This window comes from Protomyctophum parallelum, assembly GCF_964188405.1.
Source record: "Protomyctophum parallelum genome assembly, chromosome: 21".
In the NCBI taxonomy this organism is placed as follows: Eukaryota; Metazoa; Chordata; class Actinopteri; order Myctophiformes; family Myctophidae; genus Protomyctophum; species Protomyctophum parallelum.
Window position 1 is genome coordinate 4,199,404 of NC_139713.1, and position 72,089 is coordinate 4,271,492.

Below are 72,089 nucleotides of genomic sequence, written 5' to 3' on the forward strand. Positions count from 1 at the left end.
TAGGTGAGGACATACTCTAAGGGACTGACGGACATTGCTGTTCCTTGGAGTGGTTGCTCCACTCAAAAACACAAATAAAAAGTACGGCATGACATCATAGGTTAATCCTTAACTGTTGAGCTTTTGGGCATGTGGCTCCCCGGCTATTATTGAGTACCCGTTTATCAATAAGCTTTGGGCTTTAATATCAAGCCTGTTATCGAGCATATAGCGCCGACCCCTGACGTCATGTTTAAACAATTGAGACAAGAGGCGATCGAGAAATAAATCTAATCGCCTACGCTGTCTAAAAGTGTATTGATACCTGGCCAACCCAATGTTGCCCTGGTGAACACAATGCATTGTATTTACATCTCTTGTATTTACATGGCCAAAGCATTTCCAGGGGGTCCCCAGACATGGCCAAAGCATTTCCAGGGGTCCCCAGACATGGCCAAAGCATCTCCAGGGGTCCCCAGCCAAAAACGTTGAGGACCCCTGCTCTAGTTTAACAAGTATATGACAAATACGTAAAAAAAAAAAAAAAAAAACACTTCATGCTCATTTTTGTATAGGCACATTTAACACATTCAAGGCTCATACATAGTCTGGATTTTCGGTGGTGAGGTGACCACCGAAATACAACATGACGTCACTGAGCCGCGGTGAAGAGCAAACCAGCGCCACCGCTCCAGCCCTTCTCTCTGTTTTTACTCACCACCGCTCAACGTTATTTCAGCTCCGGTGGTCACCTCACCACCGGAGCGGTGGTCACCTCACCACCGGAGCGGTGGTCACCTCACCACCGGAGCGGTGGTCACCTCACCACCGGAGCGGTCACCGGAGCGGTGGTCACCTCACCACCGAAAAACCAGACTATGAATAGGCCTTTACACATTCGATATTTAAAATGTATGTAAGTGAAGTGAAAAAATAATTGTATTTCTCGTGTGCTATGTTTTTTGGTGAATATTATACAAGATTAGTTGTACTGATGTGATGTCACATAAGGGTCCCAGTGCTGAGTAGACTTGCTGACTCCAGGGAGCCTTCACTGGAGACAGAGTGGTGAGAGTGCATGCCTTCATCAGAGTGCTGTGGAGCGCGAGCACACACACACACACACGCACACACAGACAGACAGACAGACAGACACACACACACTCGAAAGCTGACATGATGCTTACTGACCATGATATGGAGACACATGGAAAACACACACAATTAATCTTGTTTTTCTCACTACAGTGGTGAGCCGTTGAGGATGGCAGTGATACCACTTGAGGACCTCCCTGGTGCCTCTGTGGCACCACACACCCCTTTTAGTGGTACCACCATTCACACCTAATCGTTTAAAGGTGTCAATGGGTGTAGTGTGGCAAATCAGCCACAATGTGGCACATGTGAGTCCATGATTTATTTTTTACTAGATTAATTGGTGAATGCATTAACAAGGGATTTTTACTTGTAGTTTTATAAACATAGAAAATAAAACAGAATCCTTAGGATGAATTCAAAGCAATTGTTTCTTTAAACAAAACAGTTTTTATCACATTTAACAGCATTAGACAAATGAATCTAACTCAGGTCTCCTAATGAGTAGATAGAATAATTAAATCAAGTCATTTTGTAAAATGTAAAGCAATGTGATGTTCTTATGCCTAAATAGTTTCCTTAACCCCTAAAATATATCTTTATACTAGGGCTGTCAATCAATTACAAATATTTAATTGTGATTAATCGCATGATTGTCCACTTTGAGAGTTTCAAGTCAAATCAATGTAGTTGTTACTCCTATTTTACCGCTGTTTCGGCGCTGTAGTGCCGAAATGATATCGGCTCGTCGGAAATTGTCAGTAGCACCGAAGAGCCGACTTTAGGACGCCCCGAACCTCAAATGACGTCACATTGTAGGCTCTACAGAGCGGCTCTAAAATAGGAGTATGAATCGGCCCTTAGACTTCTGTATGGGAGAATTGCGTTTTTGAATGATTAATTGAAAATTCTCTGTTGTGCGACAACGAAAGACCATCAGAGAAAGCTTGACTTGTCTGCTTCCAGGAAGTTTGATAACATGTTTAGTTTTTGTGTTGGAAGACATTTAAAAGAGCCTGCATTTACACTGGTTAGTGTTTAGGTGAAAATGGTGGACCCTATTGTAAACTAGTGTAATGCTCTAGAAGTGTATCGTCTACAGTATTTATATTGAGTTGTGCTTTCATTTGAAATGTACCCATTCTGCAAACTGTTCATAAATACTTCAATCAATCCTAGTGAGTTTGCACCTAGCAGAGGAAAGGAGCCACATGCTTACAGAGAAGAGCAACGTTTTCCAACGGGGAAAAAACCCCAAGATATATTGTACCAGTTCAATTCTTGTAACGAGTTCTGGAAAACGCAAACAAGATTGACAAAAAGGGTTGTTCTACAACAGGCTCCAAGTAGCCTAGTGTCATTCAAGGAGAGCTTGATTCTCTGCAAAGCAAAATATCACGCTTAAACAGTCTTTATGAATATGATACCTACAGAGGACTGCATATCCATGACCAGGGGGAGTTAGAAAGGAACTAGTCTACTATAAAAGTAACATTTCAATAAAATGCATTAGAAACTATACTTTCAGAACAATTATATTATTTTAGGGTGTGAAAGAGAGTTAAATATACACTAACTGGAAAGTACAATTGCATTGGATTTTACATTTGAGTATTTTCTTTCATAGTTTTGAAGGAAAATGCTATTTGTCCCAACATTTGTTGGGACAAAAAAGCTTTAGACCCTGTATACAAAATAATGACAATGGCATATCTACAAGCACACAACACTGTTGCTACGCCAATATACAAGATGTGAACTGGTATATTGCCTAATTTCGTGGTATATTTCACTTTACATTTTTATTCAAAGATGTGGCTTATATTATGTAATATACTATGTGTCTGCTCTTGTCCAGAAACGAGTCAGTTTTTCTGCATACTGATGGGTTTATTGTGAAGCACACAAACCAACGTCGGACTGGTAAACAACACAAAAATACACAGATGCTTATAGAATAACATTGCATAAACATAATACAGCACATAATCATGAATGAAATACAGTCCAAAATAACATGCAAAACATTTAACATATACCTTACTGGCTGCTCTACAAGCATAAGGGAATGAGAAGATCACTAGTGCCCATGCCATGGCCATGAACACAGCGACACACACACTTGAACTTCTGCGTCACACTGTCAAATGACAGGTGTGCAACCATGTCTAAACGTCCCCCTGACACCAGACGGCCATATAAAGGGTTCCGCATTAGCCAAACAATGACACTTCCGGCCCAACATAGGCATTAAATAACTTAAATTAAATACAAAACAAATGATTAGGAATAATTGCAGCAGTTATACTGTGTTATATTTAAAGCATTATACACACTTCTACTCGTTAGGATACCCGAGTTAGATTCCACCAATAATACATTGTTTTCATTTGTCTAATGCTGTTAAATGTGATAAACACAGTTTTGTATTGCTATTTTTGTATTGGGCTATATTCGTTTTTATAAATATGAATTAAAATACTCTATTCTCTTGCATCCAAAGAGCCTAAAGTATTACCGAATCCAATTCCAATACTTTTACATCTCGGAGGCAAATGTTGTAATTTTGCAGGCAGGCAGGCAGGCAAGCAGGCAGGCAAGCAGGCAGGCAGGCAGGCAGGCAGGCAGGCAGGCAGGCAGGCAGGCAGGCAGGCAGGCAGGCAGGCAGGCGCAGACAGACCTTGACTATGTTTGCCACTATTTGTTAAATAGAGTAAATTGAATAGAGTTAGATATCTATAAGGGTCCATTTGGTTAACAACTATCCATTTAGCTGGGGACCACCTGGAGCCCCTCAGGGACCACTGGTGGTCCACAGACAGGTTGACATCCACTGCTTTAGCAGTTCATGCAAGAATTTGACATGATTAGATTCCAGCATTTGTTTTGTGGGGGTTAAGGAAACTAAGAAAAAAATATATTTTAATATATTTAAAGATTATAGCCCACTCAATATACCAATTTAAATAAGGTTAAAGAGCTAATAAAAGCCATGCATTATTTTTGTATTATGTGCAATTCCTGGGTGTTATATTTCATAGATTGCCCCTGCCTCAAAATGACTTGATTTAATCGAGTGTTACATTTAAAGCATTCCTGCCTCATACTGACACAAAATGCCTGTGTCTGACCATTAGTTGCTCTCTGCTGCCATCTCCTGGTGACGGCATGGAATAAAGTGGTACCACCAAAAGACGTGGTGGTGCCAGGGAGGCTCACCACTGTATATGTGAATGAAGTGCAAATAAAAAAAAGAATTCCATTCTCACGTGTCTGCGCAAGATGCGGTCTAGCAGGCTGCGCTTGGGGGTCTTTGGGGACGGAGCCTGGGACCAGTCCAGGTCTTTGGGCCCCTGGGACCCCTCGGGGCCAAACACGTTCAGCTCCTTGTAACAGCCCGTCTCCATCATCTGCACAATACATACCACAGGATTGTTTTCGTCGACTAATACTACGGCTACAAATGTTCATCGACTACCTTTTTTTTCACTGACGAAAACTAAAAGGAAAATAAATTAAAACTAAGCTATATATGATGACTAAAACTAAGACTAAATGTATTGACAATTTCGTCAACAGATTAAAAAATAGACTAAAATGTTAGGAAGGGACTATAGTGGACAAGACATCCAGTATAAGTCATTTTACACTTGCATGCTGAAAATAGCCGATCTACAAGCTCACAACGCATCTCATTGTATTAATCATTTTGTATGCCACGTTGATGAATTGAATACATATACTGTAGGACCACAAGTCCCCGCGTCCGGGACTTTTTTTGTGTTACCCTTTTTCGCTTTTTTTTTCTTCAAAAGACTATGAACTAGGAGGACTATAGGCATCTATGATGAAAACTAAATGGGAAAACTAAGCTATGATGACTAAAACTAAGTGCTAAATACTAACTGCTAAATATATTGACAATTTCGACTAAAATGTTAGTAAGCGACTAGTGGACAAGAGATCAGTATATGTAAGACAAGTCATTTTACACATGTTGCGACGCGTTGTGAGCTTGTATATCGGGCATTTTCAGCGAGTGTAAAATCAGCCATTAAGACGGCATCAAGGCCCGCCAAGATACATTTTAGTTGACTAAATCAACGACTTACCGGTAATTATCATAAGATTTTAGTCGATTAAATCGACTAAACTAAAATGTGACTAAAACTAAATGAAAACCATTCCAAATAGTCCGGTCGTTTTAACGCACCCCTCACCAACCTTAATCCGGTCGTTTTAACGCACCCCTCACCAACCTTAATCCGGTCGTCTTAACGCACCCCTCACCAACCTTAACCCGGTCGTTTTAACGCACCCCTCACCAACCTTTATCCGGTTGTTTTAACGCACCCCTCACCAACCTTAATCCGGTCGTTTTAACGCACCCCTCACCAACCTTAACCCGGTCGTTTTAACGCACCCCTCACCAACCTTAATCTGGTCGTTTTAACGCACCCCTCACCAACCTTAATCCGGTCGTTTTAACGCACCCCTCACCAACCTTAATCCGGTCGTTTTAACGCACCCCTCACCAACCTTAATCCGGTCGTTTTAACGCACCCCTCACCAACCTTAATCCGGTCGTTTTAACGCACCCCTCACCAACCTTAACCCGGTCGTTTTAACGCACCCCTCACCAACCTTAATCCGGTCGTTTTAACGCACCCCTCACCAACCTTAATCCGGTCGTTTTAACGCACCCCTCACCAACCTTAATCTGGTCGTTTTAACGCACCCCTCACCAACCTTAATCTGGTCGTTTTAACGCACCCCTCACCAACCTTAATCCGGTCGTTTTAACGCACCCCTCACCAAACTTAATCCAGTCGTTTTAACGCACCCCTCACCAACCTTAACCCGGTCGTTTTAACGCACCCCTCACCAACCTTAATCCGGTCGTTTTAACGCACCCCTCACCAACCTTAATCTGGTCGTTTTAATGCACCCCTCACCAACCTTAATCCACCCCTCACCAACCTTAATCCGGTCGTTTTAACACACCCCTCACCAACCTTAATCCGGTCGTTTTAACACACCCCTCACCAACCTTAATCCGGTCGTTTTAACGCACCCCTCACCAACCTTAATCCGGTCGTTTTAACACACCCCTCACCAACCTTAATCCGGTCGTTTTAACACACCCCTCACCAACCTTAATCTGGTCGTTTTAATGCACCCCTCACCAACCTTAATCCACCCCTCACCAACCTTAATCCGGTCGTTTTAACACACCCCTCACCAACCTTAATCCGGTCGTTTTAACACACCCCTCACCAACCTTAATCCGGTCGTTTTAACGCACCCCTCACCAACCTTAATCCGGTCGTTTTAACACACCCCTCACCAACCTTAATCCGGTCGTTTTAACGCACCCCTCACCAACCTTAATCCGGTCGTTTTAACGCACCCCTCACCAACCTTAATCCGGTCGTTTTAACGCACCCCTCACCAACCTTAATCCGGTCGTTTTAACGCACCCCTCACCAACCTTATGTCTAACCGATGACTATTCTAAACTAAGTATGCACCCTCGACTATAAAACTACACTGGTTGAAAACACTGGTCGGCATACCCCGTTCTGCCAGCGGATGGCGACGCTCCCGGTGTTCAACTTGTCATACCTCGTTCTGCCAGGTGATGGCGACGCTCCCGGTTTTCAACTTGTCATACCTCGTTCTGCCAGGTGATGGCGACGCTCCCGGTGTTGAACTTGGCATAGAAGTCGCTGTCCGTCTGGTCCAGACTGACTCCTTTAATGGTGCCGAACTCGTCGATGTCGTCGATGTCGTTGCAGTACACCTGTCTGGGCTGAGGAGGCGCCAAAACGAAGAATAATTCAGAATCATCCAGGCATAATACAGATAGCTTGCGGCTTAGTGCAAGAAGTATTTATTTTAGCCACAACCAGGCTATAATGTCAAGGGCGATTGGTCTATGAGGAAGGATGGCTGGGGAAGGATCAACATATGGAATGTCAGAACAGGTCAGCTCCATATATGGAGATCTCAGGTTTGAGGTCAGATGTAGAGTTGCTGGCCAATGTTGATGACATCAGGGATCTCCATATATGGGCTTAATATTGACGACATCAGGGATCTCCATCCCTGATGATGTCACGTGCTCATCCCTGATGATGTCACGTGCTCATCCCTGATGATGTCACGTGCTCTCTCACCTGGGGTGCGACACACTGACGGGGATTGCACGATTCCATAGTTAACTTCAATTACAGTATTATTTCTGTAACTCCCCTATTTCCTATGTGAGGGTTTGTGTAAACACAAGATGAAGGTGAGGACGCAAATTGTGGGTTGCGCCAACGGAAATAGCTGATCTACAAGCTCTCAACGCGTCTGCAGACGCGTTGAGAGCGTTGAGATCAGCTATTTCTGTCCAAAAGTGCTTGTAGATCAGCTATTTTTGTCCAAAAGTGCTTGTAGATCAGCTATTTTTGTCCAAAAGTGCCCTCTTACGAGATGTCAGCCCCTTCCTACGGTGTTAATGTGTTTTAGATGTCAGCCCCTTCCTACGGTGTTAATGTGTTTTAGATGTCAGCCCCTTCCTACGGTGTTAATGTGTTTTAGATGTCAGCCCCTTCCTACGGTGTTAATGTGTTTTAGATGTCAGCCCCTTCCTACGGTGTTAATGTGTTTTAGATGTCAGCCCCTTCCTACGGTGTTAATGTGTTTTAGATGTCAGCCCCTTCCTACGGTGTTAATGTGTTTTAGATGTCAGCCCCTTCCTACGGTGTTAATGTGTTTTAGATGTCAGCCCCTTCCTACGGTGTTAATGTGTTTTAGATGTCAGCCCCTTCCTACGGTGTTAATGTGTTTTAGATGTCAGCCCCTTCCTACGGTGTTAATGTGTTTTAGATGTCAGCCCCTTCCTACGGTGTTAATGTGTTTTAGAAGTGAAGTGTGTTTACGTCGGGTTTGAACGGCGGCTCCAGGACTCCCGCCTCCAGCATCCTGAAGTGGACGGCGCTGAAGAAAGCATGTGACCGCACGCCGGCCGCGCCCGACGCCTGGCAGCCCAACCGCTGGCTGGCGTCTTTGGTCAGCAGCTGCAGGGAAACACATTAAAGCAGGTACTGTAAACCAGAGCCAGATACTGTAAAGTCCAGAGCAGATACTGTAAAGTCCAGAGCAGATACTGTAAAGTCCAGAGCAGATACTGTAAAATCCAGAGCAGGTACTGTAATCCAGAGCAGGTACTGTAATCCAGAGCAGGTACTGTAATCCAGAGCAGATACTGTAAAATCCAGAGCAGATACTGTAATCCAGAGCAGGTATACTGTAATCCAGAGCAGGTACTGTAATCCAGAGCCTTCTAATAGAAGAGTTACGACATTGAGGGGGCAGAAACCGAGCGCTGTTCATGCAGCCTGAACAGAGACGAGTCGGAAATGCATTGTTTTCAACGAGGGCGGCGCAAACTAGAGCTATTTTAAACATGTGTGCAACAGTTTTAAAGTATTGTACAGTAACGACTAAAGTCTCTTTAATGTTTATGTTGTACTTTTTTACTACAAAACAATTTAAGTACCCGTTTATCAATAAGATTATCAAGCCTGTTAACGAGCATATAGCGGCCCATGCAGGCGTCATGTTCACACAATCAAGACGAGAGGCGATGGAGAAATAAATGTAAACATGGATCCATGCATGTCGGTATTGATAATAATAAATAATAATAAATAAATGTAAACATGGATCCATGCATGTCGGTATTGAGTGTGTCAGGTGTATTGATACCTGCCAACCAGTGCTGTCCGGGCAAACAAAATTAAGCTTTTAAAGTGACTGTATGTACACACATTAGCCAGTTACGGTTTCTTTAATATTATCTTATTGGTAAAATAGGGTCAGAAAAGTACTGTATCTGAAGGCCCTAGTTAAAGATACTGGTTCTGTTCAGAATTTCTGGTCTCCCGTCTTTCCACAAAATAAATGTTTGATAGTGGGCTCGATAAGAACCCGGCTCAATAAGCCTGATCGATAAAGGTTATCAATAAAAAATCCAAATCCAAATCCAGATAATTCTAGAGCTCCTTGAAATGAAATATAGTTTGAGAACCACCGACTGACATAGAAAAGGAAAACTGTCAGGATTTAGAAGTAATTTGTAGAATTTGGTGCTCAGGTCTAAATGGGTCGGAGCTCTGTCCCTGCTAGCCAATAGGCCTATACGGTCGAATATGACATCAAGGCATTAATCTCAAGCAGTAAGTTGCTAACCCGGTACTCCAGTATGGCTTGTGTGGGACAAGGGGGACGGGGGACGGGGTCCCTGTCCCACACAAGCCACACTTCTGTCCCTCAAATGAACAGTTTGGATCTGGTCGCCCTAGTCCCTGCTCACCGAGCGCAGTGTTGTTTTCGTCGACTAAGGAGAGAAGACGAAAAATGTTCGTCGACTACCTTTTTCCACTGAAGAAAACTAAATGGAAACTAAATTAAAACTATGCTATGATGACTAAAACTAAGACCAAATATACTGACAATTTCGTCAACAAATAAAAACCAGACTAAAATGTTAGGAAGGGACTAGTGGACAAGAGATCCAGTATAAGTCATTTTACAATAGCCGAAAATAGCCGATCTACAAGCACACGCGTTGTGCGCTTGTAGATCGGCTATTTTCAGCAAGTGTAAAAACAGTCCTTACGACGGCATCAATGCCCACCAAAATAAATTTTAGTCGACTAAATCAACTGTAGATTTCGTCGATTAAAACCAGACTAACACTAGCCTGACCTAGGCAGAGACATTTCTGGCCTAGATGGGAGGGTCGCGCCTCAGAAAAACGCGCACCCTGATTGGATCTCATCGATCTGTCCGTCACCCCCGGCCCCTCCTCTCCCCCCTAGTGCAGCGCTACGTCACATCATTTAGAGCGACGCCCACCCGGAAGGGTTGACTCCCACTTTTAGACTGGTTCAGCCCACGGCTTTTTCCAGGCTTTCATCGTTCGCGCAGACGAAATGAAAGCCTGGGTATCGAGGCTAGACTAACACCAACACATTCCAGGTGACTAAAATGTGACTAAAACTAAATGAAAACTATTCAAAATGACTAAAAATGTGACTAAAACTAAAATCAAAATTTTCTGCCAAAAACAACACTGACCGAGCGACACAGGTCCTTGGCCTCCCTGGTGAACATGCTCCCGTATTCCTCCTTGGCCTCTCGGATCCTCCGCTCCATCTCCGACGCTTTGGGCCGCTCGCCTCGCCTCCGGAACGGAGGCCGTCCCGCCGTCATCTCGTACACCAGGCAGCCCAGGCCCCACCAATCAGGACTCACCCCGTAATACTCCTTAGCCATCACCTCTGGAGCTGTGGGGTTTGATTGATTGATTGATTGAAATATGTATTAACAGTTTGCAGAATTACAGTATACATTTCAAGCACAAACTCAATACAAAGACTGTTAACTGTGAGTGGACAACCCAATAAAGCATTACACTTCATGTTTACAACAGGGTCCACATTGTTCAATTCATCAAAACTTTTAGAGACATACAAATAGACACTTCTATGTAGTTAAAGAACAGAACAGGAATTCGTCATAAAGGAAGCAAAAAGGGAAAAGAAACATATACAGTGAGGGGAAAGGGGGGGGGGGGTAGATAGTACACATTTTGTCCAAAACATAATTTTTCTATCAATCTTTTAACCCGTTTTAGACCTGAGGTCTTCTAAAGCAAAGATTTGAGTTAAAAACGTTCACTCCGAAAGAATACATATTCAAAGATTCAGTTGTGAAAACATATAGCACGTGGAAAAGAGTATAGGCTATTTATTGATTGATTGAATACTTTATTAACAGGCTTTGGGCCAATAAGCCCCTATAGGCTTGTTTCCATTGTGGTCCTCTGTATAATATCGGTATCGGTCAGATGGGTCATAATCTCATAATCGTGCAGCCCTTCTTTGAACCTATATTTGATGCAGATCTTGTTGAATTTGGTTGATGAAATCTGTACCAAATGGTGGGTCTGAACGACCACAAACCAGCCACAGAAGCATGGAATAAATATGCAAGTGGTGACGAAATATTTAACCTTTTGTTAGATGGAGTAGAAAATAAGCATAACGGTGGAACCCCAAAACCTTTATGGGTTGTCAAAGCACAGACAGTTCTTCTCACACCACAGAAAGCATGACAATCTGAGGGCCGATTCATACTCCTAAATGACGTCACATTGTAGGCTCTACAGAGCCAAATGACGTCACATTGTAGGCTCTACAGAGCCAAATGACGTCACATTGTAGGCTCTACAGAGCCAAATGACGTCACATTGTAGGCTCTACAGAGCCAAATGACGTCACATTGTAGGCTCTACAGAGCCGAACCGACTTTTATTCGGCTCTAAAATAGGAGTATGAATCGGCCCTAAGTGAGATCAAAATACTTATCCTATTAGAATTGAAATGTCCTTTTTTTTTAGAGTTTAGACCTTCGGTCTTGTTGTCATATCGTTTGTGCTACAGCCATCCGATTGTCACCAATCCCGGTAGAAAATGAAAAATCATGACCATAGAGTCGATGTGTATTGATTTGCAATCGGACAAACACGGACGGACAGACGGACAGACATCCGGCCTGGTCTGGAGGAGACCCTGCATGGCTACTCTAAATTAGAAATCACACCCGTGTGAAGTGAGGGGCGCTCTTATCTGTACATCATCCATTCATTGTCAACGGGAATGTAATCTTTGTGCAGGACAAAAGGAAAAATACCGATTTGCTCGTCCACATTCTGACGTACAGTAAATTCTCCATTCATTGTCAATACTTTTGTGGGTAAAGACCAAACTCTACACTAAAAGCTGAATATAGGAGGTCAAGGTCAAGGTAAACTTTATTGTCCACAAGGGACATTTGTCTCGGGCTTTGACCCCAGCTACAGCCACACATAAAACATCAACGACAACTAAAATACATTACAGAGGAAGACACAACATTACACAATTGCACACACAGTTACCGCTGTTTCAGAGCCTCGTTCGGCATCTTAGTTGATGCTAAATGGTAAATGGTGCATTTATATAGCGCCTTTATCCAAGGCGCTTTACAGAGATTGTGCATTACATTCACCCATTCATACACCGATGGCAGCGGAAACCATGCAAGGCACCAACTAGCACATCGGGAGCAATTAGGGGTTCAGTGTCTTGCTCAAGGACACTTCGACAGTAACTCTGGGGGAGCCCGGGTTCGAACTGGCAACCTTACGGTTACCATCCAGGCACTCTACCCCTGAGCCACCACCGCCCCTGATACAAACACTGATACAAACGGGGGGATATAGCGCCCCCTATACTGCAGACGGTGTACTGTGGACGTTACTTACCCATGTAGCCTGTGGTTCCCACCCTCCCTTTCACCAGCTTCCTCCCCGGCAGACGCACAGCCAAGCCCAGGTCAGAAATGCGGACGTGTCCTGGAAGGGAAAAAAGATAAAAAATAAGAAATGTGTAACTGATACGTACGTGAACTACAAACGGATGCTTTTTGAAGCTTTGTCTTTTGACCTCATTAACCCATTCTGACCTGAGATCAGATTCAAAAAATGTCTTCTACATCCTGACAGTTTTCCATTCTGACCTGAGAAAATGTCTTCTATGTCGGTCGCTCTTCGATAAAAAAAAAAAAAGAGCAGACCTACAAGCTCGTAGCGCGCCACTCGGTGGCGCGCTATGAGCTTGTAGATCTGCTATTTTTCAACAGCTAAAGCATAACATAATGCTTAAAACACCAAAATGGATGAATTGTTGCCTGTTTGTTCTGTTCAAACAGAGCTTATCTCAACTCGCAACAAGCCTCCACTCTCGAAACCTTCGCTCGTCGACTTAGTCATTAGTCATTTAGTCATTTAGCGGACGCTCTTAAATCCAGAGTGATTTACAACAACAAAAACATGGTAATACATCAAAATACATCAAAGATTGTCATCGTGAATCATACCTAAGCTAAGAACCTATGACAGTAGAATGTCTATATAATGAAACTATGCATAATACACTATAGAGTGCTATATGTTGTCTACATAAAATAAATGCTATCTAAAATGTTCGTCCAACAAACACCAACCTCCTTGATCAGCGTCCACACCGCATGGCAGGGCGGAAAATAATTCCCGTTAGTTTTCGTCGTAGACTTTAAAAAATATATATTTATTTAAAGACGTTTACGCCGCGGACAAAGCCAACTCGAGTTGTGACCAAATCATGACAATGAACACAATGTTTTGGGCCGATCAAATAATTAGAAAGAAGAAAAAAAGGCAGGTTACAACACTTTTTGTTTTGTTTTTCTTCTTATGAATTATTTTATTGGCCCAAGACATTGTGTTTATATAGTGCAGCTTTAATATGTTGAAAACAGGAATCATGGTATTTCTTTCTTCAAAATATTGAAGAAATTAGCATTATTTTTTATACCAATTATAATTATGAACTTATCCCATTCTGGGGCGGGAACCCCTTTTGGTGTTTTAAGCATTATGTTGTACTTTAGCTATTGGAAAATAGCAGATCTACAAGCTCATAGCTCAGACCTACAAGCTTGTAGCGCGGCACCGAGTGCCGCGCTACAAGCTTGTAGGTCTGCTATTTTTGAAAAAACGTAATTATATATACTTTCAGAGTGAACGTTTTTAACTCAAATCTTTGCTTCTGGGGGGGGGGGGGGGGGGTCTCTGGAACTACATATTTTCAGATGGGGGTCGGCGGCCAAATACATATATATTTGGGGGTTCTTGACATGAAGATGTTTGAGAACCGCTGACACAGAAACATCGTTTCTCAGGTCTAAATGGGTTTAACCCATTTTGGGCAGGAACCCCTTTTGGTGTCAGCATTATGTCATGCTTTAGCTATTGAAAAATAGCAGATCTACAAGCTCATAGCGTGCCACTCAGTGGCGTGCTACGAGCTTGTAGGTCTGCTATTTCTTTTTTAATCGAAGAACGACTAACATAGAAACATAGCTTTTTCAGAAAACTGTCAGGATGTAGAAGAATTCTTTTTTTTTATCCCACGATTTTGTAACCCAGTTTTTTCTTTTCACCCAGTGCAAATTATCTAATGTAATCCTGGGCGCTACACTTCCTCTGCCAACCTGGGGGGGCAGCGGACTGACCTCATGCCTCCTTCTATGCATGAGGAGTCCAAGCTGCTTCTTTTCACCTGACAGAGGGGAATTTCCTAGAAGACATTTTTAGATCTCAGGTCAGAATGGGTTTAAACACACGGCACAACGCTTTAGGAGATTTTTCAAAGACAAAAACACCGTGTGGAATTTACTGCACCACCAACAGGAAGTCTACTCGTGGAGGAATGCAACACGCTAAGAATAGAACACGCACCGCAGCATGTTTCCCACATAACACGCTTAGCTTAACACGCTTCGCTTCCTTGTAATTCTAGACGTCTGTGTTTTGTGTGGGCTCCTGTCAAAACATCATCATTAATTAACTTCCTGATTCTCCACCGCAAACCGTCCAATCCGGAGATGCCTTGCTTAGCGTGCTCGCAAACTTTGTCCGACCCCTCTCAGGTAATTGGCAAAGGTTGAAGCGATCATCAATCATTAGTTAGTTTATTAGTTGTTGAAAAAAACCGACCGGTATGATGAGAAAATGTCACAGGCAGAATTCACAGAATCTACTGAATGTGAAGGAGGAGGTGACGAACTGACATATTGAGCACACAGTATGGCATCCCCCCCCCCCCTTCACATTCAGTAGCTGTTGATGTGTGGCCAGGTGTAACGTCCTTGGGTCTAGTAGGATTAAATAAATCGCTGTAAAACTCTGTAAAAATATACATATTTAGCCACTTGTTCTTTCGAACGCCACCCGCCAAAAATTGCTGAAACGAAAGAAAGCAGCAAATGGAAATGAATGTAACACTCACTTTTACTTTTTCTAATAACAACCTAAATATCCTGGTCTCTAAACTGCCTCCCCCTGGCCAGCCGGGGCGCCTGAGGGGAGGGGAAAGGAACTGGTTGGAATAACGTGTTCCTTCCACGCGCTACGTCCAACCAGGGAAACTCCCCCCCTGTCAGGTGTAAAGGAGCAACTTGGACACTCAGGCATGAAGGAAGCATGAGTTCAAGTCCGTTGCTCTCCCCTTGTCCCCCATATATGGGGACTAGGTTGGTGGAGGGTGTGTAGAGCCCAGGATCACATTAGATGATTGACACAGGGGTGAAAAATGGGTTACAAAATCGTGGGACAAAAATATATTTAGAAAAAAATATATATATAATAACCTAAATATGACAAAGTTGTCGTTTTAATGTACAACATTGTTTTCTCCCTCAACATTAAGAAAACCAACATGCAGTTATGGGTATCTGCTCATTTCTAAAGTTACAATTGAATTGCTTTTAAGAACGCCTTGGGCCAAATTGTCAAATATTTAGGTATGAAGGCAAACATTGTGAAAATATCCCATCTACTATGGCAGGCCGCACTTTTTTCAGGACTGCCTAAGAAAACAACTGACAGATTACAACTTGTCCAAAATGCAGCAGCCAGAGTTTTAACTAGAACTAAGATGAGAGAACATATTACTCCAGTTTTGGCATCACTGCACTGGCTTCCGGTTGTTTTTAGGATTGATTTTAAAATTATTGTACTTGTCTATAAAGCTCTCAATGCCTGCCTAAATATGTCCCAAACCGCCCCCTAAGGTCTTCCACTGCTGGCCTGCTCGCTTTGCCTAAAAAAATGGCAACTAAAAAATACGGGGAAGCAGCTTTTTGCTTCTACGGGCCGTCGGCATGGAACAAGCTCCCTCTGTACCTTCGTCAGGCAGCCTCTGGAGACATTTTTAAAGCTCAGCTCAAGACCCACTTCTACAACATTGCTTTTAATTGATCTTTTATTTTGTCCTCACTGTATTGCATTACTGCTTGTTTTTTAATGTCGTTGCCTTGCTTTTCTTTTATTCTCCATTGTTCTGTAAAGCACTTTGAGCTGCATTTCATGTCATGAAAGGTGCTATACAAATAAAGTTTTATTATTATTATTATTATTATATATAGTCTGGTGAGAGGCCTATAGCCTATGGCAGGCTATATATAGTCTGGTGCGTCTCAGAGGCCTATAGCCTATGGCAGGCTATATATAGTCTGGTGCGTCAGAGGAAGCCTATAGCCTATGGCAGGCTATATATAGTCTGGTGCGTCAGAGGCCTATAGCCTATGGCAGGCTATATATAGTCCGGTGCGTCAGAGGCCTATAGCCTATGGCAGGCTATATATAGTCTGGTGCGTCAGAGGCCTATAGCCTATGGCAGGCTATATATAGTCTGGTGCGTCAGAGGCCTATAGCCTATGGCAGGCTATATATAGTCTGGTGCGTCAGAGGCCTATAGCCTATGGCAGGCTATATATAGTCTGGTGCGTCAGAGGCCTATAGCCTATAGCAGGCTATATATAGTCTGGTGCGTCAGAGGCCTATAGCCTATAGCAGGCTATATATAGTCTGGTGCGTCAGAGGCCTATAGCCTATAGCAGGCTATATATAGTCTGGTGCGTCAGAGGCCTATAGCCTATAGCAGGCTATATATAGTCTGGTGCGAGTCCTATAGCCTATGGCAGGCTATATATAGTCTGGTGCGTCTCTGCAGAGGCAGGACAGGTTACAGGAGAATGTGTTTCAGTTACGTCTTCGTCAGGTCATAGGTCAGGTGACTATCCTGAACTTGGCAGTGTATGCTCGGGCGTTGGGACACATTTATCTTAACCACTTTAAAACCCTGTACTTATTTGACGATTATATTCCCAAGGGTTCTACTGTACTGTATATCATGTGTTTCTCAATCAGTGTCTTGTCGGGGGCCATCAAATATATATAGATTTGGTAACGTACCGATATTTGAAGATATGTTGTGCCTACTGTGAGAGTTTTGTGCCTACTGTGAGAGTCGATGTAGTTCCAACTAACGTCAATACAGCATCGAATTGTGGACAAAATATTATCCAACGATAACACAATAATTCAAAGTTTTGGGTCTGACAGGGTGAATCATGTCAAATACCCGCGGTATTTGACATTACCGTATTGAATTGAATGGGAATTGAATGGGGCTATGGGGTGTTGTGCTAATTCTCTTATTTCCATCTAAATAAGTAGTAAAGTGTGCCGCTTGGGATATTATTTACATTATGAAGAGAGGATATAAAAAATAAATAACAAAATTGAGCAATGGAAATAACCGAATTAGCACAACACCCCATAGCCCCATTCAATTCAATGCGATTCATTGAGGGCTTATGGTAGGGGAAATAGCCAATAAGGAGCTTTTGCACAAAATAACACCTGGACCTCTTTGGTGGGGACGTAACAACTACAAAGAAAGGTAAGAAAGCCTTTTAGTATGGAATTCTCCTTAGTAGCAAAACATCATGGCAGGATTACAAGCTCACAACAACGCGATGTGAGCTTGTAGATCGATCGGTGTTAAATAGTTCTACATTCTGATTAGAGACTCATTGCTATAGAGTTCAGTAACAGATCTCAATGTCTCTCCTTGTGACTAAATAACACAATTGGAGCACAATTAAGGTTCTTTAGCTTATTTATATTTCTTTCCTGAAAGGTCCATGCAGGTTTTGGACATACAGGGCCCTAGCTATTTTAAAACATTTTAACATATAGTTCAACCAGCCAATCTACGTCATCGACACATTGTGCAGCTTGTAGATCAGCTATTTTAAATGGCAATGTTCAAAAGAACTGACGTGTGCATGTTGTAGTCATCACGGGTTCCTCTTACCGTTGTCATCCAGGAGAATGTTCTCTGGCTTCAGGTCCCTGTAAAGCACCAAACACAGGTCTGGGATCAGTACACACATACGTTTTTAACTGTTTTAATCTTTGCTTCTGGGAGAGTCCCTGGCTGGAACAACATATCTTCAGATGGGTGTCGGCGGCCAATTACATTATATTTCTGCATGGGGGTCCTTGACGTGAAAATGTTTGAGAACGACATGTGGTTTTTCAGAAAACTGTCAGGATTTAGAAGACATTTTGTAGAATCGTTCCCATGGTCTAAATTTTTTCTAAATGTTTAAATCGAATCCAACACAACACTTGTAGAGGATTAGTTTCATTTTGTTTTCTATTGTCCACTATACCATGATTTAAGAAACGTTTTATTTAAAAAAAAATCAGGATAAGAGTGTTTTATGTTAAATTAGTTGTTCAGTAATGAAGTTTTTGTTTTTGGAAAATGTATAGAGAATTAAGGCGTGGCAGTTACGTTGGAGAACGATGTATCCATGAGTTAACTGTCCTATTTGTGTATATGTATTATTATATATATGTACAGTTTTGTGAGTGTCTTGTAAGCCCGTGCGGGCTGGGCATCTTATGATGTAGGACACTTTAATAAAAACGATCTATCTATCTATCTATCTATCTATCTATTCAATTCAATTCAATTCAATTCAAAGGGCTTTATTGGCATGAGAAAACATACGTTTACATTGCCAAAGCAGAAAGAACAATACAACAATACAGCAATACAATCAAAACAGAAATTATGTACATTTGAAGGTCAGAATCTTCAATAGATCAAATTCTATATGTACCAAGGTCACTCGATGCAGGTATAGTGCAGGAGTATACACAATGATTAGTCTTTAGGGTGGTTGTGTTCCATTTTATATCCTTCTCCTATCACAGCAGCTCACAGATCTTGCTGCTGTGTTTTGCACATGTTGTATTTCGCCCAGCAGATACAGTATGGGAGTTTTTTGTCATTGGTCATGTTTTCAAAATCTCTGTGTGTGGTTGTAATCTGTGGGAAGTATGTATATCTATCATGTACCTGTACAGTATGAAGTATGTATATCTATCATGTACCTGTACACGATGCCCTGTTGGTGCAGGTGGTCCAGCCCGCAGCACACCTCCGCGGCGTAGAACCTCACCCGTTCTCCGTCCAGGCCCGGGGTGCCCTTGTGGGCCACGCTGTAGATGTGGAAGCGCAGGTCGCCTCCGTTCATGATGGTCATCACCATGCACAGAGAGTTCTTGCTCTCGTACGAATACGCCAGACTCACCTCAAAAACAAAGACAGACAAAACGGTAAGATATTATGCATATTTTTTACCACGTACTGTACTGTATACCCCCTGAGCGCTATATATATTTCAACTTTTATTATTATTTATTTTTTCATGAATGAATGAATGAATGAATACCCTATTATTCATTACAGTGTCGTGCGAAAGTATAGCCAAAATAGAAGTTATATCCACAAAAATATAAGTTATATCCAATATTCTTTTAACCCATTTTGGGGCGGGAACCCCTTTTGGTGTTATATGGCATTATATGTTATGCTTTAGCTATTGAAAAATACCTACAAACTCGTAGCGCGCCACCGAGTGGCGCGCTACGAGTTTGTAGGTCTGCTTTTATTTTTTTAATCGAAGAACGACTGACATCAGACAGAAAACTGTCAGGATGTACGATGTGTAAGACATTTTTAAAATCTGATCTCAGCTCAAAACTAAATCTATATATATATTTTTTTTGCGACCTTGTATTCTTTCAGAATAGCGACGTTAGCGCCACCCCCATGTTAATTGGATGATTTCTCAACACAAAATATACCCATAGTAGAGTTCAGTAGAGTACCCAGCCTTTTTTTGGGCGATTTTTACATTTTATGATTGTACCACTCAGTTCACACAGGTGTGATTTTTATTTTCGTAACAGAGGAGTGGCTGGTCTGTGTTTCATGCGAGCCAGGAAGAGAACGGTCCCATAGCCAGGAAGATAACGGTCCCATAGCCAGGAAGAGAACGGTCCCATAGCCAGGAAGAGAACGGTCCCATAGCCAGGAAGAGAACGGTCCCATAGCCAGGAAGAGAATGTTCCCATAGCCTTTGCAATGGCAGCAAAAAGGGCATTTAGGGCTGTTATGTTTCCAGTGCTCGGATCACTCCTCTTTTTCAAGTTTCGGTTCATCTTGATCCTAATCTAGAAACACAAACCTGTTTTTGTTTTTGTTTTTTATTATCTCCATTGAGCACCTGGTTGAGCTCGAGCTCTTTCGCTTTGCAAACAATCCTATCGGTCTTACCACAAACCTACTGTTCAGACTCTCCAGGATTATGTCATGCTTTAGCTATTAATAGAAAAGGAACCACCGCTCATCTGCTTTAGAGAGGTGCTGGAGCCACAAAAGGAGTATGAGGAAAAATAAAGGGAAGCTCCGCACACTCAGATCTGCGCACAATCAGTTTATTTTTGGCAAGCTTTCGGTCTACTGACCTTCTTCAGGCATAATCAAAAAGTGACATAGGACAGATATATATGTTCATCATTTGATTAGATGATTGATCACACCTATGTCAAACATTTCAATTTGAATGATAACTCATGGGAGTTGTAGTTCTCAGTGAAACTACAAGGCACCCAAAGACACCAAGTGTCCATTTAGACAGGAGAAAAACATCACAAGGAAAAACATTACAAATATTTACAAACGAAGTAAACAAAAAACAGAAAAAACAAAAGCCAATAATGCAATCGAATGCAAACACCAGGCACATAGCCATCATAAAGCAAAGAGCAAATGTAATCTTTTGTCATCTGTTTATATAACAACACTCATATCGAAATCTACATTGAGACCTAAGGGTTGTAAACTTTCTAAAGTGTGGATCCAATAGAGCTCTCTCTGGCATAACCTTCTGTCGACATCACCAAAACAGACTCTCCTGGCCCCCCTTAAACCAGGCAATTATCCCTGTGGCAACTGTGCCCAGTGTAACAACACTTTGAAAACTAATGTCTTTAGACATCCCAGAACAGGTAAAGCCTTTCCAGTAAAGGGTGTCATCACATGCAACACAAAAAATGTTATATATTTGTTAAAATGCCCATGTGATAAAATCTATATTGGTAAAACTATCCGCCCCTTAAAACAAAGGATCAGTGAACATAAAAGTTCAATCAGAAGAAAAGATGAAAACTACCCCGTAGCCTGTCACTTTGATAATCACTCTCATCCTATTAGGTTCCAGGGAATAGAGCAGATTACTCTTCAGAGAGGGGGTGATGTCGACAGAAGGCTATGCCAGAGAGAGCTCTATTGGATCCACACTTTAGAAAGTTTACAACCCTTAGGTCTCAATGTAGACTTCGATATGAGTGTTGTTATATAAACAGATGACAAAAGATTACATTTGCTCTTTGCTTTATGATGGCTATAATGTGCCTGATGTTTGCATTCGATTGCATTATTGGCTTTTGTTTTTTCTGTTTTTTGTTTACTTTGTTTGTAAATATTTGTAATGTTTTTCCTTGTGATGTTTTTCTCCTGTCTAAATGGACACTTGGTGTCTTTGGGTGCCTTGTAGTTTCACTGAGAACTACAACTCCCATGAGTTATCATTCAAATTGAAATGTTTGACATAGGTGTGATCAATCATCCAATCAAATGATGAACATATATATCTGTCCTATGTCACTTTTTGATTATGCCTGAAGAAGGTCAGTAGACCGAAAGCTTGCCAAAAATAAACTGATTGTGCGCAGATCTGAGTGTGCGGAGCTTCCCTTTATTTTTCCTCATGCTTTAGCTATTGAAAAATAGCAGATCTACAAGCTCGCTACGAGCTTGTCTGCTTTTCTTTTTTTTTTATCGAAGAACAAGCTCTCTTTCGCTTTGCAAACAATCCTATCAGTCTTACCACAAACCTACTGTCCAGACTCTCCAGGATCTGCTTCTCGCTGAGAGCCATCCATTCTCCTTTCATCTTCTTGATGTAGGTCTTCTGCAGCTTCTTGCAGGCGTACATCTGTCCTGTGGCGCGCGCCTGAACCGCCCACACCTGCATGGCGAGGCAAATTAACACAGATGGTGGCAGTGGTTTAATTATCGACGATTTATAGTTTCAGACAGTCTATAGTCTTTTGAGTATCTGAAATGTTTTACTTTTTTAATAGTCTATAGGTTTGTTAGCCTCGGAAACCCAGACGTTTTTATTTCCAGGGAGAGAGAAAAAAGTCTGGGACCGAGTCCACTTCAATTCCGCATACAGTAGGCTAGCACAGACGTCCATCACTCTCTGCTGATTTCTGATCGTCTGCACCTTTGTTAAATTGACACACACACGCACACATGTACACACACACACACACACTCCTCTCTCTCTCTCTCTGTCGCTCTAATTAATTAGTCTCATGTCATTTTTGTTCGACTAAATCAACTGTAGATACAGTCGACTAAAATCTCATGATATTTAGTCGACTAAAACTAGACTAACACTAAAACATTCCAGGTGACTAAAATTTGACTGAAACTAAATGAAAACTATTGAAGAGACTATTATGACTAAAACTAAAATGTGGTATTGCAGCGCTGGAGCCAATTCTGCTCCGTTGACTATCATTGTGCACGTTCATGATGACGTGTGAACGCCGTTTCACACGTGAACGCTGTTTCACACGTGAACGCTGTTTCATACGTGAACGCTGTTTCATACGTGAACGCTGTTTCACACGTGAACGCTGTTTCACACGTGAACGCTGTTTCACACGTGAACGCTGTTTCACACGTGAACGCCGTTTCATACGTGAACGCTGTTTCACACGTGAACGCCGTTTCATACGTGAACGCCGTTTCATACGTGAACGCTGTTTCATACGTGAACGCTGTTTCATACGTGAACGCTGTTTCACACGTGAACGCTGTTTCACACGTGAACGCTGTTTCACACGTGAACGCCGTTTCATACGTGAACGCTGTTTCATACGTGAACGCTGTTTCATACGTGAACGCTGTTTCACACGTGAACGCTGTTTCACACGTGAACGCTGTTTCACACGTGAACGCTGTTTCACACGTGAACGCCGTTTCATACGTGAACGCCGTTTCATACGTGAACGCGTGCAACGATAGTCAGCGGCACAGCGCGTTCACGATTTGGCCCAATCCATCCCAGAATGCACTCTGTTTCCTATACACGGAAGGAGGTATAGTGAAATCGCCTCATGCGCTTTTGAGCAACTTAAAGGACAACTTTCGTTTTTTTCAACCAAGGTTCATGTTTTAGAGAAACTAAAAGGTGAGTTAATTTTCTTTCATTTGCTGCTTTCTTTCGTTTTGTGGATTTTAGCAGTTTTTGACAGGGGGGCGGGGGGGGGGCATTCGAGCATGGGGCTAAATATGTGTTTTTTTACAAAATATTATGGAGATTTATTCCTAATAAACCCCAAGAAATTACATCTGGCCACAAAAGATCACAGGATCTACTGAATGTGACAAACTGACATATTCAGCCTACACACACAGTATAAGCCTTCCCCCAGTAGGCTACCTTCACATTCAGTAGATCCTGTGATCTTCTGTGGCCAGATGTAATTTCCTGGGGTTTATTAGGACTATAGTAAATAATAAATAAATAAATCACCATCAGATTTGGTAAAAAAAATACATATTTAGCCCCATGCTCGAATGCCCCCGCCCCCCTGTCAAAAAGAGCTAAAATCCCTAAAACGAAAGAAAGCAGCAAAGAAAATTAACACTCACCTTTTAGTTTCTCTAATAACAACCTAAAACATGAACCTTGTTTGAAAAAAACTAAAGTTGTCCTTTAATGCAAGTGGATGGAGGAGAAATCCGGTGCCGTCTCTATTCATGTATAATATATACTCTTAAAGGACAACTTTAGTTTTTTTCAACCAAGGTTCATGTTTTAGGTTGTTATTAGATAAAGTAAAAGATGAGTGTTAATCTTTTTCCATTTGCTGCTTTCTTTCGTTTTAGGGAATTTAGCTGTTTTTGACAGGGGGGCGGGGGCATTCGAGCATGGGTCTAAATATGTATTTTTTAACACAATTTTATGGTGATTTATTTTTTTATGGTTTACTATAGTCCTAATAAACGTCAGGAAATTACATCTGGCCACAGAAAATCACAGGATCTACTGAATGTGAAGGTAGCCTACTGGGGGAAGGCTTATACTGTGTGTATAGGCTCAATATGTCAGTTTGTCACATTCAATAGATCCTGTGATCTTTTGTGGCCAGATGTAATTTCCTGGCGTTTATTAGGACTATAGTAAACCATAAAAAAATAAATCACCATAAAATTGTGTTAAAAAACACATATTTAGCCCCATGCTCGAATGCCCCCGCCCCCCTGTCAAAAACTGCTAAAATCCCTAAAACGAAAGAAAGCAGCAAATGAAAAGAAATGAACACTCACCTTTTACTTTCTCTAATAACAACCTAAAACATGAACCTTGGTTGAAAAAAACAAAAGTTGTCCTTTAAGGTCACAACTTTGAATTCAGGACGAATGTTGTGGTGTGGTCGCAGTGACCTCTGACCTCTCCAAAGCCGCCCTTCCCCAGTAGGCGGTAGTGTCTGAAGGTCCGCTTGGTGATTGGATGCCTGGAAGACAAACATGTCACATGTTTAATGGTGATTGGTTGCCTGGAAGCTAGCCTCGGTCCCAGGCTTACTTATCTGCGAAAAGAAAAGCCTGCTCACAACGTAAGGCAGAGAAGCATAAAGTAAAGCCTGGTCACAACGTAAGGCAGAGAAGCATAAAGTAAAGCCTGGTCACAACGTAAGGCAGAGAAGCATAAAGTAAAGCCTGGTCACAACGTAAGACAGAGAAGCATAAAGTAAAGCCTGGTCACAACGTAAGGCAGAGAAGCATAAAGTAAAGCCTGGTCACAACGTAAGGCAGAGAAGCATAAAGTAAAGCCTGGGTGCCTGGAAGCTAGGAACATTAGGAAGGAAAGGTCTTTTCAGCGTAGGTCTTGTGCCCAGGGTGCCTGGAAGCTAGGAACATTAGGAAGGAAAGGTAACTTAATAATAAGTTAATAATAAATGTAACTTAATCACAATTTTACATGAATGGATTAGCGACTAACAATACATTATCGACATGCAACCTGCATATCTCTCTCTCTCTCTCTCTCACACGCACACATACAGCGAGCATACAGCGAGCGTATACACGTGCACAGACAGACAGACAGATAGTACTGACCTCTCTACCATCTTCCATTGTAGAAAGCGATCAAAGAACATGCTCTCCTGGTACTGATGGAACGGAGATCCACACAGGTGTGCATGAAGCTTCCTAACACGCACACACACACACACACACACACACGTTACTGAATGTGTCATTACACACATGGATACATACATACACACTAGAGCTGGGATACCCGACCGAAACCCGACGGGTCCCGTCGGTACCCGACAGGTCGGGCTAGGGTAAGGCTCATTATCATAATTGGTCGTCGGGCTTCGGTTCGGGCAACCATGCTGTTGATATATAGAAAATAAAGTGTAAATATGAATAAAAACGATCCGACTAGTCTGTCTCTCTGTGTGTTTCCTGGTTAACCAGGACGCATGGTGCACTTTAGAGTAGCCTTTATATTTAGGTGGTGCAGCGTGACAATGCTCTGTCTGCATGCAGCAGCACCACTTGCAAGTTGCAACAACGCAAGCTTGCAACGCACATGCTGCAAGCAGCAGCAGCAGCAGCGAACGTAGCCCCATGTGAAATTGTGAACCTCAGTCACTACGCTAATTCTGTAGGTCTGAAGCTACAGAATGATGGTAGGGATCCGAGGCTACATTATATGGGGCGCAGCTGGAAGAACCACTGAAGAGAGGAGGACGGCGTTAGCCTCGGTTGAACTCACCCACGGCGGATATGCGATCCTCCTCCTCCATGACAACATGTAAACCGCCATTTTTGGATTAATATAAATAGTTTGATTTATTAGATGTTGAACAGTGAAGAGTTGAGTAGTTACTTGATCCTGCCCATGGACCATGGCAAATTAGGCTACCAATAATCGCCTCCCGCTGGCGCGGATTGTTTGATTGAATAGCAGTTTGCAACTTTGCACGAACAAGCTGTGTGGATTAAATATTGCCAATGCAGAGTTGCCGTCAAATCAATCATCAATGCTGGTATAAAACTGCAGGAGTGTGTGTGTGTGTGTGTGTGTGTGTGTGTGTGTGTGTGTGTGTGTGTGTGTGTGTGTGTGTGTGTGTGTGTGTGTGTGTGTGTGTGTGTGTGTGTGTGTGTGTGTGTGTGTGTGTGTGTGTGTGTAATAATGACGGTGTGTATGCAGCTGACTGCGCACAGTGCTGTGCAGTGTGCTTTGTAGTGTGCACGGCGTGTTATACTATAGCTATTTATTAATCAACGTAGTAGGCTAGGCTATATAAAACGGACCCCTTTCATGGTAATTTACAAGACACATAGTGTGGCATAATATGTCTAAAGGTAACAGCCAGGCAAGCTGTATGCTGTCAGTGGAATTATTAAAGTGCCTTCCTCAACAACAAAAAAGTGTCTGGTATCGGGCACGGGCCAGGCGCATATATTAATAATTAAGGTGGGGCTCGTTTCGGTTTGGACACAAAGCTGTCGGTGACGGGTTCGGTTCGGGTAGTATAAAGTCGGCCCGATCCCACCTCTAATACACACACACGCACGCGCACTGACACACGCAAACGCACATACTCAGTGCACATACATGCACGCAAACATTACTCAAATTTGACATGCTGCGTTGGACCTGTAAATCTGAATGAACTTTCCCCAAACTTTGCAAAGATCATTTTTTTTATATAGCCATTGGAACAAAATTCCAAAAGAACAGATTGATATTTTGTTGTTAACCCATTTTGGGGCGGGAACCCGTTTTGGTGTTAGCATTACGTTATGCTTTAGCTATTTAAAAATAGCAGATCTACAAGCTCATAGCGCGACACCGAGTGGCGCGCTACGAGCTTGTATAGGTCTGCTATTTTTGAAGAATCGTGAAAAGTGACGAAAGGTTTTGAGAACGACTGACATAGAAAAACATCGCTTTTTCAAGAAAACAGTCAGGATTTAGAAGACATGTGTTAAATATCTTGCATTGAATTTTGATGCACCATGCTAACATACTAACACCATAGTAACATGCTAACGCACATGTTCACGGCGCGCGACAACTTACTGTCTGCATCGTTCAAACACGTCCCCACACGGATCCTCCTCCAGACTCTGCCTGCAGCTCTGTTGACAGTCCTGGAGCATCTCAACGCACTGTTGAGACTGAGAAATATATGAGAAATATATCACTATACACCTCCACGCACTGTTGAGACTGAGAAATATATGAGAAATATATCACTATACACCTCCACGCACTGTTGAGACTGAGAAATATATCACTACACCTCCATGCACTGTTCAGACTGAGAAATATATCACTACACCTCCATGCACTGTTCAGACTGAGAAATATATGAGAAATATATGACTATACACCTCCACGCACTGTTCAGACTGAGAAATATATCACTAAATATATCACTATAGACCTCCATGCACTGTTTAGACTGAGAAATATATCACTATACACCTCCACGCACTGTTTAGACTGAGAAATATATCACTATACACCTCCATGCACTGTTTAGACTGAGAAATATATGAGAAATATATGACTATACACCTCCACACACTGTTCAGACTGAGAAATATATCACTAAATATATCACTATAGACCTCCATGCACTGTTTAGACTGAGAAATATATCACTAAATATATCACTATACACCTCCATGCACTGTTTAGACTGAGAAATATATCACTATACACCTCCATGCACTGTTTAGACTGAGAAATATATCACTAAACACCTCCACGCACTGTTCAGACTGAGAAATATATCACTATACATATACATATATTTGTACTTTTACTCCACTACAATTCTTTTAAAACTTTAGTTACTTTGGTGATTTTTATACATTAACCATTTCAACCCTATACATTTCGGCCACTTGAAAATAGCAGATCTACAAGCTCAAGCTTGTAGATCTGCTATTTTCAATAGATGTTGTACATTAAACTTAAACTTTTGAACATTCAGCAATATGAGTACATTTTTTATGCCCATATACTTTTGTACTTAATTTACTCAAGCACATTTTCAAGTCCGTACTTTTACTTTGTAACGATCTAAATTGCAGTATTGGTATACTTTTACTTAAGTAAAACAATTGAGTACTTTTCCCACCACTGCATATAAACCATGTACAATAAATATAATATGCCATACAGTACATTGTATACACCAGGGGGTGCCCAAAAGCTAGATTGCGATCTACCAGTAGATATGGCTGTGCAGGTAGACTGTCCACTCTGGTCCATAGCCTTCTACCATTCTGCCCTGGCCTGCAGTATAAGGCTATGGCACTTTCGCTTTTAAATTGTGGCGCGCTACGAGCTTGTAGGTCTGCTATTTTAGAAAAAAATCAAAGAACGACTGACATAGAAACATCGCTTTTTCAGAAAACTGTCAGGATGTAGAAGACTTTTTTTTAATCTGATCTCAGGTCGGAATTTGGGTTAAAACATTTTTCAACATGGAAACAAAAGATTGTGACGGGGCCTGACCTGACTTCTGAGAAACGCTTGGACGATATGCATGCCGTCGTCCCTCCTCTCATTGTCTGGCTTGGTGTCAAAGTTTTCCTGATGAAGCCATAATTAGAAACATTAAACACAATAATATGTATTGGCAGCAAATGTCTATTTTGCGTGTGGAACTATAGTGGCCCTCTGGAGTGAGTGTGGAAACTATAGTGGCCCTCTGGAGTGAGTGTGGAACTATAGTGGCCCTCTGGAGTGAGTGTGGAACTATAGTGGCCCTCTGGAGTGAGTGTGGAAACTATAGTGGCCCTCTGGAGTGAGTGTGGAACTATAGTGGCCCTCTGGAGTGAGTGTGGAAACTATAGTGGCCCTCTGGAGTGAGTGTGGAACTATAGTGGCCCTCTGGAGTGAGTGTGGAACTATAGTGGCCCTCTGGAGTGAGTGTGGAACTATAGTGGCCCTCTGGAGTGAGTGTGGAACTATAGTGGCCCTCTGGAGTGAGTGTGGAACTATAGTGGCCCTCTCCATCGTCAAAGTTTCCCACCCCTGGTCTTATAGTGTTTCAGGTGAGCGCGTACCAGTGCCTCCAGCAGGCCGATGCAGTTGCGTAGATCCGGTCTGCTACGACAGAACTGATAGAAGAGGTCCTTGCCGATGGCCTGCTTCACACACAGGCTGTAGTAGTTCCGCTCTGTCGGAGAACACAGCGTCAAACGTCAGGCCCATGGCCAACATGTCCATATCATTCAGAAAACACAGTGTGCTGACCATATAAGGAGTTCCTCCCTGTCCCCAGTGAGCCCCTGGGGTCAACCCCCCCCCCCCCCCCCCCCCCTAGTTTCAGTTTTGGTGGCGGGTGGCAAAGCCTTCATCCAATCAGGATGAGAGGGGCCTTCTTCCAATTATGATCGAGTGGGGGCGGGCCTTGGTGCACATGCTGTTGACCTGTTGCACCATCTGTCTGTTTAAACTCTAGACGGGCCTGCCCCAAAGTTATTAGTAAGTAAGTTATTAGCCGGCCAAAACTACGACTTCTTAACCCATTCTGACAGGGCACCCATTTTGGTGTCAGCATCATGTTATGCTTTAGCTATTGAAAAATAGCAGACCTACAAGCTCGTATCGCGCCACCGAGTGGCGCGATACGAGCTTGTAGGTCTGCTATTTTTGAAAAATCTAAGACACTTTTAGAATCTGATCTCAGGTCAGAATGGGTTAATAATGAAACTGTCAGGATGTAATAGACATTTTTAGAATCTGATCTCAGGTCAGAATGGGATAATAGGCCCGAAGATTTTGATTTTGATTTTTCTTCCCCCCCCATGCCAAAGCGCCAGCGCTCGCCCAGCAGTCTGCCGTCACCCAGGCGGATATGTTGATCTGACCCCCCCCCCCCCCCCCCCCCCCCCATTCCAATAAAGAGGTTAAAGGGACATTTCACCACTGGAAGACAAGACACTACAGTCACTCAATGTTAATAGTATTCGTAGTAGATAACAGCAGCACAATTTGAAATTTGCACCCTATATGGCCAGAAGAATAATGAAGTCTGTGTGTTTGACTAAAGGTTTGACTGTCTACTGTATATCATGATACTGTATTTGATTTTGTCATATCGTTGTAAGAACCACAATGGAAGTCCCAAGGGCTTTTTTATTTGATTTTTATCCCACGATTTTGTAACCCATTTTTCACCCCTGTGTCAATCATCTAATGTGATCCTGGGCTCTACACACCCTCCACCAACCTAGTCCCCATATATGGGGGACAAGGGGAGAGCAACCTAGTCCCTATATATGGGGGACAAGGGGAGACCAACCTAGTCCCCATATATGGGGGACAAGGGGAGAGCAACCTAGTCCCCATATATGGGGGACAAGGGGAGAGCAACCTAGTCCCCATATATGGGGGACAAGGGGAGAGCAACCTAGTCCCCATATATGGGGGACAAGGGGAGACCAACCTAGTCCCCATATATGGGGGACAAGGGGAGACCAACCTAGTCCCCATATATGGGGGACAAGGGGAGAGCAACGGACTTGAACTCATGCTTCCTTCATGCCTGAGTGTCCAAGTTGCTCCTTTACACCTGACAGGGGGGAGTTTCCCTGGTTGGACGTATAGCGCGTGGAAGGAACACGTTATTCCAACCAGTTCCTTTCCCCTCCAGGGCTTTTTGTGGGGGGGGGGGGTTTGCACTATTGTACAGATGTATTTCTGTACTTTTTGTAATAAGCATGCACGCACTCAGGCAGGCAGGCAGGCAGGCAGGCAGGCAGGCAGGCAGGCAGGCAGGCAGGCAGACAGACAGACAGACAGACAGACAGACAGACAGACAGACAGGTTAAATAAAACAGAAGATGAAATAAACACACAATAGGGAACACACCTATATTCATAGCTAGCTCCGTACACTGGCTGATATGTGGGAAGCGTAGCATCTCCTTCCAATGCCAGCTCCGGCCTTTGGATCCTCCACCTGCAGAAACGACAAAATAACATCTCACCACTACTACTATTTACTTTAATATATATATATATATATATATATATATATATATATATATATATATATATATATATATATATACATCTACATCAGGGGTGGGCAACTGGCGGCCCGGGGGCCACACGCGGCCCCCACCTTCACTTAATGTGGCCCTCAGGGTTAATGTCAGAATACTGATTATAATATTGGTTTCAGCTGTTTACAATTCCACAACATGCAAAACATGACCCGCTTTAATTACTTCAGTCTAAATTAGTAGCTCAATGCTTCAACACACGTATAATTAAAGGCATTTGAAATGACATAAAAATTTACGTTTTCAGGATTCCAATTAAAAAAATAGCAAAAAAAATAATTCAAGATTTCAATTCGAATGTAGTAAAAAAAATAGCCGATCTACAAGCACAAAACGTGTCGCAGCGCGACGCGTTTTGAGCTTGTGGATCGGCTATTTTTTCGACGACAGTATAATGTATGGCCCTGAGTGTGGAAATACAGTGGCCCTCTCCATCGTCAAAGTTGCCCACCCCTGCTCTACATATTATACAGAGACTCAGGACAAGATTATTTAGGCTTCATTTTTTTATTGCACGGCTCGTTGTGCCGCTTGGCTTCGTCAGGTGCTTTGCATATACTGTACATACAGTACATACCTGCATTCATGTATTGTATGCAAAGCACCTGACGATGCCACACGGCAAAACGCGTCGTGCAAATATAAAAATGAAGCATGAATAATCTTGTCCTGACTGTGTCTCTGGAGTGTGCGGCAGTCCCTTCCTTTCCCTGGGGAAGTTCTCTTTGGCCTGCATATCAAGGTCAAGTTTATTTGTCCCCAAACTGGGCACTTCGTTTCACAGCAGATAATAAAAGCTCTCCGAGACATTACAAACAGTACAACAACATACAGGACAACAGACATACGTATACATTATCACAAGATGTTACATTAAAGGTTTTATGACATTCATTTTCATTTATTATTATTATTATTATTATTATTTTTCAATTGCACCCAAAAAACCTGAACTTTGAACATTCAGTGGATTTTCTGTCATCTGAAGTTTTCTTTGGGGTTTGGAAGCCTTTTGAGCTACAATGAAAACAGGCAAAACAGTGAAAACAGTGACTTTTTTTTCTGCTGGCAAATCCCATTGACATATATGGGATTTGCAGGATATTACATCACAAACTGCCGGCAAATCAGAGCACCTGTTTGAGCCAGAAAACCCCAGATCACAGAGAATCTACTGAATGTTAAAAGTTCATGTTTTTTGGGTGCAATTGAGATTAGAAAACCTAAAAAAAAATAAGAACAATTCCAAAACTTTTTTTTAAAGGTATATTCAGTGATTTCACTCAAAAAACCTTAGGTTTCGTTTTTGGCTGTGGGACCCAGCCTTTCGTCCAATCAGGATAGAGAGTCAAAAACGAAACCTAAGGTTTTTTGACCCCCAGGGGTTAACTGGGGACAGGGAGGAACTCCTTATATGGCCAGCACACTCTATAGTAGGGAGGATTATCACAACAAAACAAAGAAATAAGTGATATTTGAATTAAGTGAAATCACTGAATATACCTTTAAATGTCACAATCCCTTTAAATATAAAGTGCAGCCAGGGCTAAACTGTAACTACATCTATACCTCCTCCTGCCTCCCTTGTCGATGGCTCAGATGGAGGTACAGTATAGGTATGAATGACGATTTGTACCTGTTTGTTTTTTGTAACAGGAGGTCTTTAACCATTGGCCGGATGGCAGGAATTCATGTTCCCGGTATAGGGGGGGTGAGAGCTGTCTGCTCTAATAAATAGATGATGCTTTTTTTTTTTTAGCACCTGCTCATCATACAAATAACTCAGGCCGCTGAATGTGATACACACACAGACCCACAGAGACACACACGCTGCACGCGCACATTAGCCCATTCTGACCTGAGATCAGATTCATACGAGGTTTCCGCCGGACACACACTGGTCTGATGAACCCATTCTGACCTAAGATCAGATTCTAAAAATGTCAGTCGCTCTTCGATTTTTCAAAAATAGCAGACCTACAAGCTCATATCGCGCCACTCGGTGGCGCGATATGAGCTTGTAGATCTGCTATTTTTAAATAGCTAAAGCATAACATGATGCCGACACCAACATGGGTGCCCGGTCAGAATGGGCTAACACTAGACTGTTTCCTAAACACTTGTGTAGGATTAGGTGTTGTTATCATTTCACACCTCTCTGTCCTTGCGGTTCTACAGTCAAAAAGGCTGAATAAATTGCTGATTGAGGCTTTTTCTTTTTTAATATACTTTTTTATCCCACGATTTTGTAACCCATTTTTCACCCCTTGTGTCAATAATGTGATCCTGGGCTCTACACACCCTCCACCAACCTAGTCCCCCATATATGGGGGACAAGGGGAGAGCAACGGACTTGAACTCATGCTTCCTTCATGCCTGAGTGTCCAAGTTGCTCCTTTTACACCTGACAGGGGGGAGTTTCCCTGGTTGGTCGTAGCGCGTGGAAGGAACACGTTATTCCAACCAGTTCCTTTCCCCTCCCCTCAGGCGCCCCAGGCTGGCCAGGGGGAGGCAGTTTAGTGACCAGGATTACTGCATGTTTTTTTGTGAGGTTACCTACCCTAGGGGACACGGGGAGAACATGCAAACTCCACACAGAAAGGCCCTTTCGCCAACCCCGATGATTGAGGCTTTCCTTGAAATATCCAAGACCTTTATCAAAGATGCATCTGAACATGAACTCTATTGCCTGCAGTTCAATTCTAACACTTCATTCTAATACTAGTTTGACTACTTTAAATAATAACAGAAAATAGCCTTTAGTTGCACACGCATTGTAAGCTTGTAGATTAGATTAATCTTAATATAGATTGTACAATCTATTGTTGTGCAACATGCTTTCACATAGAAGACTTCTATGGAATCCAGATGACTGAAATCAACTTGAATCCATGCAAACGTCCCTTTTTGCGATATGAAGACGGACCAGAAAAGTCAAACCCGGTCACAAAGAGCACACTTAACCTCTTTACAACCTAGGAGGGCATCCATATTTCTGGCATGTTGTCATCATGGGAAAAACAATTCTCACTATTATTTCAAAGCTGTTGGTCGACAAATATAAGGGTTGCTAATTTAGTTGTCAAATATGCCTGTTGTGTCATCAATCATACACTATCACCTATAGCGTGCGTGTGTGTGTGTGTGTGTGTGTGTGTGTGTGTGTGTGTGTGTGTGTGTGTGTGTGTGTGTGTGTGTGTGTGTGTGTGTGTGTGTGTGTGTGTGTGTGTGTGTGTGTGTGTGTGTGTGTGTGTGTGTGTGTGTGTGTGTGTGTGTGTGTGTGTGTGTGTGTGTGTGTGTGTTTGGCCTGCCTATCTGGTTCCACATCCCAGTTGAGCCACGGCACTACAATGAGCTATATATAGAAGCCTGTGGGACTACATTGCTGTCAGCTTACTTATATAGGCCTCGCTCACATATGACAGGGTGCTGCTCTCTCGTTGTCTCTGGGGGAGAGGGAGGGGGAGCAGCTCTCAATACATTTCCAATGGGAGTGAGGAGGTGGTTTTGACGAGACAAAGCTTTGCTCCATGCATGGCTGTCTTCTGCCCTCCCTCCTCCCCTCGACATGGAGCAAGCAGGGAGCAATTGCTTGCCGCGTCAAAAAAAAAAAACCCACGCCCCCTTTCCCCCAGAGAGACACACACAGAAGACAGCTGTCTTTCCTATGTGACCGAGGCCTTTACACACACTTACGCTCACATGCGCACCAGGACACGCTGGAATGTAACTACGAGCAGTGGTGGAAAGCCGTGGTCCGGGGACCCCCAGGGGTCCACCAGGGGACCCCCAGGGGTCCACATTTGAGGGGGTTCCAGCCAGGTGGTCCCTGCAGCTAAATGTCATTCCATTATGTTGGTATTGGTAACCAAATGGACCCTCTTATACTTTAACTCTTGAGATAAAGTTTAATTTTAATTTGATTATTCTTGTTAAACAGATCGGCATCAGTTCATTTACAAGATAAGTCTGCACAATTCATAGAGAATTATAAAAGAATTGGTATATTTTTGATCAACGTTTTGCCAACAGCATTGAATTTATGTGGACACAATTTTGAATTCCGGACCTTTACTTTTTTTTTTACACATAGTAAAAATTGATACTTTTACTGTTAATAGTAAAACATGTCAGAACTGTTTGCACCTGCACTGACTATGAGTTACATTCATTGAAGTATAGACTATATACAGAGTATTCTTTTCATGAACCGCTGACACAAGCCAATAAGAGACTGGTCTATCATCTAATCAATAAGAGACTGGTCTATCATCTAATCAATAAGAGACTGGTCTATCATCTAATCAATAAGAGACTGGTCTATCATCTAATCAATAAGAGACTGGTCTATCATCTAATCAATAAGAGACTGGTCTATCATCTAATCAATAAGAGACTGGTCTATCATCTAATCAATAAGAGACTGGTCTATCATCTAATCAATAAGAGACTGGTCTATCATCTAATCAATAAGAGACTGGTCTATCATCTAATCAATAAGAGACTGGTCTATCATCTAATCAATAAGAGACTGGTCTATCATCTAATCAATAAGAGACTGGTCTATCATCTAATCAATAAGAGACTGGTCTATCATCTCGCACACATGACGCTTTCTACTGAATCTGTCAAGGTCAAAGTCACCCAGTATACGTTCTGTCACGCCGTCACAGCTCCCTTGTGAGAAAGGCAGTCTTAACCCATTTAGGCCTGACCTCGAAATTTCTAAAATGTCTTGGATTTGTGCCAAGTTTTCACGATTTCTTCCCCCAAAAATAGCAGACCTACAAGCTCGTAGCGCGCCACTCGGTGGCGCGCTACGAGCTTGTAGGTCTGCTATTTTTTCAATAGCTAAATTATAACATAATGTTTAACACACCAACACGCCATTTTGGACTGAGGCCAACATTTAAAAAAAGATATCTTCTAAGTCATGAACATTTTCTGAAAAACCTCATGTTTCTATATCAGTGGTGCTCAATAATTCATGTAATCGGCCGCCGACCCCCCATCTGAAAATATGTAGTTCCAGGGACCCCCACCCCCCGCCCCCCGCCCCAGAAGCAAAGATTTGAGTTAAAAACGTTTACTCTGAAAGAATATATATATATATTCAACAATGTGAAGCACATTTTCCAATAGCTAAAGCATGACACAATGTTTTCAACACCAAAACATGTTTGCATGCATTGAGGAGGAAATGCAGGAGAAAGTAGAGCTTATTGTATCACCAATCATTTCCTTATTCCTCTCCGGGTTACATTCCTGATCATACGATAATACAAAAATAATAATACAAATACACTGCACCTTGCAGTCTTGACCTATTATTTTTAATACACTAGTTGCACCTTGAAGTATTGACCTGATATATTCAATACACTTCACCTTGAAGTATTGACCTGATATATTCAATACACTGCACCTTGTAGTATTGACCTGTTATATTCAATACACTGCACCTTGAAGTATTGACCGGTTATATTTAATACACTGCACCTTGAAGTCTTGACCTGTTATATTGAATACACTGCACCTTGAAGTATTGACCTGATATATTCAATACACTGCATCTTGAAGTCTTGACCTGTTATATTTAATACACTGGACCTTGAAGTATTGACCTGTTATATTTAATACACTGGACCTTGAAGTATTGACCTGTTATATTTAATACACTGCATCTTGAAGTATTGACCGGTTATATTTAATACACTGCACCTTGAAGTATTGACCTGATATATTCAATACACTGCATCTTGAAGTATTGACCTGATATATTCAATACACTGCATCTTGAAGTCTTGACCTGTTATATTTAATACACTGGACCTTGAAGTATTGACCTGTTATATTTAATACACTGGACCTTGAAGTATTGACCTGTTATATTTAATACACTGGACCTTGAAGTATTGACCTGTTATATTTAATACACTGGACCTTGACGTCTTGACCTGTTATATTTAATACACTGGACCTTGACGTCTTGACCTGTTATATTTAATACACTGCACCTTGTAGTATTGACCTGTTATATTCAATACACTGGACTTTGAAGTATTGACCTGTTATATTTAATACACTGCATCTTGAAGTATTGACCTGTTATATGTAAGTGTACATTGAATAAGCTTTTTGCTTTTAACAGTGTCAGCTGACGAGAGGAACATTTAAAGTGTGACTGCAATTGTAAACAAAACAAAAACCATACAGTTTAGGATTTGTATCACACGTGGATAGTACTGTAGCAGTAGTGTTTTGTGTTCTCTGTTTAGCTACAATTTAACCAATCGTAAAGATCAGAACGAGGGGGGGAACAAAAGTCGTTCCAACCACTGTATGCCCTAGTTTTCAACTACCTACAGTGCACACATTCTTCAAATAAATCTTTAAAAAAAAAACACACATTGCGCCTATAGTGTTTAGTGACATGCAGGGTTAAGGTGGTTAAAGGCATTTAAGAATAAGTCAAGTCAAGTGAGCGAAAGCATTAAACAAAAAAACAAAAAAAAATCTATATTGTTTTGCATTACACATTAAATAGTATGTTAAAATAAATAAATAGAGGTTTGTTCTTTACCTTCCCTGGCTCTGATAAGAACACTATTTGCTACCATGTTGTCAATCTCCATGAGTCCACGCGGATGCTGCGGAGATCGCTGTTTACTCACAACAAATGAATGAAGTGTACGCGTGTGTGTGTGTCTCTGTGTGTGTGTGTGTCTGTGTGTGTGTGAGAGAGAGAGAGAGACAGAGCGAGGGTGTACCGTACACACCTTGAGCAAGAGAAGGAGGCGGGACCACATTTAGGAGCAGCTGTGATGATCATCCGGTCTGTCTGAATGAATGCTATAGCTGTCACCTGTCAGGTATGTCAATCAATCACGTTGAAGGTATAGAGAGTACAGTATACATACAGTACATATACACATGCATGGTTTTCCCATCAGGACACCCCCCCTCATCTAGACTGAGTGGCAGAACATTGAGCAGCATTATGTGTGAGTGTTGGAGTTTGGAAGCGCTCGTTGGAAATCACTCAACCGTCCTGCCGTACCACCTGTTCCTGAATGTCACATGATGCAGGAGGCAGCGACACGTTCCAAACTCTGACACATAGGAAAAATAATCAAATGCAGGGCTTTTTTTTTCTTGACGGAAAGTATAGCTCATAATGTTTCTATGGTGGATTTTTATGGAACGAAAACTTTGCAGATATAGAAAGAGGATAATTCAAGCTTTTCGTACAGCTGCAAATGTTGGTGAGTTTAACATTGTTTAATGCAATCAGACAGGACTTTTCTGTGTGGATGAACGGGGCTGTCAAAGGCCAGAAAGTAGTTTTTTGCCACTCAGTGGGCGTTCCCGCATAACTTCCAGGTACGATGATGTCATGCGCATACCCTCTATAGTTAAGAGGAAGTGATGTTTTAAGACCTGAGGCCGATTCTACAAAATGTCTTTCACCTCTCTCTCTCTCTCTCTCTCTCCCCCTCTCTCTTTCAGAAAAACCTGATGTTTCCGTATCCGTGGTTCTCAAACGATTACATGTGAAGGACCCCCCAAAATCATATGAATTTAGCCGCCGTCCCCCATCTGAAAATATCTTGTTCCAGTGACCTCCCAGAAGCAAAGATTTGAGTTAAAAACGTTCGCTCTGAAAGAATGTATATTCAAAGAGTTGTGCCACATTTTCATGATGTTTTATCAAAAACAGCAGACCTATACAAGCTCATAGCGCGGCACCGAGTGCCGCGCTATGAGCTTGTATAGGTCTGCTGTTTTTTCAATAGCTAAGGTATAACATAATGCTTAAAACACCAAAAGGGATTCCCGCACAGAATGGGTTAAGACCTGAGGCCCATTCTACGGATTCCTGCACGCTACCTCAGCAGTTCTCACACTTACGAGACAAAACTAAAAAAGGTTCAAAGTTCAAACATAGCAATTCAAAATGACGTGTCTAGTTCTTTTGGCGGCGGTGGCTTAAAGGGATAGTTCAGATTTTTTTAACTTAAGTTGTATGAAATACTTGCCATTAATATAGTGGTTGCAATTGATTGGTTAATTGATTGCCCCGAGTCCCGTGGTGGGAGTTCTGCTCTGGTTTTGGTGAAATATCAAGTAGTTCCGGTCATTTTGTGGGGGGTACTGGGGGCCACGCAGTAAAAAATAAATGAATCCACAAAACTAACGTCATTTGTATTGTTGACCTATTTCTAAAATATTAGTGCAACTTTCGTTCTTTTTTTACCCCTCTATCACACGGAACTATGTTTTTTGTGTCGATATCACTACGCCCAAAAAATAGTTCCATGTGATAGAGGGGTCAAAGTTCAACGAAAGTCATGCTAATATTTAAAAAAAAAGGTCAACAATACAAATTACGTTCGTTTTGTGGATTAATTTACTTTTACTGCGTGGCCCCCAGTGCCCCCCCACAAAATGACCGGAACTATTTAATTTTCACTAAAACCAGAGCAGAACTCCCACCACGGGACTCGGGCAATCAATTAACACAGTTGCAACCACTATATTAATGGCAAGTATTTCATACAACTTAAGTTTAAAAAAATCTGAACTATTCCTTTAAGGGGTAGAGTGGCCGGTTGCAGTTCCCAATTCGAACCCGGGCTCCCCCAGAGTTAGGTCACATTCTCACCTAATACTTCAGTAGACTCAGATCCGTATGGGCGGGGAAATGGAATTCTTGCATATTTAATTGGCTGGGGTTTGCCTTCACACTGTCATTCGCAGCAATTGGAAACGCAGCAGGGGGGACCTTTATCAATGTGTTCCGTTCATAAACTATAGCCTACACAGTGAAATCTATGGTGATAAAATTACACTCATAACGTGCATGTGTCGTGCCGTCTGGGACCCCCCCCCCCCCCCCCCTCTCTCTCTCTCTACGCACGCAGCCGCCACACACTGTTCTTTTGGGCATGGAGGCACAGCGCTGCATGAGCGCACTGATATAACTCCCCAGTCCCACACAGTGACAGCACTCCATGTTTACGGCACGCACAGACAGACAGACAGAATATTATGTAGGCTATAATACACTGCAGTGTTTTTATGTGTTTTCTTAAGCAATTGATTAATGTAGCCTACACGTCCTCATTTCGATCAGGGCTTCAGTCTCCTTATTCGACCACGTCTATCCACAGTAACGGGACATCTTTGCGCTGTGTAAAATATGCCTTAACCGTCTCCAACTGTGTTCAGCTCCTCACCCGCCACATTATGTTTGCTTCATTTCCTTTATTTACTGCAGATTGCATTCACACCTGCACCGAATCGTAGTCAAGTGTGATTCGAAGCGAAGCGAAACCCACGTTTTTGGGCGGAGTAAAATGCGGTTATTTGCTGCGCATTAGGATTCGAATGAGCCTTCACACCTGCCAAACGAAGCGCACTTTCTGACAATGCGCAGCAGGATTCGTTTTAATCGCAGCAAAGCTCTCTGGTATGAATGCGACCTTAGTGTCCAAGTGTCCTTTAGCGCAAGACACTGAACCCCTAATTGCTCCCAGTGTGCAGGTTGGTGCCTTGCATGGTTTCCGCCGCCATCAGTGTGTGAACGTGTGAATTTCTAATTGATTGATTGAAATGTGAAGTGCTCTCTGGTCTTTTCTCCGTTGTCTGCGTATGAGCGTAGCCACGCGCGACACGCTCTTTAACCATTATTGCATTACGACCATATACATTTACTGCTTCAAACTCAACAATGTAAAAAATGAATACATGTTTATATGTTTTTTTATATATATCACATAAAATCACGCCCGTGCAAAATGAGGCGTGCTCTTGTCATTGTACGTCAATTTATGTCAGTGGACATTTGACATTGCTACATATAAGGTACATTATTACCTTATTGGCCAATTTACGTCATATATAGCGGAATCATCAGCTCTGATCATCATACATCATCTCATATATGGTCGACCGTGGTCCAAGGAGTGCTTATATCTGTTGTTTTTGACAATGGGGGCACCCAGACGATGACCCGATGGCAACAGCCTGTACTCTGAGTCGAGTGGGTGGGCATAATCCTGGGGGGGGGGGGGGGGGGGGAGGCTCTGAGCCAGTTGCTGGTCACAGTTGTAATTGGCTAGTATAACCTTTTTCCTGCCGTTTACTTTCAGCCCTGTTATGGTTTCCATACCATCCCAGGCAGAGCCCAGGTTTTTACATACCATCCCAGGCAGAGCACAGGTTATTACATACCATCCCAGGCAGAGCCCAGGTTATTACATACCATCCCAGGCAGAGCCCAGGTTATTACATACCATCCCAGGCAGAGCCCAGCTAGAGTTTTAACTAGAACTAAGATGAGAGAACATATTACTCCAGTTTTGGCATCACTGCACTGGCTTCCGGTTGTTTATAGGATTGATTTTAAAATTATTTTACTTGTCTATAAAGCTCTCAATGGTCTCGCACCTCCGTACCTCCGTGACCTACCTAGATATGTCCCTAACCGCCCCCTCAGGTCCTCCAATGCTGGCCTACTTGAAGTGCCTAAAAGAATGTGCACAAAAAAATATGGTGAGGCAGCTTTTTGCTTCTACGGCCCAACAGCCTGGAATAAACTTCCATTCGAGCTCAGACACGCACCCTCTGTAGACATTTTTAAATCTCAACTCAAGACTCACCTCTTCACTCTTGCTTTTTAGTTGAGTTTTACTATGCACGTTCCTGCCCTGACTGATTGCTAACCTGACGCTGCCAGATCCAAGAAGCTTGCTACACAAATTAGTTTCACAGCTTATTGGGATCTGGGATCTCGGAAGCAAATTCGATGACGGGGCTGTTCCTTTTTTTCAAGATACTTGGTAGATGATTGGATGGGACCGTCTGTCTATCACCGTGTGGGCGTGCAAACACAACCAATCATATTGACGTGTCTATATAGCTTCACATCCGGTTTCGCACATATCCCGCCCTTAGCTCACGCTGATTGGTTAGATCGCGGAGCGGTTCGGTGTTAGCTGAACTCCCTGAGAGGTCCCAGATGGTTGTGGTGTTGGGGAACATGGTTACCCAATACCGCCCCCATCTGGCAAAGTCAGGTTAACTGATTGCTGCATGTGGTGTTTTTATTTGTTTTTATTTATTTTATGTTCTTATATTCAATTTTGTTCTTTGCCATCGTTCTATCATTTTAACTACTTGTGTTTTATTGTATTATATTTCTGTGTCCTGCCCTGTGAAGCACTTTGAGCTGCGTTTATGTATGAAAGGTGCTATACAAATAAAGTTTATTATTATTAATATTACTTGCGCAAGCAGAGCGCACAAGTACTAGTTTCGCCCAGGACGATATTCGATGCGTATGCGCCGTCCCAGCAAATGACGTAATGACTACTTGTGCCTGATACGGCAGTGGTGCCAGATTACATACATGTATACATAGGAGCATTACCTTTAATCCTCCAGATTACATACATGTATACATAGGAGCATTACCTTTAATCCTCCCACCACTAAAACATATCGTCATTACGTCACCATCGAAAACCAATTACACTCTGGCATTGGGTCCTTTAGTCCACATCTGAGAGAGAGAGAGAGAGAGAGAGGGGGGAGGAGAGAGAGAGGGAGGGAGGGAGAGAGAGGGAGGGAGAAAGAGAGAGGGGGGGAGGAGAGAGAGAGAGAGAGAGAGAGAGAGAGGAGGAGAGAGAGAGAGGGGGGGGAGGAGAGAGAGAGAGAGGGGGGAGGAGAGAGAGAGAGAGGGGGGGGAGGAGAGGTGAAACTACATTATGGTTTAAAGTTGTGTCATGCTACACAGACTGGAAAACCGACGTTTTGCCGCCATCTAGCGTTCGCCAGCAGACACTGCATGTGTCTGAAGATTATTATGGGTGCTGCAAGTCTATGAGTCCAAGGACCCCCAAATGAATGTCAGGGACCCCCATCTGAACACTATGGTGTACCAGGGACCCCCATCTGAACACTATGTTGTACCAGGGACCCCCATCTGAACACTATGTTGTACCAGGGACCCCCATCTGAACACTATGTTGTACCAGGGACCCCCATCTGAACACTATGTTGTACCAGGGACCCCCATCTGAACATTATGTTGTACCAGGGACCCCCATCTGAACACTATGTTGTACCAGGGACCCCCATCTGAACACTATGTTGTACCAGGGACCCCCATCTGAACACTATGTTGTACCAGGGACCCCCATCTGAACACTATGTTGTACCAGGGACCCCCATCTGAACACTATGTTGTACCAGGGACCCCCATCTGAACATTATGTTGTACCAGGGACCCCCATCTGAACACTATGTTGTACCAGGGACCCCCATCTGAACATTATGTTGTACCAGGGACCCCCATCTGAACACTATGTTGTACCAGGGACCCCCATCTGAACACTATGTTGTACCAGGGACCCCCATCTGAACACTATGTTGTACCAGGGACCCCCATCTGAACACTATGTTGTACCAGGGACCCCCATCTGAACACTATGTTGTACCAGGGACCCCCATCTGAACACTGGTTGTACCACCAGGGACCCCCATCTGGTCTGTCTGTCTGTCTGTTTATATATCTCTTCTTTTAGGGTTTATTTGAATCAATAAAACGTTTATCATTTAGCCATGATCATTTAATTTAAAAACGTTTTTGAGTGCATGCAGACTATTCCAAGATCCACCACTCGCCTCCCTGCATGTGTGTGTGCGTGTGCGTGCGTGCGTGTGTGTGTGTGCGTGTGTGTGTGTGTGTGTGTGTGTGTGTGTGTGTGTGCGCGTGTGCGTGTGCGTGTGTGTGTGTGTGTGTGTGTGTGTGCGTGCGTGCGGCTTGCTAACTCGACCTATCTTCAGGACTGCTTTCCCAGGTATGTCCCAAACCGCCTCCTTAGGTCCGCCACTGCTGGCCTGCTTGAAAAGCCACAAAAAAATGGCTCTGAAAAAATACGGCGAAGCAGCTTTCTCCTTCCACGGGCCGACGGCTTGGAATAAACTTCCAATCCACCTTAGACCGGCGCCCTCCCTAGATGTTTTTAAAACTCCGCTTAAGACCCACTTTTTTATTTTAGCATTTGGCTGAATCCTTTCATTTTAATCTCACTGTTTCACCTGTTTCTTTTGTCTTTTTATGCATTTTTTATGTCGTTTGGTGTTTTTTTTGCATTTTTTGTACTGATTATGCCTTGATTGTTATGTTGTTTGATATTTTTTTATACTTTGTTGTCTTGTAAAGCACTTTGCGCTGCACTCGTGTCATGAAAGGTGCTCTATAAATAAAGTTTATTATTATTATTAACTCGACCCAGGTGCGTGCGGCCAAGCCAATGATCCATTTCACTCTGACCGACCAATGACGGCCGGACTTTCACACGGACCCGGATCCAGTGGGCGGGGCTCAAGATTTAAATAGGAAGTAACAGACACAGGCACAGCAGCTGTTTGGGGCCATACGGCAGAAAGGTATGTTGGAAATGCTACAAACACGCGGTTTTATCTGCCTTTAACACTGTTGTTGTTTAAACATCAGTGTTTTATCAGCCTTTAACACTGTTATTGTTTAAACATTAGTGTTTTATCAGCCTTTAACACTGTTGTTGTTTAAACATCAGTGTTTTATCAGCCTTTAACACTGTTGTTGTTTAAACATCAGTGTTTTATCAGCCTTTAACACTGTTGTTGTTTAAACATCAGTGTTTTATCAGCCTTTAACACTGTTGTTGTTTAAACATCAGTGTTTTATCAGCCTTTAACACTGTTGTTGTTTAAACATCAGTGTTTTATCAGCCTTTAACACTGTTATTGTTTAAACATTAGTGTTTTATCAGCCTTTAACACTGTTATTGTTTAAACATCAGTGTTTTATTCATTTTAATTTAATTTTAATCTAATTTAATCTAATTTAATTTTAATCTAATTTAATTTTAATCTAATTTTAATCTAATCTAATTTAATTTAATTTAATTTTAATTAGCCTCCATTGGCATATCCGACACACCCCTACACTGGTTCCTCTCCGACCGTACTCAGTTCATTCAGCTAAAATCTTTCATATCCCACTCCTCTCCCCTCTCCTCTGGTGTTCCCCAGGGCTCTGTCCTTGGCCCCATATTATTCATAATATACCTCCTCCCACTTGGCTCAATATTCCGCAAACACAACATCAATTTCCACTGTTACGCGGACGACACCCAGCTCTATGTCTCCTCCACACCTACCTCCACCCTCCCACCACCCTCCCTCTGTGCATGTCTTCACGAAATCAAAGACTGGTTCACCTCATCCCTTCTCAAACTAAATGGCAATAAAACCGAGGTAACCCTCATTGGCATCAAATCCTCACTCACCAAGCAGCCCAGTTTTACACTCACCATTGACAACTCCTCGGTTTCCCCTTCCCCCCAGGTCAAGAGTCTGGGTGTCGTCCTCGACAGCACCCTATCTTTTCATACCCACATCAATAACACCATCCGGTCAGCCTACTTTCACCTCCACAACATCAACCGCCTCCGCCCTTCACTCACCCCCAACAACACTGCCATCCTAGTCCTTTCTCTGGTCATCTCCCGCCTCGACTACTGTAACTCTCTTCTCTTCGGTCTCCCCCACAAACTCCTCCATAAAATCCAACTGGTCCAGAACGCTGCAGCACACATCATCACCAAAACCCCTGCCATCTCCCACATCACCCCCGTTCTTCACCAACTCCACTGGCTACCCATCAAATACCGCATAGATTACAAGATCCTCCTCAACACATTCAATGCCATCCATAACCTCTCCCCCCCCATACCTTTCTGATCTCATCCATATCAACACTCCCACCCGGTCACTCAGGTCTGCCTCCTCCACCAACCTCACTGTTCCCCCAGCTCGTTTGTCCACCATGGGGGGTAGAGATTTCAGCCGCTCTGCCCCTCGCCTCTGGAACAGCCTTCCCCCCGACATTCGTAACATGGACTCACTCCCCACCTTCAAATCCCACCTCAAAACTCACCTTTTCAGACAAGCCTACTCCCACCTTGAGTAGAAGTCTGCTGCAGGCCTTTGTGTTTTTTAAACTTGCTGTATTTTAAACTTGCTTTATTGTATTGTATTTCTTTTCTGTTTTGTTAGGCGACCTTGAGTGACCTGAAAGGCGCCATATAAATAAAATGTATTATTCATCTAATTTAATTTTAATCTAATTTAATTTTAATCTAATTTAATCTAATTGAATTTGAATCTAATTGAATTTTAATCTAATCTAATTTAATTTAATTTAATTTAATTTAATTTAATTTAATTTTAATCTAATTTAATTTAATTTTAATCTAATTTAATTTAATTTTAATCTAATTTAATTTTAATCTAATTTAATCTAATTTAATTTTAATCTAATTTAATTTTAATCTAATTTAATTTAATCTAATTTAATTTAAATCTAATTTAATTTAATTTTAATCTAATTTAATTTAATTTTAATCTAATTTAATTTAATTTTAATCTAATTTAATTTAATTTTAATCTAATTTAATTTTGATCTAATTTAATTTTGATCTAATTTAATTTTAATTTAATTTAATTTTAATCTATTTTAATCTAATTTAATTTTAATCTAATTTAATTTTAATCTAATTTAATCTAATTTAATTTTAATCTATTTTAATTTTAATCTAATTTAATTTAATTTAATTTTAATCTATTTTAATTTTAATTTAATTGAATTTTAATCTAATTTAATCTAATTTAATTTTAATCTAATTTAATTTAATCTAATTTAATTTAATCTAATTTAATTTTAATCTAATTTAATCTAATTTAATTTTAATCTAATTTAATCTAATTTAATTTTAATCTAATTTAATTTAATTTTAATCTAATTTAATTTAATTTTAATCTAATTTAATTTAATTTTAATCTAATTTAATTTTGATCTAATTTAATTTTGATCTAATTTAATTTTAATTTAATTTAATTTTAATCTATTTTAATCTAATTTAATTTTAATCTAATTTAATTTTAATCTAATTTAATCTAATTTAATTTTAATCTATTTTAATTTTAATCTAATTTAATTTAATTTAATTTTAATCTATTTTAATTTTAATTTAATTGAATTTTAATCTAATTTAATCTAATTTAATTTTAATCTAATTTAATTTAATCTAATTTAATTTAATCTAATCTAATTTAATTTTAATCTAATTTAATCTAATTTAATTTTAATCTAATTTAATTTTAATCTAATTTAATCTAATTTAATTTTAATCTATTTTATTTTAATTTAAATCTAATTTAATTTAATCTAATTTAATTTTAATCTAATTTAATCTAATTTAATTTTAATCTAATTTAATTTTAATCTAATTTAATTTTAATCTAATTTAATTTTAATTTAATTTAATTTTAATCTAATTTAATTTTAATCTAATTTAATCTAATTTAATTTAATTTAATTTTAATCTAATTTTAATCTAATTTTAATCTAATTTAATTTTAATTTAATTTAATTTAATTTAATTTAATTTAATTTAATTTTAATCTAATTTAATCTAATTTAATTTTAATCTATTTTAATTTAAATCTAATTTTAATTTAAGCGAGAGCGAGAGAGAGAGAGCGAGAGAGCTAGAGCGAGAGAGCGAGAGCGAGAGAGAGCGAGAGAGCGAGAGCGAGAGAGCTCTCTCACTCTCGCTCTCTCGCTCCCCCAGCTCGTTTGTCCACCATGGGGGGTAGAGCTTTCAGCCGCTCTGCCCCTCGCCTCTGGAACAGCCTTCCCCCCGACATTCGTAACATGGACTCACTCCCCACCTTCAAATCCCACCTCAAAACTCACCTTTTCAGACAAGCCTACTCCCACCTTGAGTAGAAGTCTGCTGCAGGCCTTTGTGTTTTTTAAACTTGCTGTATTTTAAACTTGCTTTATTGTATTGTATTTATTTTCTGTTTTGTTAGGCGACCTTGAGTGACCTGAAAGGCGCCATATAAATAAAATGTATTATTCATCTAATTTAATTTTAATCTAATTTAATTTTAATCTAATTTAATCTAATTTAATTTGAATCTAATTGAATTTTAATCTAATCTAATTTAATTTAATTTAATTTAATTTAATTTTAATCTAATTTAATTTAATTTTAATCTAATTTAATTTTAATCTAATTTAATTTTAATCTAATTCAATTTTAATCTAATTTAATCTAATTTAATTTGAATCTAATTTAATTTTAATCTAATTTAATTTTAATCTAATTTAATTTAATTTTAATCTAATTTAATTTAATTTTAATCTAATTTAATTTAATTTTAATCTAATCTAATTTAATTTTAATCTAATTAAATTTTAATCTAATTTAATTTTAATTTAATTTAATTTTAATCTAATTTAATTTTAATCTAATTTAATCTAATTTAATTTAATTTAATTTTAATCTAATTTTAATCTAATTTTAATCTAATTTAATTTTAATTTAATTTAATTTAATTTAATTTAATTTAATTTTAATCTAATTTAATCTAATTTAATTTTAATCTATTTTAATTTAAATCTAATTTTAATTTAAGCGAGAGCGAGAGAGAGAGAGCGAGAGAGCTAGAGCGAGAGAGCGAGAGCGAGAGAGAGCGAGAGAGCGAGAGCGACCCCAGCTCGTTTGTCCACCATGGGGGGTAGAGCTTTCAGCCGCTCTGCCCCTCGCCTCTGGAACAGCCTTCCCCCCGACATTCGTAACATGGACTCACTCCCCACCTTCAAATCCCACCTCAAAACTCACCTTTTCAGACAAGCCTACTCCCACCTTGAGTAGAAGTCTGCTGCAGGCCTTTGTGTTTTTTAAACTTGCTGTATTTTAAACTTGCTTTATTGTATTGTATTTATTTTCTGTTTTGTTAGGCGACCTTGAGTGACCTTTGCCATCGCTTTTTTGGCCATCGCTTTTTTGGCCATCGCTTTTTTTGGCCATCGCTTTTTTTGCCATCGCTTTTTTTGCCATCGCTTTTTTTGCCATCGCTTTTTTTGGCCATCGCTTTTTTCCATCGCTTTTTTGGCCATCGCTTTTTTTGCCATCGCTTTTTTCGCCATCGCTTTTTTGGCCATCGCTTTTTTGGCCATCGCTTTTTTGGCCATCGCTTTTTTGGCCATCGCTTTTTTCGCCAGCGCTTTTTTCGCCAGCGCTTTTTTTGCCATCGCTTTTTTCCGCTTTTTTCCATCGCTTTTTTCGCCATCGCTTTTTTCGCCATCGCTTTTTTGGCCATCGCTTTTTTCGCCATCGCTTTTTTTGCCATCGCTTTTTTTGCCATCGCTTTTTTCGCCATCGCTTTTTTTCGCCATCGCTTTTTTCGCCATCGCTTTTTTCGCCATCGCTTTTTTTGGCCATCGCTTTTTTCGCCATCGCTTTTTTCGCCATCGCTTTTTTCGCCATCGCTTTTTTTCGCCATCGCTTTTTTCGCCATCGCTTTTTTCCGCTTTTTTCCATCGCTTTTTTCCATCGCTTTTTTGGCCATCGCTTTTTTCGCCATCGCTTTTTTTGGCCATCGCTTTTTTGGCCACCGCTTTTTTCCATCGCTTTTTTCGCCATCGCTTTTTTTGCCATCGCTTTTTTGGCCATCGCTTTTTTTGGCCATCGCTTTTTTGGCCACCGCTTTTCTCCATCGCTTTTTTCGCCATCGCTTTTTTTGCCATCGCTTTTTTCCATCGCTTTTTTGGCCATCGCTTTTTTCGCCATCGCTTTTTTGGCCATCGCTTTTTTGGCCATCGCTTTTTTCGCCATCGCTTTTTTCGCCATCGCTTTTTTCGCCATCGCTTTTTTCGCCATCGCTTTTTTCGGCCATCGCTTTTTTTGCCATCGCTTTTTTCGCCATCGCTTTTTTCCGCTTTTTTCCATCGCTTTTTTCGCCATCGCTTTTTTCGCCATCGCTTTTTTCGCCATCGCTTTTTTGGCCATCGCTTTTTTTGGCCATCGCTTTTTTCGCCATCGCTTTTTTCGCCATCGCTTTTTTCGCCATCGCTTTTTTTGCCATCGCTTTTTTCGCCATCGCTTTTTTCGCCATCGCTTTTTTTGGCCATCGCTTTTTTGGCCATCGCTTTTTTGGCCATCGCTTTTTTGGCCATCGCTTTTTTGGCCATCGCTTTTTTTGGCCATCGCTTTTTTCGCCATCGCTTTTTTCGCCATCGCTTTTTTTGGCCATCGCTTTTTTCGCCATCGCTTTTTTCGCCATCGCTTTTTTCGCCATCGCTTTTTTTGGCCATCGCTTTTTTGGCCATCGCTTTTTTGGCCATCGCTTTTTTCGCCATCGCTTTTTTCCGCTTTTTTCCATCGCTTTTTTTGGCCATCGCTTTTTTGGCCATCGCTTTTTTCGCCATCGCTTTTTTCGCCATCGCTTTTTTTGCCATCGCTTTTTTCGCCATCGCTTTTTTCGCCATCGCTTTTTTTGGCCATCGCTTTTTTGGCCATCGCTTTTTTGGCCATCGCTTTTTTTGCCATCGCTTTTTTCCGCTTTTTTCCATCGCTTTTTTGGCCATCGCTTTTTTTGTCATCGCTTTTTTAGCCATCGCTTTTTTCGCCATCGCTTTTTTCGCCATCGCTTTTTTCGCCATCGCTTTTTTCGCCATCGCTTTTTTCGGCCATCGCTTTTTTTGCCATCGCTTTTTTCGCCATCGCTTTTTTCCGCTTTTTTCCATCGCTTTTTTCGCCATCGCTTTTTTGGCCATCGCTTTTTTGGCCATCACTTTTTTGGCCATCGCTTTTTTTGGCCATCGCTTTTTTGGCCATCGCTTTTTTCGCCATCGCTTTTTTCGCCATCGCTTTTTTTGCCATCGCTTTTTTCGCCATCGCTTTTTTGGCCATCGCTTTTTTGGCCATCGCTTTTTTGGCCATCGCTTTTTTGGCCATCGCTTTTTTTGGCCATCGCTTTTTTCGCCATCGCTTTTTTCGCCATCGCTTTTTTTGGCCATCGCTTTTTTCGATAAAAAACGTCTAAAAATAGACGTCTAAAACACGTCTATTTTTAGACGTTTTTATCCCATTTTTAGACGCTCGTCTAATAGCCCATACTGTACGGCATACTATAGCACACCGTTTTTCATCATTTTTGAGGATTTGAAAAAAAAAAAAAAAAGATGGGTTATAGCCCATCGTTTTTAGATTTTTTAGATTTTTTTCAAATCCTCAAGAATGATGAAAAACGGCTTGCTATACTTTTTACGTTTTACGTTTTACGTTTTTACGTTTTACGTTTTACTTTTTACGTTTTACTTTTTCAGTTTTTCAGTTTTTACGTTTTACGTTTTACATTTTACGTTTTTTACGTTTTACGTTTTTATGTTTTTATGTTTTTATGTTTTTACGTTTTTACGTTTTTACGTTTTCACGTTTTACGTTTTTACCTTTTACCTTTTCAGTTTTCAGTTTTTACGTTTTACGTCTTACGTTTTAACTTTTTACGTTTTACGTTTTTACGTTTTACGTTTTACGTTTTTACGTTTTACATTTTCCGGCACCAGTTTGCTGCTGGCTGGGAGCTCCTGGTGTCTTTGGCAGTTGTCCTGCGAGTCTCATTCTCCTGGCTGCTCACCCTGAATAACGAAATAACCTGTCAAACACAACACAAAAACTAAGGCACTGGTGTCGTGCTTCTGGTTTACCGGAACGGGGTGCAACTCCCTGCAGTGCCCTACTCAATGTGTTGTATTTACATGGTTCATTGGTCCATGGTCTCAGAGGTCATCGCTATAGTCTTAATCATTGTTGAGGATTTAAAAAAGGTGAAAATCGAGGAAAAGCTATAATATGCCGTACGGTATAGGCTATAGTCCATGGTCAAAAATGATGAAAAACAATACTCCGCAATTCCTCCGCAACACTCCGCAATTCCTCCGCAATACTCCGAAAATTTCAAAAAACATGGGTTATAGCCCATCGTTTTTTGAAATTTTGAAAAAAAAATTAACCTTCCTCCACAACACTCCGCAATTCCTCCGCAACATAGCAGAAGAATGGATTACAAGAGCAATCATTTTTCATCATTTTTGAACATGGGCTATAGCCCCTACCGTAGGGCATACTATAGCACGCCGTTTTTCATCATTTTTGAGGATTTTAAAAAAATTCAAAATTTCAAAAAACATGGGTTATAGCCCATCGTTTTTTGAAATTTTGAAAAAAATAATTAACCTCGTTTTTCATCATTTTTGAACATGGGCTATAGCCCCTACCGTACGGCATACTATAGCACGCCGTTTTTCATCATTTTTGAGGATTTGAAAAAAATTCAAAATTTCAAAAAACATGGGTTATAGCCCATCGTTTTTTTAAATTTTGAAAAAAATAATTAACCTCGTTTTTCATCATTTTTGAACATGGGCTATAGCCCCTACCGTACGGCATACTATAGCACGCCGTTTTTCATCATTTTTGAGGATTTGAAAAAATTTCAAAATTTCAAAAAACATGGGTTATAGCCCATCGTTTTTTGAAATTTTGATTTTTTTTTTAACCTCGTTTTTCATCATTTTTGAACATGGGCTATAACCCCTACCGTACGGCATACTATAGCACGCCGTTTTTCATCATTTTTGAGGATTTGAAAACATTTCAAAATTTCAAAAAACATGGGTTATAGCCCATCGTTTTTTGAAAATTTGGAAAAAAAGATTAACCTCGTTTTTCATCATTTTTGAACATGGGCTATAGCCCCTACCGTACGGCATACTATAGCACGCCGTTTTTCATCATTTTTGAGGATTTGAAAAAAATTCAAAATTTCAAAAAACATGGGTTATAGCCCATCGTTTTTTTAAATTTTGAAAAAAATAATTAACCTCGTTTTTCATCATTTTTGAACATGGGCTATAGCCCCTACCGTACGGCATACTATAGCACGCCGTTTTTCATCATTTTTGAGGATTTAAAATTTTTTAAAAATTTCAAAAAACATGGGTTATAGCCCATCGTTTTTTGAAATTTTGAAAAAAAAATTAACCTCGTTTTTCATCATTTTTGAACATGGGCTATAGCCCCTACCGTACGGCATACTATAGCACGCCGTTTTTCATCATTTTTGAGGATTTGAAAAAAATTCAAAATTTCACAAAACATGGGTTATAGCCGATCGTTTTTTGAAATTTTGATTTTTTTTTTAACCTCGTTTTTCATCATTTTTGAACATGGGCTATAGCCCCTACCGTACGGCATACTATAGCACGCCGTTTTTCATCATTTTTGAGGATTTGAAAAAAATTCAAAATTTCAAAAAACATGGGTTATAGCCCATCGTTTTTTGAAATTTTGGAAAAAAAATTAACCTCGTTTTTCATCATTTTTGAACATGGGCTATAGCCCCTACCGTACGGCATACTATAGCACGCCGTTTTTCATTATTTTTGAGGATTTGAAAAAAATTCAAAATTTCAAAAAACATGGGTTATAGCCGATCGTTTTTTGAAAAATTGAAAAAAAAAATTAACCTCGTTTTTCATCATTTTTGAACATGGGCTATAGCCCCTACCGTACGGCATACTATAGCACGCCGTTTTTCATCATTTTTGAGGATTTGAAAAAAATTCAAAATTTCAAAAAACATGGGTTATAGCCCATCGTTTTTTGAAATTTTGAAAAAAAAAATGAACCTCGTTTTTCATCATTTTTGAACATGGGCTATAGCCCCTACCGTACGGCATACTATAGCACGCCGTTTTTCATCATTTTTGAGGATTTGAAAAAATTTCAAAATTTCAAAAAACTTGGGTTATATCCCATCGTTTTTTGAAATTTTGAAAAAAAAAATAACCTCGTTTTTCATCATTTTTGAACATGGGCTATAGCCCCTACCGTACGGCATACTATAGCACGCCGTTTTTCATCATTTTTGAGGATTTGAAAAAAATTCAAAATTTCAAAAAACATGGGTTATAGCCCATCGTTTTTTGAAATTTTGAAAAAAAATGTAACCTCGTTTTTCATCATTTTTGAACATGGGCTATAGCCCCTACCGTACGGCATACTATAGCACGCCGTTTTTCATCATTTTTGAGGATTTGAAAAAAATTCAAAATTTCAAAAAACATGGGTTATAGCCCATCGTTTTTTGAAATTTTGAAAAAAAATGTAACCTCGTTTTTCATCATTTTTGAACATGGGCTATAGCCCCTACCGTACGGCATACTATAGCACGCCGTTTTTCATCATTTTTGAGGATTTGAAAAAATTTCAAAATTTCAAAAAACATGGGTTATAGCCCATCGTTTTTTGAAATTTTGAAAAAAAAATTAACCTCGTTTTTCATCATTTTTGAACATGGGCTATAGCCCCTACCGTACGGCATACTATAGCACGCCGTTTTTCATCATTTTTGAGGATTTGAAAAAATTTAAAAAATTCAAAAAACATGGGTTATAGCCCATCGTTTTTTGAAATTTTGAAAAAAAAAAATAACCTCGTTTTTCATCATTTTTGAACATGGGCTATAGCCCCTACCGTACGGCATACTATAGCACGCCGTTTTTCATCATTTTTGAGGATTTGAAAAAATTTCAAAATTTCAAAAAACATGGGTTATAGCCCATCGTTTTTTGAAATTTTGAAAAAAACAATTTAACCTCGTTTTTCATCATTTTTGAACATGGGCTATAGCCCCTACCGTACGGCATACTATAGCACGCCGTTTTTCATCATTTTTGAGGATTTGAAAAAATTTCAAAATTTCAAAAAACATGGGTTATAGCCCATCGTTTTTTGAAATTTTGAAAAAAAATGTAACCTCGTTTTTCATCATTTTTGAACATGGGCTATGGCCCCTACCGTACGGCATACTATAGCACGCCGTTTTTCATCATTTTTGAGGATTTGAAAAAAATTCAAAATTTCAAAAAACATGGGTTATAGCCCATCTATTTTTGAAATTTTGAAAAAAAAATTAACCTCGTTTTTCATCATTTTTGAACATGGGCTATAGCCCCTACCGTACGGCATACTATAGCACGCCGTTTTTCATCATATTTGAGGATTTGAAAAAAATTCAAAATTTCAAAAAACATGGGTTATAGCCCATCGTTTTTTGAAATTTTGAAAAAAAAATTAACCTCGTTTTTCATCATTTTTGAACATGGGCTATAGCCCCTACCGTACGGCATACTATAGCACGCCGTTTTTCATCATTTTTGAGGATTTGAAAAAAATTCAAAATTTCAAAAAACATGGGTTATAGCCCATCGTTTTTTGAAATTTTGAAAAAAAAAATTAACCTCGTTTTTTCATCATTTTTGAACATGGGCTATAGCCCCTACCGTACGGCATACTATAGCACGCCGTTTTTCATCATTTTTGAGGATTTGAAAAAATTTCAAAATTTCAAAAAACATGGGTTATAGCCCATCGTTTTTTGAAATTTTGAAAAAAAATGTAACCTCGTTTTTCATCATTTTTGAACATGGGCTATGGCCCCTACCGTACGGCATACTATAGCACGCCGTTTTTCATCATTTTTGAGGATTTGAAAAAAATTCAAAATTTCAAAAAACATGGGTTATAGCCCATCTATTTTTGAAATTTTGAAAAAAAAATTAACCTCGTTTTTCATCATTTTTGAACATGGGCTATAGCCCCTACCGTACGGCATACTATAGCACGCCGTTTTTCATCATATTTGAGGATTTGAAAAAAATTCAAAATTTCAAAAAACATGGGTTATAGCCCATCGTTTTTTGAAATTTTGAAAAAAAAATTAACCTCGTTTTTCATCATTTTTGAACATGGGCTATAGCCCCTACCGTACGGCATACTATAGCACGCCGTTTTTCATCATTTTTGAGGATTTGAAAAAAATTCAAAATTTCAAAAAACATGGGTTATAGCCCATCGTTTTTTGAAATTAAAAAAAAAAAATTAACCTCGTTTTTTCATCATTTTTGAACATGGGCTATAGCCCCTACCGTACGGCATACTATAGCACGCCGTTTTTCATCATTTTTGAGGATTTGAAAAAAATTCAAAATTTCAAAAAACTTGGGTTATATCCCATCGTTTTTTGAAATTTTGAAAAAAAAATTAACCTCGTTTTTCATCATTTTTGAACATGGGCTATAGCCCCTACCGTACGGCATACTATAGCACGCCGTTTTTCATCATTTTTGAGGATTTGAAAAAAATTCAAAATTTCAAAAAACATGGGTTATAGCCCATCGTTTTTTGAAATTTTGAAAAAAAATGTAACCTCGTTTTTCATCATTTTTGAACATGGGCTATAGCCCCTACCGTACGGCATACTATAGCACGCCGTTTTTCATCATTTTTGAGGATTTGAAAAAAATTCAAAATTTCAAAAAACATGGGTTATAGCCCATCGTTTTTTGAAATTTTGAAAAAAAATGTAACCTCGTTTTTCATCATTTTTGAACATGGGCTATAGCCCCTACCGTACGGCATACTATAGCACGCCGTTTTTCATCATTTTTGAGGATTTGAAAAAATTTCAAAATTTCAAAAAACATGGGTTATAGCCCATCGCTTTTTGAAATTTTGAAAAAAAAATTAACCTCGTTTTTCATCATTTTTGAACATGGGCTATAGCCCCTACCGTACGGCATACTATAGCACGCCGTTTTTCATCATTTTTGAGGATTTGAAAAAATTCAAAAAATTCAAAAAACATGGGTTATAGCCCATCGTTTTTTGAAATTTTGAAAAAAAAAATTAACCTCGTTTTTCATCATTTTTGAACATGGGCTATAGCCCCTACCGTACGGCATACTATAGCACGCCGTTTTTCATCATTTTTGAGGATTTGAAAAAAATTCAAAATTTCAAAAAACATGGGTTATAGCCCATCGTTTTTTGAAATTTTGAAAAAAACAATTTAACCTCGTTTTTCATCATTTTTGAACATGGGCTATAGCCCCTACCGTACGGCATACTATAGCACGCCGTTTTTCATCATTTTTGAGGATTTGAAAAAATTTAAAAATTTCAAAAAACATGGGTTATAGCCCATCGTTTTTTGAAATTTTGAAAAAAAATGTAACCTCGTTTTTCATCATTTTTGAACATGGGCTATGGCCCCTACCGTACGGCATACTATAGCACGCCGTTTTTCATCATTTTTGAGGATTTGAAAAAAATTCAAAATTTCAAAAAACATGGGTTATAGCCCATCGTTTTTTGAAATTTTGAAAAAAACAATTTAACCTCGTTTTTCATCATTTTTGAACATGGGCTATAGCCCCTACCGTACGGCATACTATAGCACGCCGTTTTTCATCATTTTTGAGGATTTGAAAAAATTTCAAAATTTCAAAAAACATGGGTTATAGCCCATCGTTTTTTGAAATTTTGAAAAAAAATGTAACCTCGTTTTTCATCATTTTTGAACATGGGCTATAGCCCCTACCGTACGGCATACTATAGCACGCCGTTTTTCATCATTTTTGAGGATTTGAAAAAAATTCAAAAAACATGGGTTATAGCCCATCGTTTTTTGAAATTTAAAAAAAAAAATTAACCTCGTTTTTCATCATTTTTGAACATGGGCTATAGCCCCTACCGTACGGCATACTATAGCACGCCGTTTTTCATCATATTTGAGGATTTGAAAAAAATTCAAAATTTCAAAAAACATGGGTTATAGCCCATCGTTTTTTGAAAATTTGAAAAAAAAATTAACCTCGTTTTTCATCATTTTTGAACATGGGCTATAGCCCCTACCGTACGGCATACTATAGCACGCCGTTTTTCATCATTTTTGAGGATTTGAAAAAATTTCAAAATTTCAAAAAACATGGGTTATAGCCCATCGTTTTTTGAAATTTTGAAAAAAAAAATTAACCTCGTTTTTCATCATTTTTGAACATGGGCTATAGCCCCTACCGTACGGCATACTATAGCACGCCGTCTTTCATCATTTTTGAGGATTTGAAAATTTTGAAAATTTCAAAAAACATGGGTTATAGCCCATCGTTTTTTGAAATTTTGAAAAAAAAATGTAACCTCGTTTTTCATCATTTTTGAACATGGGCTATAACCCCTACCGTACGGCATACTATAGCACGCCGTTTTTCATCATTTTTGAGGATTTGAAAAAAAATCAAAATTTCAAAAAACATGGGTTATAGCCCATTGTTTTTTGAAATTTTGAAAAAAAAATTAACCTCGTTTTTCATCATTTTTGAACATGGGCTATAGCCCCTACCGTACGGCATACTATAGCACGCCGTTTTTCATCATTTTTGAGGATTTGAAAAAATTTCAAAATTTCAAAAAACATGGGTTATAGCCCATCGTTTTTTGAAATTTTGATTTTTTTTGTAACCTCGTTTTTCATCATTTTTGAACATGGGCTATAGCCCCTACCGTACGACATACTATAGCACGCCGTTTTTCATCATTTTTGAGGATTTGAAAAAAATTCAAAATTTCAAAAAACATGGGTTATAGCCCATCGTTTTTTTTAATTTTGAAAAAAATAATTAACCTCGTTTTTCATCATTTTTGAACATGGGCTATAGCCCCTACCGTACGGCATACTATAGCACGCCGTTTTTCATCATTTTTGAGGATTTGAAAAAAATTCAAAATTTCAAAAAACATGGGTTATAGCCCATCGTTTTTTGAAATTTTGAAAAAAAAATTAACCTCGTTTTTCATCATTTTTGAACATGGGCTATAGCCCCTACCGTACGGCATACTATAGCACGCCGTTTTTCATCATTTTTGAGGATTTGAAAAAATTTCAAATTTTCAAAAAACATGGGTTATAGCCCATCGTTTTTTGAAATTTTGATTTTTTTTTTAACCTCGTTTTTCATCATTTTTGAACATGGGCTATAGCCCCTACCGTACGGCATACTATAGCACGCCGTTTTTCATCATTTTTGAGGATTTGAAAAAATTTAAAAATTTCAAAAAACATGGGTTATAGCCCATCGTTTTTTGAAATTTTGAAAAAAAATGTAACCTAGTTTTTCATCATTTTTGAACATGGGCTATGGCCCCTACCGTACGGCATACTATAGCACGCCGTTTTTCATCATTTTTGAGGATTTGAAAAAAATTCAAAATTTCAAAAAACATGGGTTATAGCCCATCGTTTTTTGAAATTTTGAAAAAAACAATTTAACCTCGTTTTTCATCATTTTTGAACATGGGCTATAGCCCCTACCGTACGGCATACTATAGCACGCCGTTTTTCATCATTTTTGAGGATTTGAAAAAATTTCAAAATTTCAAAAAACATGGGTTATAGCCCATCGTTTTTTGAAATTTTGAAAAAAAATGTAACCTCGTTTTTCATCATTTTTGAACATGGGCTATAGCCCCTACCGTACGGCATACTATAGCACGCCGTTTTTCATCATTTTTGAGGATTTGAAAAAATTTCAAAATTTCAAAAAACATGGGTTATAGCCCATCGTTTTTTGAAATTTTGAAAAAAAAATTAACCTCGTTTTTCATCATTTTTGAACATGGGCTATAGCCCCTACCGTACGGCATACTATAGCACGCCGTTTTTCATCATATTTGAGGATTTGAAAAAAATTCAAAATTTCAAAAAACATGGGTTATAGCCCATCGTTTTTTGAAATTTTGAAAAAAAAATGTAACCTCGTTTTTCATCATTTTTGAACATGGGCTATAACCCCTACCGTACGGCATACTATAGCACGCCGTTTTTCATCATTTTTGAGGATTTGAAAAAAAATCAAAATTTCAAAAAACATGGGTTATAGCCCATTGTTTTTTGAAATTTTGAAAAAAAAAATTAACCTCGTTTTTCATCATTTTTGAACATGGGCTATAGCCCCTACCGTACGGCATACTATAGCACGCCGTTTTTCATCATTTTTGAGGATTTGAAAAAATTTCAAAATTTCAAAAAACATGGGTTATAGCCCATCGTTTTTTGAAATTTTGATTTTTTTTGTAACCTCGTTTTTCATCATTTTTGAACATGGGCTATAGCCCCTACCGTACGGCATACTATAGCACGCAGTTTTTCATCATTTTTGAGGATTTGAAAAAAATTCAAAATTTCAAAAAACATGGGTTATAGCCCATCGTTTTTTTTAATTTTGAAAAAAATAATTAACCTCGTTTTTCATCATTTTTGAACATGGGCTATAGCCCCTACCGTACGGCATACTATAGCACGCCGTTTTTCATCATTTTTGAGGATTTGAAAAAAATTCAAAATTTCAAAAAACATGGGTTATAGCCCATCGTTTTTTGAAAATTTGAAAAAAAAATTAACCTCGTTTTTCATCATTTTTGAACATGGGCTATAGCCCCTACCGTACGGCATACTATAGCACGCCGTTTTTCATCATTTTTGAGGATTTGAAAAAAATTCAAATTTTCAAAAAACATGGGTTATAGCCCATCGTTTTTTGAAATTTTGATTTTTTTTTTAACCTCGTTTTTCATCATTTTTGAACATGGGCTATAGCCCCTACCGTACGGCATACTATAGCACGCCGTTTTTCATCATTTTTGAGGATTTGAAAAAAAATCAAAATTTCAAAAAACATGGGTTATAGCCCATCGTTTTTTGAAAATTTGGAAAAAAAAATTAACCTCGTTTTTCATCATTTTTGAACATGGGCTATAGCCCCTACCGTACGGCATACTATAGCACGCCGTTTTTCATCATTTTTGAGGATTTGAAAAAAATTCAAAATTTCAAAAAACATGGGTTATAGCCCATCGTTTTTTGAAATTTTGGAAAAAAAATTAACCTCGTTTTTCATCATTTTTGAACATGGGTTATAGCCCCTACCGTACGGCATACTATAGCACGCCGTTTTTCATCATTTTTGAGGATTTGAAAAAAATTCAAAATTTCAAAAAACATGGGTTATAGCCCATCGTTTTTTGAAATTTTGAAAAAAAATGTAACCTCGTTTTTCATCATTTTTGAACATGGGCTATAGCCCCTACCGTACGGCATACTATAGCACGCCGTTTTTCATCATTTTTGAGGATTTGAAAAAAATTCAAAATTTCAAAAAACATGGGTTATAGCACATCGTTTTTTGAAAATTTGGAAAAAAAAAATTACCTCGTTTTTCATCATTTTTGAACATGGGCTATAGCCCCTACCGTAAGGCATACTATAGCACGCCGTTTTTCATCATTTTTGAGGATTTGAAAAAATTTCAAAATTTCAAAAAACATGGGTTATAGCCCATCGTTTTTTGAAATTTTGAAAAAAAAAATTTACCTCGTTTTTCATCATTTTTGAACATGGGCTATAGCCCCTACCGTACGGCATACTATAGCACGCCGTTTTTCATCATTTTTGAGGATTTGAAAAAAATTAAAAAATTCAAAAACATGGGTTATAGCCCATCGTTTTTTGAAATTTTGAAAAAAAAAATTTACCTCGTTTTTCATCATTTTTGAACATGGGCTATAGCCCCTACCGTACGGCATACTATAGCACGCCGTTTTTCATCATTTTTGAGGATTTGAAAAAAATTCAAAATTTCAAAAAACATGGGTTATAGCCCATCGTTTTTTGAAATTTTGAAAAAAACAATTTAACCTCGTTTTTCATCATTTTTTAACATGGGCTATAGCCCCTACCGTACGGCATACTATAGCACGCCGTTTTTCATCATTTTTGAGGATTTGAAAAAAATTCAAAAATTCAAAAAACATGGGTTATAGCCCATCGTTTTTTGAAATTTTGAAAAAAAAATTAACCTCGTTTTTCATCATTTTTGAACATGGGCTATAGCCCCTACCGTACGGCATACTATAGCACGCCGTTTTTCATCATTTTTGAGGATTTGAAAAAAATTCGAAATTTCAAAAAACATGGGTTATAGCCCATCGTTTTTTGAAAATTTGGAAAAAAAAATTAACCTCGTTTTTCATCATTTTTGAACATGGGCTATAGCCCCTACCGTACGGCATACTATAGCACGCCGTTTTTCATCATTTTTGAGGATTTGAAAAAATTTCAAAATTTCAAAAAACATGGGTTATAGCCCATCGTTTTTTGAAATTTTGAAAAAAAATGTAACCTCGTTTTTCATCATTTTTGAACATGGGCTATAGCCCCTACCGTACGGCATACTATAGCACGCCGTTTTTCATCATTTTTGAGGATTTGAAAAAAATTCAAAATTTAAAAAAACATGGGTTATAGCCCATCGTTTTTTGAAAATTTGAAAAAAAATGTAACCTCGTTTTTCATCATTTTTGAACATGGGCTATAGCCCCTACCGTACGGCATACTATAGCACGCCGTTTTTCATCATTTTTGAGGATTTGAAAAAAATTCAAAATTTCAAAAAACATGGGTTATAGCCCATCGTTTTTTGAAAATTTGGAAAAAAAAATTACCTCGTTTTTCATCATTTTTGAACATGGGCTATAGCCCCTACCGTACGGCATACTATAGCACGCCGTTTTTCATCATTTTTGAGGATTTGAAAAAAAATCAAAATTTCAAAAAACATGGGTTATAGCCCATCGTTTTTTGAAATTTTGGAAAAAAAATTAACCTCGTTTTTCATCATTTTTGAACATGGGCTATAGCCCCTACCGTACGGCATACTATAGCACGCCGTTTTTCATCATTTTTGAGGATTTGAAAAAATTTCAAAATTTCAAAAAACATGGGTTATAGCCCATCGTTTTTTGAAATTTTGAAAAAAAAATGTAACCTCGTTTTTCATCATTTTTGAACATGGGCTATAGCCCCTACCGTACGGCATACTATAGCACGCCGTTTTTCATCATTTTTGAGGATTTGAAAAAAATTCAAAATTTCAAAAAACATGGGTTATAGCCCATCGTTTTTTGAAAATTTGGAAAAAAAAATTACCTCGTTTTTCATCATTTTTGAACATGGGCTATAGCCCCTACCGTACGGCATACTATAGCACGCCGTTTTTCATCATTTTTGAGGATTTGAAAAAAATTCAAAATTTCAAAAAACATGGGTTATAGCCCATCGTTTTTTGAAATTTTGGAAAAAAAAATTAACCTCGTTTTTCATCATTTTTGAACATGGGCTATAGCCCCTACCGTACGGCATACTATAGCACGCCGTTTTTCATCATTTTTGAGGATTTGAAAAAATTTCAAAATTTCAAAAAACATGGGTTATAGCCCATCGTTTTTTGAAATTTTGAAAAAAAATTAACCTCGTTTTTCATCATTTTTGAACATGGGCTATAGCCCCTACCGTACGGCATACTATAGCACGCCGTTTTTCATCATTTTTGAGGATTTGAAAAAATTTCAAAATTTCAAAAAACATGGGTTATAGCCCATCGTTTTTGAAAATTTGGAAAAAAAAATTACCTCGTTTTTCATCATTTTTGAACATGGGCTATAGCCCCTACCGTACGGCATACTATAGCACGCCGTTTTTCATCATTTTTGAGGATTTGAAAAAAATTCAAAATTTCAAAAAACATGGGTTATAGCCCATCGTTTTTTGAAATTTGAAAAAAAATGTAACCTCGTTTTTCATCATTTTTGAACATGGGCTATAGCCCCTACCGTACGGCATACTATAGCACGCCGTTTTTCATCATTTTTGAGGATTTGAAAAAAAATTCAAATTTCAAAAAACATGGGTTATAGCCCATCGTTTTTTGAAAATTTGGAAAAAAAAAATTACCTCGTTTTTCATCATTTTTGAACATGGGCTATAGCCCCTACCGTACGGCATACTATAGCACGCCGTTTTTCATCATTTTTGAGGATTTGAAAAAAAATTCAAAATTTCAAAAAACATGGGTTATAGCCCATCGTTTTTGAAATTTGGAAAAAAAAATTACCTCGTTTTTCATCATTTTTGAACATGGGCTATAGCCCCTACCGTACGGCATACTATAGCACGCCGTTTTTCATCATTTTTGAGGATTTGAAAAAATTTCAAAATTTCAAAAAACATGGTTATAGCCCATCGTTTTTTGAAATTTTGAAAAAAAAATTTACCTCGTTTTTCATCATTTTTGAACATGGGCTATAGCCCCTACCGTACGGCATACTATAGCACGCCGTTTTTCATCATTTTTGAGGATTTGAAAAAATTTCAAAATTTCAAAAAACATGGGTTATAGCCCATCGTTTTTTGAAATTTTGAAAAAAAAATTAACCTCGTTTTCATCATTTTTGAACATGGGCTATAGCCCCTACCGTACGGCATACTATAGCACGCCGTTTTTCATCATTTTTGAGGATTTGAAAAAAATTCAAAAATTCAAAAAACATGGGTTATAGCCCATCGTTTTTTGAAATTTTGAAAAAAAAATTACCTCGTTTTTCATCATTTTTGAACATGGGCTATAGCCCCTACCGTACGGCATACTATAGCACGCCGTTTTTCATCATTTTTGAGGATTTGAAAAAAATTCAAAATTTCAAAAAACATGGGTTATAGCCCATCGTTTTTTGAAATTTGAAAAAAAAAATTTAACCTCGTTTTTCATCATTTTTGAACATGGGCTATAGCCCCTACCGTACGGCATACTATAGCACGCCGTTTTTCATCATTTTTGAGGATTTGAAAAAAATTCAAAATTTCAAAAAACATGGGTTATAGCCCATCGTTTTTTGAAATTTTGAAAAAAAAATTAACCTCGTTTTTCATCATTTTTGAACATGGGCTATAGCCCCTACCGTACGGCATACTATAGCACGCCGTTTTTCATCATTTTTGAGGATTTGAAAAAAATTCAAAATTTCAAAAACATGGGTTATAGCCCATCGTTTTTTGAAATTTTGAAAAAAAATGTAACCTCGTTTTTCATCATTTTTGAACATGGGCTATAGCCCCTACCGTACGGCATACTATAGCACGCCGTTTTTCATCATTTTTGAGGATTTGAAAAAATTTCAAAATTTCAAAAAACATGGGTTATAGCCCATCGTTTTTTGAAATTTTGAAAAAAAAAATTAACCTCGTTTTTCATCATTTTTGAACATGGGCTATAGCCCCTACCGTACGGCATACTATAGCACGCCGTTTTTCATCATTTTTTGAGGATTTGAAAAAAATTCAAAATTTCAAAAAACATGGGTTATAGCCCATCGTTTTTTGAAAATTTGGAAAAAAAATTAACCTCGTTTTTCATCATTTTTGAACATGGGCTATAGCCCCTACCGTACGGCATACTATAGCACGCCGTTTTTCATCATTTTTGAGGATTTGAAAAAAATTCAAAATTTCAAAAAACATGGGTTATAGCCCATCGTTTTTTGAAATTTTGAAAAAAAATGTACCTCGTTTTTCATCATTTTTGAACATGGGCTATAGCCCCTACCGTACGGCATACTATAGCACGCCGTTTTTCATCATTTTTGAGGATTTGAAAAAATTTCAAAATTTCAAAAAACATGGGTTATAGCCCATCGTTTTTTGAAATTTTGAAAAAAAATGTAACCTCGTTTTTCATCATTTTTGAACATGGGCTATAGCCCCTACCGTACGGCATACTATAGCACGCCGTTTTTCATCATTTTTGAGGATTTGAAAAAAATTCAAAATTTCAAAAAACATGGGTTATAGCCCATCGTTTTTTGAAAATTTGGAAAAAAAAAATTACCTCGTTTTTCATCATTTTTGAACATGGGCTATAGCCCCTACCGTACGGCATACTATAGCACGCCGTTTTTCATCATTTTTGAGGATTTGAAAAAAATTCAAAATTTCAAAAAACATGGGTTATAGCCCATCGTTTTTTGAAATTTGGAAAAAAAAATTTAACCTCGTTTTTCATCATTTTTGAACATGGGCTATAGCCCCTACCGTACGGCATACTATAGCACGCCGTTTTCATCATTTTTGAGGATTTGAAAAAAATTCAAAATTTCAAAAAACATGGGTTATAGCCCATCGTTTTTTGAAAATTTGGAAAAAAAAAATTACCTCGTTTTTCATCATTTTTGAACATGGGCTATAGCCCCTACCGTACGGCATACTATAGCACGCCGTTTTTCATCATTTTTGAGGATTTGAAAAAAATTCAAAATTTCAAAAAACATGGGTTATAGCCCATCGTTTTTTGAAAATTTGGAAAAAAAATTAACCTCGTTTTTCATCATTTTTGAACATGGGCTATAGCCCCTACCGTACGGCATACTATAGCACGCCGTTTTTCATCATTTTTGAGGATTTGAAAAAATTTCAAAATTTCAAAAAACATGGGTTATAGCCCATCGTTTTTTGAAAATTTGGAAAAAAAATTAACCTCGTTTTTCATCATTTTTGAACATGGGCTATAGCCCCTACCGTACGGCATACTATAGCACGCCGTTTTTCATCATTTTTGAGGATTTGAAAAAAATTTCAAAATTTCAAAAAACATGGGTTATAGCCCATCGTTTTTTGAAATTTTGGAAAAAAAATTAACCTCGTTTTTCATCATTTTTGAACATGGGCTATAGCCCCTACCGTACGGCATACTATAGCACGCCGTTTTTCATCATTTTTGAGGATTTGAAAAAATTTCAAAATTTCAAAAAACATGGGTTATAGCCCATCGTTTTTTGAAATTTTGAAAAAAAATGTAACCTCGTTTTTCATCATTTTTGAACATGGGCTATAGCCCCTACCGTACGGCATACTATAGCACGCCGTTTTTCATCATTTTTGAGGATTTGAAAAAAATTCAAAATTTCAAAAAACATGGGTTATAGCCCATCGTTTTTTTAAAATTTGGAAGAAAAAAAAATACCTCGTTTTTCATCATTTTTGAACATGGGCTATAGCCCCTACCGTACGGCATACTATAGCACGCCGTTTTTCATCATTTTTGAGGATTTGAAAAAATTTCAAAATTTCAAAAAACATGGGTTATAGCCCATCGTTTTTTGAAATTTGGAAAAAAAAAATTAACCTCGTTTTTCATCATTTTTGAACATGGGCTATAGCCCCTACCGTACGGCATACTATAGCACGCCGTTTTTCATCATTTTTGAGGATTTGAAAAAATTTCAAAATTTCAAAAAACATGGGTTATAGCCCATCGTTTTTTGAAAATTTGAAAAAAAAATTACCTCGTTTTTCATCATTTTTGAACATGGGCTATAGCCCCTACCGTACGGCATACTATAGCACGCCGTTTTTCATCATTTTTGAGGATTTGAAAAAAATTCAAAATTTCCAAAAACATGGGTTATAGCCCATCGTTTTTTTAAAATTTTGAAAAAAAAATGTAACCTCGTTTTTCATCATTTTTGAACATGGGCTATAGCCCCTACCGTACGGCATACTATAGCACGCCGTTTTTCATCATTTTTGAGGATTTGAAAAAATTTCAAAATTTCAAAAAACATGGGTTATAGCCCATCGTTTTTTGAAAATTTGGAAAAAAAAAATTACCTCGTTTTTCATCATTTTTGAACATGGGCTATAGCCCCTACCGTACGGCATACTATAGCACGCCGTTTTTCATCATTTTTGAGGATTTGAAAAAAAATCAAAATTTCAAAAAACACGGGTTATAGCCCATCGTTTTTTGAAATTTGGAAAAAAAAATTAACCTCGTTTTTCATCATTTTTGAACATGGGCTATAGCCCCTACCGTACGGCATACTATAGCACGCCGTTTTTCATCATTTTTGAGGATTTGAAAAAAATTCAAAATTTCAAAAAACATGGGTTATAGCCCATCGTTTTTTGAAATTTTGGGAAAAAAAATTACCTCGTTTTTCATCATTTTTGAACATGGGCTATAGCCCCTACCGTACGGCATACTATAGCACGCCGTTTTTCATCATTTTTGAGGATTTGAAAAAATTTCAAAATTTCAAAAAACATGGGTTATAGCCCATCGTTTTTTGAAATTTTGAAAAAAAATGTAACCTCGTTTTTCATCATTTTTGAACATGGGCTATAGCCCCTACCGTACGGCATACTATAGCACGCCGTTTTTCATCATTTTTGAGGATTTGAAAAAAATTCAAAATTTCAAAAAACATGGGTTATAGCCCATCGTTTTTTAAAATTTGGAAAAAAAAAATACCTCGTTTTTCATCATTTTTGAACATGGGCTATAGCCCCTACCGTACGGCATACTATAGCACGCCGTTTTTCATCATTTTTGAGGATTTGAAAAAAAATTCAAAATTTCAAAAAACATGGGTTATAGCCCATCGTTTTTTGAAATTTTGAAAAAAAAATTAACCTCGTTTTTCATCATTTTTGAACATGGGCTATAGCCCCTACCGTACGGCATACTATAGCACGCCGTTTTTCATCATTTTTGAGGATTTGAAAAAATTCAAAATTTCAAAAAACATGGGTTATAGCCCATCGTTTTTTGAAATTTTGAAAAAAAAATTAACCTCGTTTTTCATCATTTTTGAACATGGGCTATAGCCCCTACCGTACGGCATACTATAGCACGCCGTTTTTCATCATTTTTGAGGATTTGAAAAAATTCAAAATTTCAAAAAACATGGGTTATAGCCCATCGTTTTTTGAAAATTTGGAAAAAAAATTAACCTCGTTTTTCATCATTTTTGAACATGGGCTATAGCCCCTACCGTACGGCATACTATAGCACGCCGTTTTTCATCATTTTTGAGGATTTGAAAAAATTTCAAAATTTCAAAAAACATGGGTTATAGCCCATCGTTTTTTGAAATTTTGAAAAAAAATGTAACCTCGTTTTTCATCATTTTTGAACATGGGCTATAGCCCCTACCGTACGGCATACTATAGCACGCCGTTTTTCATCATTTTTGAGGATTTGAAAAAATTTAAAATTTCAAAAAACATGGGTTATAGCCCATCGTTTTTTGAAATTTTGAAAAAAAATGTAACCTCGTTTTTCATCATTTTTGAACATGGGCTATAGCCCCTACCGTACGGCATACTATAGCACGCCGTTTTTCATCATTTTTGAGGATTTGAAAAAAATTCAAAATTCAAAAAACATGGGTTATAGCCCATCGTTTTTTGAAAATTTGGAAAAAAAAAATTACCTCGTTTTTCATCATTTTTGAACATGGGCTATAGCCCCTACCGTACGGCATACTATAGCACGCCGTTTTTCATCATTTTTGAGGATTTGAAAAAAATTCAAAATTTCAAAAAACATGGGTTATAGCCCATCGTTTTTGAAATTTTGAAAAAAAATGTAACCTCGTTTTTCATCATTTTTGAACATGGGCTATAGCCCCTACCGTACGGCATACTATAGCACGCCGTTTTTCATCATTTTTGAGGATTTGAAAAAAATTCAAAATTTCAAAAAACATGGGTTATAGCCCATCGTTTTTTGAAAATTTGGAAAAAAAAAATTACCTCGTTTTTCATCATTTTTGAACATGGGCTATAGCCCCTACCGTACGGCATACTATAGCACGCCGTTTTTCATCATTTTTGAGGATTTGAAAAAAAATCAAAATTTCAAAAAACATGGGTTATAGCCCATCGTTTTTTGAAAATTTGGAAAAAAGATTTAACCTCGTTTTTCATCATTTTTGAACATGGGCTATAGCCCCTACCGTACGGCATACTATAGCACGCCGTTTTTCATCATTTTTGAGGATTTGAAAAAATTTCAAAATTTCAAAAAACATGGGTTATAGCCCATCGTTTTTTGAAAATTTGGAAAAAAGATTTAACCTCGTTTTTCATCATTTTTGAACATGGGCTATAGCCCCTACCGTACGGCATACTATAGCACGCCGTTTTTCATCATTTTTGAGGATTTGAAAAAATTTCAAAATTTCAAAAAACATGGGTTATAGCCCATCGTTTTTTGAAATTTTGGAAAAAAAATTAACCTCGTTTTTCATCATTTTTGAACATGGGCTATAGCCCCTACCGTACGGCATACTATAGCACGCCGTTTTTCATCATTTTTGAGGATTTGAAAAAATTTCAAAATTTCAAAAAACATGGGTTATAGCCCATCGTTTTTTGAAATTTTGAAAAAAAATGTAACCTCGTTTTTCATCATTTTTGAACATGGGCTATAGCCCCTACCGTACGGCATACTATAGCACGCCGTTTTTCATCATTTTTGAGGATTTGAAAAAAATTCAAAATTTCAAAAACATGGGTTATAGCCCATCGTTTTTTTAAAATTTGGAAGAAAAAAAATACCTCGTTTTTCATCATTTTTGAACATGGGCTATAGCCCCTACCGTACGGCATACTATAGCACGCCGTTTTTCATCATTTTTGAGGATTTGAAAAAATTTCAAAATTTCAAAAAACATGGGTTATAGCCCATCGTTTTTTGAAAATTTGGAAAAAAAAAATAACCTCGTTTTTCATCATTTTTGAACATGGGCTATAGCCCCTACCGTACGGCATACTATAGCACGCCGTTTTTCATCATTTTTGAGGATTTGAAAAAATTCAAAATTCAAAAAACATGGGTTATAGCCCATCGTTTTTTGAAAATTTGGAAAAAAAAAATTACCTCGTTTTTCATCATTTTTGAACATGGGCTATAGCCCCTACCGTACGGCATACTATAGCACGCCGTTTTTCATCATTTTTGAGGATTTGAAAAAAATTCAAATTTTCCAAAAACATGGGTTATAGCCATCGTTTTTTTAAATTTTGAAAAAAAAATGTAACCTCGTTTTTTCATCATTTTTGAACATGGGCTATAGCCCCTACCGTACGGCATACTATAGCACGCCGTTTTTCATCATTTTTGAGGATTTGAAAAAATTTCAAAATTTCAAAAAACATGGGTTATAGCCCATCGTTTTTTGAAAATTTGGAAAAAAAAAATTACCTCGTTTTTCATCATTTTTGAACATGGGCTATAGCCCCTACCGTACGGCATACTATAGCACGCCGTTTTTCATCATTTTTGAGGATTTGAAAAAAAAATCAAAATTTCAAAAAACACGGGTTATAGCCCATCGTTTTTTGAAATTTGGAAAAAAAAAATAACCTCGTTTTTCATCATTTTTGAACATGGGCTATAGCCCCTACCGTACGGCATACTATAGCACGCCGTTTTTCATCATTTTTGAGGATTTGAAAAAAATTCAAAATTTCAAAAAACATGGGTTATAGCCCATCGTTTTTTGAAATTTTGGGAAAAAAAATTACCTCGTTTTTCATCATTTTTGAACATGGGCTATAGCCCCTACCGTACGGCATACTATAGCACGCCGTTTTTCATCATTTTTGAGGATTTGAAAAAATTTCAAAATTTCAAAAAACATGGGTTATAGCCCATCGTTTTTTGAAATTTTGAAAAAAAATGTAACCTCGTTTTTCATCATTTTTGAACATGGGCTATAGCCCCTACCGTACGGCATACTATAGCACGCCGTTTTTCATCATTTTTGAGGATTTGAAAAAAATTCAAAATTTCAAAAAACATGGGTTATAGCCCATCGTTTTTTAAAAATTTGGAAAAAAAAAAATACCTCGTTTTTCATCATTTTTGAACATGGGCTATAGCCCCTACCGTACGGCATACTATAGCACGCCGTTTTTCATCATTTTTGAGGATTTGAAAAAAATTCAAAATTTCAAAAAACATGGGTTATAGCCCATCGTTTTTTGAAATTTTGAAAAAAAAATTAACCTCGTTTTTCATCATTTTTGAACATGGGCTATAGCCCCTACCGTACGGCATACTATAGCACGCCGTTTTTCATCATTTTTGAGGATTTGAAAAAAATTTCAAAATTTCAAAAAACATGGGTTATAGCCCATCGTTTTTTGAAATTTTGAAAAAAAAATTAACCTCGTTTTTCATCATTTTTGAACATGGGCTATAGCCCCTACCGTACGGCATACTATAGCACGGCCGTTTTTCATCATTTTTGAGGATTTGAAAACATTTCAAAAATTCAAAAAACATGGGTTATAGCCCATCGTTTTTTGAAAATTTGAAAAAATAAATTAACCTCGTTTTTCATCATTTTTGAACATGGGCTATAGCCCCTACCGTACGGCATACTATAGCACGCCGTTTTTTCATCATTTTTGAGGATTTGAAAAAAAATCAAAATTTCAAAAAACATGGGTTATAGCCCATCGTTTTTTGAAATTTTGAAA

The 72,089-nt window shown here is 38.9% G+C and overlaps 1 protein-coding gene across 1 annotated transcript; it reads right to left on the reverse strand.

Moving 5' to 3' along the window:
• Positions 1–2,964: 2,964 nt before the first annotated feature.
• LOC310878603 (G protein-coupled receptor kinase 5-like) lies at positions 2,965–31,705 on the reverse strand (the record flags this gene model as incomplete). The annotated part of the gene is made up of 17 exons (XM_083792956.1): positions 2,965–2,994; positions 4,344–4,484; positions 6,749–6,886; positions 8,004–8,141; positions 10,207–10,415; positions 12,437–12,526; positions 17,877–17,914; positions 18,968–19,167; positions 21,811–21,951; positions 24,454–24,517; positions 25,125–25,217; positions 27,109–27,188; positions 27,423–27,440; positions 28,558–28,635; positions 29,112–29,224; positions 30,923–31,012; positions 31,696–31,705. The coding sequence occupies 17 exons, from the start codon at positions 31,703–31,705 to the stop codon at positions 2,965–2,967; spliced, it is 1,671 nt and encodes a 556-aa protein (XP_083649082.1).
• Positions 31,706–72,089: the final 40,384 nt, after the last annotated feature.